At 26.4% G+C, this 72,089-nt stretch overlaps 1 protein-coding gene and 2 long non-coding RNA genes across 4 annotated transcripts in view; 2 read left to right on the forward strand and 1 right to left on the reverse strand.

The window, feature by feature from the left end:
• LOC126906620 (homeobox protein prospero-like) overlaps positions 1 to 1,841 on the reverse strand; it is a 33,178-nt gene extending 31,337 nt beyond the window's left edge. Inside the window, exon 1 of the mRNA XM_050687298.1 lies at positions 1,679 to 1,841. The gene's annotated coding sequence lies outside the window, so the exon portion shown is untranslated. The remainder of the gene's footprint in view (positions 1 to 1,678) is intronic.
• A 19,319-nt stretch (positions 1,842 to 21,160) lies between these two features.
• LOC126906648 (uncharacterized) lies at positions 21,161 to 50,585 on the forward strand. Of its 2 annotated transcripts, none has more exons than XR_007704299.1 (3): positions 21,161 to 21,251; positions 49,237 to 49,514; positions 50,246 to 50,585. It is a non-coding gene; the product is annotated as an uncharacterized LOC126906648 (long non-coding RNA). The 2 variants fall into 2 exon arrangements; XR_007704298.1 differs by lacking the exon at positions 21,161 to 21,251 and adding an exon at positions 41,922 to 42,119 and having other exon boundaries at positions 50,246 to 50,584.
• Positions 32,957 to 35,997, forward strand: LOC126906650 (uncharacterized). The gene is made up of 3 exons (XR_007704303.1): positions 32,957 to 33,139; positions 34,231 to 34,638; positions 35,568 to 35,997. It is a non-coding gene; the product is annotated as an uncharacterized LOC126906650 (long non-coding RNA).
• Positions 50,586 to 72,089: the final 21,504 nt, after the last annotated feature.

The raw sequence follows: 72,089 nt of genomic DNA on the forward strand, positions 1-72,089 counted from the left end.
AATAATTTCTACTTAATCGCAAAAAGTTTTTTCCTAAAATTATCATAAAAAAAATACCTGTGATAATTAAAACTACTGAAGTATTATCGAAACACTGATTAACTTTGTGTCCCGACATCTACTGGAGAAAAGGACAAAAACTCCTAGTTATATTAAAATGACTACATAATTGGCAATTGAATAACTTTGTTAACCAAAACTTTAGAAATCAAATAGTATTTTATTTAAATGTGGTTTAAAACTTTACAGCTATTATTTGTGTTTTTTTTTTCAAATAATTTTAATTTCCTCACTTTAAAACTTATCGATACCACCCCAGAGAGCGCTATGAGTATTTAAATAATATTGGCCGGACCGGTGAAATTATCCTTAGGGAAACATTCGTCTCATTAAGTGGTCATTGGACTATTTTGAAAATTTAATTAAAAACCAAGATTAATTGTAAGCTTTTAAAAGTTATTTTAATCAAACAAATGTTCAAGTAACTTATAAATAATTTAAAAAAATATCATGTAATGAAAAGCGATTGCATTTAGATATGAAGATTATATTAAAAAAGTATTAAAAGTTAAATATCAATGAACACGGAGTTGAATAGTAAGTAAGCGTAAGAGGTAAAAAAGATTCTAAATATTAATGTTAAAAATTATATTATCCAATGTACTTTTTTTATGCAACCATTAGAAAATAAATAATTATCTACTCGTGTTATTTATTAAATGATAAAATATATACGAATAATTTCTTATTTAACTAAATTTCAAGATACTACATTAGAGAAATGTAAGAGTTTATATTTAACACTACATAAAAAAAAAAAAAAAAGATGAGAAAGTAGATTTATTTATATTTTCCAACTTTTGTAGAAATAGAATTTATTAATTTATGAAGGGTGGAAAAATAAAATTAAAAATACTGTATTGAAAATGTACGTGAATTAAAAGGACATAAGTTATAAATCCAAAATAATATATTAGATGGAAGTAATTGAAATTTAGCAGTAAAATTTTTTTTAATTAAATCTGAGTATTATAAAATAATTTTATTGTTTGATATTATTCAAAAGTGATATGTAAATACGCAAATTCAAAGAAAACTAAATAAAATTATATACATGATATTTAAAAACACATTGAACGTTTTTATAAAAGTTAAAATATATTGTGATTATAAAAAATGTTTAAAAACTCGAAATTTGTTCAATGTTTATCTTAATCATTTTACCTAAGTTTAAAAACAAATAAAATAAAAATTAATTTTTTTTTAAACAATTATTGAAAAGTTATCTAGATAGGACATTATTATTTATGATGATAGTATAAAAAAAATAACCGGTTTTTACCCTCTTCTATTGTTATTTTATTTTTATAAAAGAAGACGTAAGTTATTTTAGCGCGTGTCACAGGGACAATTTTATGTATAAAAAAATATTCTAAAAATTATATCGCTAGTATTTTGTTTAATCATTTAGTCGATTGATATTAATATAAAACTTGGTTTTCCACAAAAATTAAACTAAAAAAAAAAAAACTTTTTCAATTTTGTTTACCACTATAAAATGAAAAAAAGAAGACACCTAAACGTCTGAATAAAAAAAAAAAAGAAAACTTGAAAATATTCTAAAGCTATTATTTCATTGGTGGTTAAAAAAAAAAAAATGAACAGTGATCACACTTACTGTTTGTTTATGAAAAATAATCAACAACACTTAGACGACGGTGATGGTGAACGCAACGTGATGTCGACGGTGAGGAACGCGTACGTATTTTCACGTGAGTACGAGAAGACGACGATGTGCCGGCATTACGTTCGCGGACCGAGTGACTGCCGTGGCGGTACTTAAGACTTTCAGTGCGATGTCCGCGACTTGGGCGCTTGGCGACAAGACACGCGGAGGGCTTTACCCGTCACAACTTTCCGGACAGGCGCGTTGCAGAAAAAAGCCGCCCAAGAAAAAAAAAACACCGCACAAGGAACGCGCGTGTTGCTATCTGCTGGCCAGGGGTAGTTGCCATCGACGCAGAACAGTGATCACAGCCCATTTGGGGAGGATAGCGTTTCAGTTGTTGACCACGAGGAGTGCGTTGCTAAGTCTTCGACAAACAATGACGGGCTATTAAAAGAACGTCGTTTTCCGATTGCTTATTCACAGAATCTTTATTGTGAACAATTTTTATCATATTTCATTAACACAAAAAACTCATTTGGTTCTTTATATTTTTCGTTCGGGTGTGCATAAAAGCAAAGAATCTATGAAATATTCCAAGACGCTTAAAAATGTTCTTTCATGACTATGTTATATTATGGTGCTAATACAATTAACGATATACAATGACAAACGAAATAAATATTTCATATAGTGATTTCATGTAGTACACATTTGAGTTTAGTTGTTATGCTAATCATATTAATACTTGTGCAAACAATTTTCAAAAATTCAATAAAAATATAATCATTTGAATAAAACAAAATATTTTTGTGGCTCTTTTCTGATAACTAATATGTGAATTTTAGCAAGAATAAAATTTTAAATTCCAATGAAGTTTTATTTAAATAGAAATATTTGAAGAACAACAATAAATCCTTTTCCTTTAGGATATATAACAGATTTATTTTACAAAATTGTTGATAAAAAAAAAAATTGTACAAAATTGATTTAATTTGATCATTAAATTTCTCTATGTAAAATTTATAGTCAACGGTAAGTCCAAAACGCTGAATAAAAATATATAAAAACTAAGAAAAACCTTTAAAGAGAAACGAAAAAGATCCTTTAAAATAAAATAATTGACTTACTGGAATATTGCAATACGATTTTATTTATAAATTATTTTTCTTCCATGATTTATTTAATACTATTAAAATGTGTTTTGGCCAATGAATTATTTTTATAATAAAGTTGATATAGTTCAATAATTATACTAACTTTAAAAAATGAATTATATTTATAAAATTAAAACTTTTGTACAAAATGATATTGCATAACATAAATAAAAATTATTCGGTAATTAAAAATGTTGAAAATATTAAACGTAATAAAATATTTATTAAATAATAAGTTTTTTTTTAGTTGCTTTAATCGGAAGCATGTTTGTTCAATATAATGAAGTATTTTAAATAAAAATGAAAAAACCTTATAAAAATATAAATAAAAATAAAATATTTTTTATTGTAAGAAAAAATTTCCTAATCAAACGATCCAGGAATTAAAAAAATCTATAATTTCAAAAATAGGTCGAATTCTTTTCATGTTTCTAATGAAACGATTACCAAAATTTTTATTCTACAAAAATAAGCTAAAAAAATAGAATTCATATTGAACAGGCTTTACGAATCATATTCGAAAATTAAATGGCTTGGGATCTTTTAAATCTACTTGAAACATCTTATCTGCTAACAGAAAGTTAATAAAGTAATTGTACTGTTAAAATTTTAAATTGTAATATTTTTTTAAGGATACCTATTAAAAAAAAAGTGAAGGTCAATTGTCTATTGTAATTTGAATTTTTTTTTCAACATGATAGTAAATCAATTTTAAAAGAAGTCAACATTTTTATTTATTATTTTTTAAACGAGTACATAAGTGAAATGAAACAATATTGAACATCTAATATTTTCATTTTTACTATAAAGCAGTTTTTGATTATTTTAATATTATTACATTAAAGTTGACTTCAAAATATTTTTTTTATGCCAGAGTATAGATGTTATGAATTTATAACAATTTGATAAATTTTTACGATATAGTTTAAAGTTTTTTATTATTATTACTAAAAATTATAAAGTATAATTTTTTGTTTGTATAAATTTTCTCATAATATTTATATAATAGCAAGATTTTTGTACTTTAATAATAAAATTTATGTAAAATATTAAATATTTTACTATTGGAAAATTTTATTTTGTATTTAAGTTTAGGAAAATTATACAAGGTAAGCTACATAACATTTATAATTCATATTATTCTTTAAAAATATATTTGATTATTAAATTATGAAAAATAATAAGAGCATACTGATTTGCATATAGTTTTTTTACATTTTTAAATTATTTTTCTCTGCAATGTTGTCAATTAGCTATGAAAATCTTGATGGTATTATAAATAATTTTAGATGTTCTTACTTATTCAGTGAACTTACTAAAACGCAATTCACAAAAGTATAACTTCAAAATTCATTATAAAATAAACATTCAATTAGTCTGATTGAAATTATTCTCAAATATAAAATTGCCGTTTTAAATAAATTCATTAAAAATTAAAAATTTTCGTCAGTCGGGTCTTTGTGGCTATTACACTTTTTTTCAATAGTTTGAAAAATGTTGTTGAAATTAAAAAAATCATGATTATATAATATATAAGCTTTAGATATTACAAATAATAATTGTTCTCGTTATAGTTAATTTTATTTTTAAGATTCTTAACTCAAAAAAATACAATAAATCAAATGCCGAAAAGAGAATTTTATTACACCAGGAAAATATTTATAATGTTAATACTTGAATATTATTATATCAATATAATTAACAAATTAAATATATATATTTAATTTGTTTAAAAATAGTAAATTTAGTGGAGTGTTGCTATTGAATTTAAAAAAGTTTGGATTCTTATTTGATATTCAAATTTACATAAAAATAAGTTTGAACTAGGCTTGTAATCATCTAAACTTAATAGTGTTATAATCTATACTGATAAACTCAATGATCAAAATCCCTTTGCTAGTGAAACAATCAAATATGGCAGTTTAGCAAGTAATGCAAAATATTTTATTGATTACATCAAAATTGAGTTTTATAAAGTAAACTTTTGAATGATTTATAATAAATGCAAATTTGAATTAAATGCTGATTTTATTTTTTTATTTGTTTTTTGACACAATCATTGTACCGCATTTTATTTATAGAATGTAGTTTATTTTTAATATGGCATTTATGAGTATTTAATTTATCGTATTAATTTATTGCTATTGAAACGTGTCGTATTTGTTCTATTTGTTATTACAAGGGGAAAGTGTTAGGCAAATAAGTGTCTCTGATGCAATTCATGATGCCACATACAAACTTGTTCGGCGTAACATAACTGTCTGAATTTTGAAAACAACCAACTCCACATCTGAGTCTAAGTTACCCCTTCTAATCTTGTAATGTGATATCCGATACTACTTGTCGGTTTTCGTCAATGTTATTGAAATTATAACTTGCGTCGTTACCGACCGGAAGAAACTATTGTTTCTCCATTATGTCAGCGTAAATTTCAACTATTTTTCTACGGTATTCCTATTTAAAATTCTTTATAAAATGTAAGTATTTTATCTTATATCTTAATTACTGATGATTATTGACAGGATAAAATGTTTTTTGTTGCTAATTAGAATACTTAAAATATTATTGTTTAAAAATAAACTTTAACTAACGCGCAATAATTTTCAAGATAAATTTTGGATTTTATTGCGTTTATATAGATCTGTGTATTCAATAAAATTATTTGTTTATTATTAATGTAGTTTTTAATTTTACTAAGTCCTGAACAAAAATGTATTAAAACTACGAGTACGTAGCAAATCCGCATTTAGTGCGATATACTGCCAATTATATCCACGTTACTTAATATTCAATCATTAAATGAAAAAATTGTAACTGATGATGTTTTAGTGTTGAAATTGGCATTGATTTAAAATTGTCTATCACTGACTTATATACAGTTTAAGAAAAAAAACTTACCAAATGTCAAGTTATGATAAAACTTTGTTTTTAATAATGTTGGTGTTCTTTAATTATGAATATTTCACAGCTAACTTTCGAACACTCGACACAAACGAACGATACTCGCGAAACACTCACAGAAATTAAAAACGCGTGTCCGTTAAGCCTTTGCTCGAGTTATTAGTAGTGATAACGGAATGAAGACGTCGGTGTTGCGACGTTGGGACGGACGGGCTGTGTGTGACGGGTGAAGAAGACGGCGTTGAGTTGACGAACGTGTGGCCGTCCCGTTAACGGCACGCGCGCTCGTGTAGAAGTTAGTAGTCTGTCAAGAGTGGGAAGTAGTGGCGGTGTATTTTTTTAACGGTCTCCGGAAGATAAGATATCGAAGTCTAGGGTTGACGTCACGGATCGCAGCCGCTTCGTTACGGCCGTTGGTACAGAGTACGGCGGTGTACTTCTCTGATGGGCGCGAGCCTCGACTCCTTTTTCTTCTTCGCGGTCCGCTGAATCCGCGGTACACCTCCCCCGCCCCGAAGACACGCAGCACGCGCCAAAACGGCCGTTACAAGAAAGTAATCAACGACGTCCTTTTTTTAAATATTTTACGTCATTGCCGAGACAACTTTTGTATACCCACGTTTGACCGTCAGTTGCATGACAGTTTTTTAATAAGTGAAATAACATTGAATTACAAAATAACATTATATTCGGTCTTTCAAGGAGCGTGAAGAAAATATTCTCTGAGTATTTTCCCTTTGAGATTTCCACTTTGTACACCATTTAGTGTCCATATTATGTAACATTGTTATTATTGGACAACATAACAGCCAAATTTAGAGAGACATTAAAAAAACAATGTTCAAAAATAACATAGTAAACATAACTTTTTTTTTTTACAAAAAAAGTATACAGCATTAAGTTTGTCAAATCCTTGTTGCTTTAAGATTCGCTTGACTTAACGAAGATTTGTTGAATTTTGTATATGACTGTCTACGAAAAATGTTATCTTTTAGACTGCACGTTACATTTTGTTGAGACGAAAAAAATTTTTTTAACTTCCGTAGATAAAGATAGCCCTCTGAAAAAAGCGAGTATTGAAATGAAAATATTTTTTTTTCATCAAGATATCTTTCTGTATTATAGAAAAAGAAGAAATTAAACTACAATGAAAACTATGTATTTTCTTAATTCAATATTTTAAAAATGAATATTTTTAAAACAATATATATTATTATAAGGTTGAACATGTGTGGTTACTAAATCTTTATTTCGATAAAATAGACTACCATGTGGTTATCTTATCAACTAAATTCGATTTTATAAGAGGCAAAATGTACAAATAGAAACAACATTATGAAACCACGTCAAAACCTAATAAATAAATTTCCGTCTGATATTTATATCTATAATTATAGTAAATAAAGTAAAAAAGTAAAAGTAAATAAATTAAGTAAATATTTCAAATAATTCAATAATCCATGAAAGTTTTGACATATTCATATCAAGATGAATCATTTTAATAAAATTAAAAATAGTTCAAAAACCGCAGCTTTATAGGGCTTTCTTTTTTTTTTAAATAACAATTTAAAAAAAGTTTTTTTAATAATGCTTATTAAAGAAAATATGATCAAAAATGATGTATCATTGCTTATCATAATTATATTCCTTTGTACAAAAAATTGATATCCCTAAATTTATATAATAGTTTAAAATTTGATGACGCCTATTTAAGAGATTTTTCGTGACAACTGATGATATTTGAAGTACATTTGATTTGTAAATATATTTAAACGCAAGAAAAAATCTACTTCATTAAGTTGAAAACTTTATTCTAATAACTCATTTTTTGTAAATTAATAATTAGTTTCATACTTTTTATTAAAAAAATAATACTTAAAAATTTATCAGTCAACCTTTTTATATTTTGTTTTTAATTTTTTTTATGACGTGTAATAGTTATTTTTTTAGTCATTGACATAAAATTATTTGTATACTACAATAAAATATTTAAATAACAAAATCATAATATGTCTAATAATAAAAAGTAGTTAGTAAAAGCATATATCTTTTAAGTAGAGAAAATATTATTGTATAGTTATGGTCATAAAAACAACACAAACAAATTTTACTTCACTTATTTGTGAAAGTAGTAAACAGTTTTCAAAATATAAAAAATAAAAAATATTTATTATGACGTAAATAAAAAATAACTAAAATTCTAGCAAATATTTTACTTCAACTATATTCGTCAGCTAATTGGCTATGAATAATTGGATGATTGTATAAATTTTGTGATATGTTCTCAATTATTTAGAGGTCTAACTCATATACAAAATACAAAAATCTATAGAAAATTTAGCGGTTTAAATAAAATAATTAATAATTTTCAAACTGCTTTATTAGAGTAGATAACATTGTTGTGCTATATAAATAAATCCATTATTGAAACATTGTGGTTATTTAACATTTATTTAAGTGCAATATATTAGTATCCTCGCCAATTAAAACTACATCATAATAAAGAAAAATTAAAAAGTAGATAAAACATATTAACAACACTCGAACTTATAATAACTAAATCACAGTTTGATAATTTTTCAAATAAATACCCAGATGGTTTTTAGTATTTATAAAGTAAATAACAAGTTTAATGAATATATTGATTTAACGAGAAAAGGTATAAATTGCGCTAGTAAAAATATTAATGATATAAAAATTATGATAAATGGAGACAGTCAGATTAATTTCTTATTTAAGTGACTTAAATTCAGCTTATTCAGTATGACAGTTAATCAAAACTCATTAACACAATCAAGCATAAATAGTTTTTGAAAGATTTTATTGTATAAATGACCTTTTAATAATTTTGAACTTAATTTGACGTGTAAAACTATATCATATATGCTGAATGTAATTGTATTTAGGGTAACTTGAAGACATTTTATGTATATAGAACACCAATACATAGAAAATGTTGGTGAATTAATAAATAATTGGTTAAATTTTTTGAACAATCATGGTAATTAATTATGTATTAAAAATATGTCAGTTATGGAATCAAACATAGGAAGCATTAAAGAAACTGTTGAACAGTTCTCGGAAGTAACAAAGAAATCTAAAAAAAATATCTTAATAACATAAACAGTGTACATGTTATTTTTGGTATTTCTTAGTATTCTTTGAACACTAAGAGGTACCAACCGGTTGATCACTCTAAGTGCTTGTGTAATTTTTGGCAACGATGAATATCAGTAGCGTATTTAATAATTTTGTAGGGGAGTCTTGTTGGCTTTTAGGGTAGTGGGAAGATTTACCTCTCCACTTGCTCCGCTACTATGGTTTTATGTCCACGGGAGTCCGGACCTCATTTACCTCCACCAATACGCCACTGATGAATATATTCACAAAGTCGTGTAATAATAATTTCTAAAACAATCTACGTTAAAACCTTTAATTATTTTGGAAATTTTGTAATAGATCAAAGTAAATGAAATGCTATTAAAGTTAATCAATTGGCTATTGAATAAAGAGGAAAAACCCCGTAGTAATTAATGTATATGACTTTTAAATATTTTTACTAAATTTATGTTTTGTAGATTTGTAATTACATTTTTGAAAAATTATAGTCTTGGGAAAACTAATTTAGTTAATATGCTTAATCGCAATGAAGTAAGTTTGCATTCTTAATTATAAATGTATATTTTTTAATTCACTTTGATCGTTTTTATTAATGATTAAAAAAATAAACGATTCTCTTGAAAAAAAAATCGTTTACTCTATTTTGTTGTCTTGATACCGTTATCGTAGCTAGTAGAAAAATACAAAAAAATGTACACACATAATATTTATGTCAAGTTGACATTGATGCGCAAATTATCGCCAGATTTTTTTGTTATGTACAAACATATTTTGTTATCACCGAGAAAGGATTCGGGCGCTTGGATATGGCTTACTAAATCGTCCGAATTTAAATACCACACACTTGTTGAAACGAAGATAAAGTACATTATCTTGAGAGCCATCCGGTTGTTGATTTTGGACAAAGAACATGTGTGACTGGTCTTTTCCGCGATAATACAGCGAAATATTGCATGTATAGTGTACATTTGTGTCCTGTGTGAGTAATTCTCATCTCCGTGGGAGGCCCATACACTGGCCGGCTTATCACGTACAGTCTTTCCTCTCTGCACACTGACACGCTCACGCGCGATAGTCCGTAGATCGATACTTTATTATAGCCTAGTGGTTTTGTTTTTTATGTCGTCACCCACGAAAAATGTTGGCAACTTACTAAAGTTTCGTTTTATTTTTATTAAATGTAAACTTCAATGTAACGATTCCGATACACTGTGTACTGCACTCGGATGCGAGTGAGGTAACGGGAATGTCAACTTTATTATTCCGAGAGTTGAGACTTATTGAAAAATGTTATATCATTTACTAAAATTTCACATTTTACACAACAGGACTAAGGGATTTTATTAACACTTGGAATAGTATTTTAGCAAACATTTAATATCTGTTTATTTCCATCAAATTGAAGTTTGACAAAAATTAAAAAGTAGTTTATTAAGTTATAAGTGTACATTTTCATTTAATAAAAATATATTAAATAAAACTTTAGACCTTGACATATTTAAATTTCGTAGTAAATTTTGGAGGATTGCTTGATGTGTTTTTAATAATCTACGAAAAATAGAAACGTCACCGATAAGTTTTAGATATTTTTCTTATAGATTGTTTAAAAGAGATGCTCCTACCAAATAAAAAATAATAATGAAATGACGCCCCTACTTTTGAAACGGGAAAATTTAAACTTAATTGAATCTTTTGAAGTATTGCGTGAAACATAATTATATGCCATTAATATCAATTAAGTACAAATTTCTATGCGCAACAGTTATGACACCTAATTTATTTGTCAAAGCATTTTTCGATGTAAATTTTTAACTCGTGGCTATATTTATTAAAGTGGTTTTACTTAAATAATCAGATTAAGTAATATTTAGTATAATGCTATTAGCAAAAAATAATAATTATCATTGTCAAATCATGCATCATGAGAATATGTCATTTTTATGGGCGTTGTCTTTTCTTCATAAAAAAGTAACTAATTTGTGAGAGAAATTTACATAAGGTACCAAAAAGAACGCGTTTATTATTCAGTTGTTTGTCTTGTTACAAAGTTTTATCATTTATAGAGACCACACCCGAACATACTATAATCTAATTAGCCTAAACGCCACACCCATTCTCAAGGGAGGCAGACTCGTCTTATCTTAATATTAAATATACGATATAATTAATACGCATGTGTGATAATATACTGTCCAATGAAAGTAATAAACGCAAAACATTTTCATGCTGAAGTTGTAATCTTTTGAAATTATTCTATTGCAAAATTGAACGTTAAGTCCTTTAAATCATTATACTTGACAATCAAAAGTTTAATGTTGCTCAATTCTTAACTATTGTTAATACTTTTTTAGTATATTTTATAGTATGACTTCGACATATTATACTCAACACACACATTGTTTTCAGGTTCGACTCGATATAGGCTAGTAGTTCTTGTATCATTTAAAAAAATCGATTTTTCGTTTGTTTATGATACTTGTTTTCTTAGTTTTTATTCTTTACACTAAGTGACTTCGGAGCTGTTTTAGAAGTCGTTTACAAGACGTCCAATGGCGTTTACAAGATTTGGCCATTTCAAAATTGAGTTCTTTGGTCCATACACCCTGTCGTGCAAACGAAAGGCAAACCGTATTATGGACCACTTGATCGTAACGGCCAACTAACACCTTAACCACATTTGCGAGTAGTTTAAATGAAAATCAATAGCAACAAAGTATAATAATAAGTAAAATAAAGTATAATCATCCAACTATAAATATGTCTATATTAATACATATTTGTATAGTTACCAGTAAATATAATTCTATTCTATTGTTTTGAAGTTGTTAAATATAATTTAACTTGATATTATTTAGTTATTTACTGTTTTGAGATACAAAATTCATTTGTTTTTTTTTTCATTTTGTATTTTTATGTGTCTCAAGATTTTAATTTGTAGAGTATATTTTTAGGAAACAAACTCTTTCCTGTCCATTGTCTAAAGGTCATCTGTGATTTCTAATATTAACCCTTAAACAGTCACGTGGGGGTCTAGCACACCCCCACATAAATAAAAACGGATGTATTATATTGCATAAAAGGTGTACATAGATATAAATTTAGAAGATGGTTTTTATAGTAATATTGAATCGATTTTCATAAATAAATACCTTCAAAAAATAAATGTATGACTTAAAATATCCATTAAAATTGAAATAGGTCATATTGATCACCACGCGACTTGTAACGTTATAATTTTTTTTTGGACTTTTATTTTTTTCAAAATATTGTTTTATCGTAAATGCAATGTTATAACCGATATAATATTGTAGAATTGGAATTATGTGAATCTGCCACCGACTGTGCAATTAAGTTTAAAAAATAATCTATTGAGAATTTCCACTACTCGATGATACAGAACAAAACATGTAATAAATACATCGCGTATATTAAACAGTATGCAAAGATTATTGGGAGAAAAATCAATGTTCAACAGATTCAGAATAATTGTATATACTCGTAGCATAATAATTAAATGTATTGTAATATTAATAATAAAAAAATTCAATTCAGAAAAATTATTATATAAATGTAAATACACATAAAACTAATAAATATAAGCCGTGTTTGAGCTCAAAGATATACAAGAAAAATTAATTAAAATACATTTTGTAATAGTAAAAGCTTTTGTTTACCGTCTTAAAAATAAGATTTTGCAGTTAAAATAATTTTTTTACAAACCAAAAGATTTTTTTTTTTTTCGTAATATAATTTTTAGAAATGTACATAATTTTATAATTTATTTATTTTTTAATTTTTATTTTTGAATTTTCATCCATATTTATATATCATAGGGTAACAAATAATGTCTTTGAATTAAAAAAATGAACTTTTTTATACATATTTTATACTTTTTTAGAAATGGGGACCCCCACGCGACTATGGACGTTAAAAATAGGCACGCGCCAGCTAAAGGGTTAATTAATAATTAATTATATAAATTTTATGTATTATAAATATAATCGAGAGTAATAATATTTAATATCAACATTTTACTGCTGAAATTATGGCACTGCACATTCAATTGAAAGTTAACTCCTCGCGATCAAATAATCTAACGTCGTATATAAATGTCAACTTAATCATTTGTACATTGTATGCATGTACACTACATTACCTTTTAGCAAAGGAGAATTACTCTTCATATTTGCTGACACCCCCCAACCTTTTGAAACCTAGTTACGTTTATCCTCGTAGAATTAAGGTAATTTGTTTACGGCGACGGCGGTAGAAACGACTATCACATTGGGCGATCGCAATACAACATGTCAGGCGATGATTAATAATTCAATAAAACCGTAATAACAACTCATTCTTTTAAGTCCATTAAAAATGTTAAATATGTTATATTATTTTTGAACTTTGGGTTGATGTATTGTTATTGAAAGTTATTAGTCCATTATATGTTAGTATAATGGACTAATAATTATATTAATCAATGTTAATAATTTACAATATTTACTTTGATTTGACTCATTCTAAGCATTACTAATTTTCAATAAATTGTCAATAGAATCTCATTATCATTTCATAATTACACGGATATATTTAGAAATTAATATTCTAATCATAATTTTCCATGTAAATTCGTAATACTCATTTAATACGAGTTTATGTGATTTTAAAGTTGTTCAGGTGTTATAAGGAAACTCAATCATTTGAAAATTTCGATTAAAAAAAATTTAGGTGTTATCTATTACAATTTTTCCAATAAATCAAATACCTTCTCAGCTTCGCATCGAAGCTAAAATACCAATCGATTTTAATCGATTGTGTCGATGAAATGTGAATCGATTATTTTGATTAATCTAATAAATGATTTTTTCGATCCTATCGGTTATTGATGTACTGTTTAACCATAGTTAAGTTTATTTGTTTAAGAGGAACAAAAAAATCGAGTTACTAAATTGATTTATAACTTACTATTGTTTAGTTAGAAGTATAATAATTCTATTTATGAAATAGAATTTAATTCACGAATTAGTTACTATAGTTAGTAATTTTAGTAATATGTTATTACTAAAGTTATTGTTAATATGTTATTTATATTACATAACTATTAATTATATTACATTATGAATAAAATCGAATAATCGAAATAATCGATAGTCTAATTCAAACGATCAAGAAAACCCTATTTCGAAGAACCAAAAATAATGTATTAATTATAAATGATCAGGCCTAGTTATCTAATTAATATTATCATTATAAATCCAAGGGGTGTTTTTTTTTACTTAATATTTATGTATATTAAATCTTAATCTTATAACTGTATATATTTTTTTAAGGTTACAGATAATAAGAATTATGGTTTTTGGCTTTATGCATTTTTAGTTTTTACTTATGATAATTATTTATTCCTAATAGTTTAATTCGAGTAATTAAAACCATAATGACATCCCCAAATTTTATTATGGCATTTAATATTGGAACAAAAACAATAAAAATGAGTTATGAACAAGTCACGTGTAATAATCTACTTACACTAATTAATGTGCGATACAGCATGAATTTTTATTATTCCCATCACATTGTACTTATTAGTCTTTTCACTCCATTTTTAAAGTAGCAATGTAATGTATTTTTTTAAGTGTGTGATATCAAACGTTTAACATCCCTTTGAGGTTTAATGGGCGACTAGTTTATTTATTATATGAAAAGTTGTAATGTCTATTTATTATCTACCTGTGTTCATAACAAAGTACCTTTTGCAATTTATATCATTGAATGACATCAAGATAAATATGTTTTTATTTTATGCCATTACTAACCTAACATGAACTTTGATGAAAAATTATATGTTAAACAAACTGTTTAAATTATAATGTCGAAACCATTTATTTGACTTTATATTATTTTTTTATACTTCATCGAATCGACATTACATTTAAAATATACTTTTTAATTTAAAGTTTTGAAAATTGTATGAACAAATATTGTTGAATTTATCGAGGATGGGTAATTAGCCGACCTCAAGTTGTTGGGATAAAGGCGAGGAAAAGAAGGAAGAAGTCGGTGATAGGTAAATCTTATAATATAAAATATTTACAAAATCTAAAATGAATAGTTATTTGATAAGTTATTTTTATGCTTTTATTTTAGACTTTAAATAAACAAAAATTATAATATTCACAAGGAAAAATATACTGATACTAAAACATCATGTATACAAATTTTCGTTTAGAAAAATATATAAGATAAAAGTCAAATAGTTTTTCAATTATAAATCTTGCATCCTTGCTCATTAATATAAATTATATTTTAAAAATTAAGTTAATAATTAATAGGTTAAATGAATAATTTCGCTAAATTTTTTCCTTAAGAAATATGTTTTATTATATAAATTAACATATATATATATATATATATATAAATATATGTTAAAAAAATATCAGAACTATTGCGCTGGTTATTTATACGAATTCCAAAATGTATAAAACTTATTTATTTTAATGTGAGCGTTAGAGAATTTATTTGAATAGAGTATCTCTTTAAATATATTTTAAAACGTCAGTTAATACCTTTGCCCACTCAACCTTTCAAAGTTTTTTTAAGAATTTATCTAATTACAAATTATAAATGTTTTATGTATGAAAATCATTTTTGAAGTGACAGTTTGAAAAAATAAAACAATTCTACTGTCAAGAACCCTTTTACGGTTGATCAAACGACGGACCATGACAGTAACGACGACCGCTAACTGTTCCTAACCAAATCTACGGTGCAACGATTTCGTATTGTCTGTCGGAGGATATCCTGAATCCGTATCGCAGGAAACGGCAAAAACCACAAGTTCCTCTTTTTAGATTCATTTCCACGTTGTATGCCGGGACTGAATCCGGAACAAGAAATTTGTAAACCGACCAAGTATTGCCATAAATACTTGCACAACACGAATGTTAATGTCTAATGGAATTGTTACCTGTTATTACACCGTCTACCCTTTGGTCGTGTGACCATTGCCGCACGAACCGCATCGGGTTCAATTTCGGTTCTTATTGTGTACATTCTGTAGTATGTCTGAGTAAAAAGAGCCGAAAAAACCATCAGCGTTTAGGTGTTATGGTCACGACAGAACGAGTTTCCTTTTAATATAATTGGATTTGTAGTCGACGACGGTCAAAACGACACATGTAGTCCTTATCATTGTCGCGTGTTTTTAGATAGTTCAAATTAACAGTAGTGACCAGGACGATCGTCATACGACGTTGTTACAAAAAAAAGTTTAAATGCGATTTAAAACAAACATATATGTCATTTAGATTAGTTTTGAATTTTTTTTTTCATTTTTTGGTTAATATATTTAAAAATATTTCCATAAAAACTAGGCGAATATTACTATATTTTTAGAATCCAAGAAGACCATCTTGCTTCAATCGTCAACTTGTCATGTTTCCCTTATATTTAAATAATAATTATTTTCAAATAACATTTAGTAGTAACTGTCATTGTTCTCGAAATACGCGTACACGATTTTTTAGTACTTTTGTGGCCTTTTGAATTTAATAATTTTAATTTTAAATAATTAGCCACAAGTCATTTTTATTTTGAAAAGTTTTGCAAATGTTTATTTTGATATTAATAACATTATTCGTAAATATTAGAATTTAAATATAAAATATTATAATAAAGTAGCTATTTTCAATTGAAATTCTAGATCTGCTCATGTGGTTATATCGTTTTATTAACAGGTATTAAAGTGTGTTAAAATGCAGAGTCGTGTTGATGATATGAGCAGTGCTATTTTATAAAAATAATTTTTTCGTATCACGTCCAAGTTTAACTATTGTAATGTTGAACTGTTTTTAATTATGGCCTCGGATCAAACTGAAATTGTCGAATGTTTAATAACGACGATATTTTGCAGTTTTACAGTGTGTACTCGATTGATTTTCCAAGTAATATTCTAGGAATGGTTTTGTTATTGAAAAAAATAAAATAAATACACGTCGTTTACGTTTCGCGTATGGCAGTGAGTTTATGTACTGGAAGGGATTGAAAATGTTGGGGAAGAGACTACAAAACCAGACGGTAAAAAAACATAATATAAAATGCCTCCCGGGATATTCGATCCGACGAATATCCATAGCAACCAGCTCATTTTTTAACCACTCCTTCTGACCTCTTGCACATCAAGCATACGCGCACACGGGGTGGGAATACTTAAACATAAAAGCGTAAAAAAGAAGAACTGTAAACTGAAGGCATTTTTAATGAAATAAAAAAAAGTGAAATTATACACATTTATTATACACTCGTGCGTTCGATATGATACGAAATTATATAAATTTTGTCATTTCATACGTTTAAAAAACATTTATCGACAAGTGTCGTAGTTGCCTTTATTAATGGCAGCTGTCCGTTTTATTTGTACGTCTATTGAGAAACGCTTTAATATTACGACGAAAGAAACAGTAGGAGAATTATTTTGTCTTGCCATCACATTCTTGTGTTTACCCCAAGAAACATCTCGTCATCGTTGGCTAATTAAACTTGGCCGCACGCGTCTTGCCGGATCTAAGGTTTGCTAGAGATGCACATAAGATCCCTTTCTTGTTCTTGGCCTTGGTCATCCACCTGGCTCGTGTCTGTTGCAACCGTTCCTTTTCACGGTCCGCATGGTCTAATGTACGTTAAACTAAAGGATAACACTCATTATACTTTCATCTCAATTTGCTCTAATAAAAATACTAAATAGAATAGAGCCTTCAGACGTTGAATACTTTCGGAAAATGCTTCTTTCTACTTGTTTATAATATCAGGAAATTGAATGCGCTGGCATCATTGTGAAGACATAAAACTATCTTTTAAGATATTTTAATATGTAGAAACAATTTAATGGAATATTTTAAGTGATTATTGTGTCATTATAAAGTTAAACGTTGTGTATTATGACGATAAAACTACGATTATTCCTGCAATGCAAAGAACAATGCACTTAGAGTATAGTTTAGCTGATTATTTCAAACTGAAGCGTCTAGATTGTTGCAATTAAATAGATAAACATAATAGTTTACTGCAATATAATTGTGAAGAATTACCTATGAAAAAGTGAATTTCTTACTACTACTCTAATAAAAATTATCGATAAAAATATTTTTTATAACACTGTTAAAAGATTTTATCATACAAAGACTTCAAATTCCTTATTAAAATATATATATATATTTATCATAAGCCGAATAGTATAAAAATTAATTTCAAATATTGTAATAATTTACTTTTTATTTTAACTTTTAAATAATAAAACATATTTTAATGGCCATTAAAGTGACTACCTTTAATTGTTTATAAGCCATAAGATGAAATAATGTATAAATAAGGATTTTAATGTTCGAAACGGTATTTTAATTGTTTTTTCATAAGTTATTAATAGATTTAAGCTTTTTATGATTTTCTTTTACACTCAATATGAAAACGTCACGAAAAATACTATTTTCATTATTTAATTTTAAATATATTTATTTATAAAAAAATTATTAACAATTTTCACCATTTTCCTTTGTTACAATTGATGTTTGTAAGAATACATACATATAAACATACTTGTGTTATTTAATAATAATGTAATTTGTATTATTGTAGTTAACCAGACAACCGATCATCGAAATTTTACTGCGATTGCGACTGAGGGAAACACGGTACCATGTCCGAATAGTAATATAAGAAATGATTCTAAAAAAATAATTTATTAAAATTACTCGTAGTTTACTTAGCCGACTAAAATAATTGTAAAAGAAAAAAAAAAGTAAGTCATTTATTGTGAAATATGACAACGTAAATTAAATAAGAATACGTTAATAACTTACGAAAAAAAAAAAATAGCAATACTAAAAGTTTGTGTAAGGCAATTTTCGGTTCTAAATGATTAAAAATAGAAGGCTTACGACTTTAGTTATGTTATTAGATAATTTTATTTTTTTCGTAAAACAGTACAGAAAAAATATTTCCTTAGTAAAAATTTTATTAAAATAAATACATAATTAATTTGCCTGGTTTGCATGCTCTATCGAATTTTGATTACATTTAATGTTCAATTTTTAATCAGCAACTGTTTTTTTTATTCAATTGACCTTAGTGGAATATTGTTCGAAAAACTTTATGGCGTATGAATTCTGGTTAATTTAGACACAACAGTCACACGTGGGTACAAAATGGACTGCACAAATTCGATAGAGAATATAAAATATTTAATCATTAAGGAATATAGCATGCTTATCATATGATCGCCACAACGTACACTAGGACACCTGTGACCTTATTATTAGGTTTTGTTTTTAGGTTTTGCACGCGGACATCGGAAGTTAACATGTTATGTGTATGTAATGTGTGTCTCATAGGAGGAACCGACACGCAATATCTAACAGGAAAGGACATTAAGGTTTCCACATACACGGAGATCATTATCGCGACTTCAGCTCGACTAGTAATAATAATAATAAATCATATAATGGACATTATGATATGATTACAATGCCGAATGTGTTTTTGTGTGTTGATGTTAGTGACGTGCAGACGAAATATCGAAATGCTATCACGAGTGAAATTACACGAATCGGGTGACTTATGTTTTGCGTGTGTGGTGATGAAACTAATGGATAACACAAAATACATAAAACAGTACGGAAATTGAACTTAAACTTTGAAGTTACATAGCATTTATCGGCAGATCTGACGTTGACGATAAGCTAAATTACGAAAAAACAGAAACCCAATATTTTAGTTTGTTTAGGGATGTTTACAGCCCGCCGTCTGAACCTGGTCGTTATTAAGTGTATAGTTGTCCAAGCAATTGTATTTAAATTTGTTTTAAGTCTTCTTCTTATCCGGACTTCTTGTGTTCGGCCGAGATTTAAAAAAAAATAAGTAACCACATAAATCAAAACGGTCAAACCAAGTGAAATGAATTGTATAAGGTTTTAGTTTGGTAGTACATTGAAGTATTTTTGTTTAATCGATAGATATGAAATTGAAAGTGTACTATATTAATTAGACCAAATTGTAAATTATGTAAATAAATAAACAATCATGATCGAAATGTTATAACTTTGAATTGGCTTTAGACCAGTGACAGTAAAACGATTTTGCAATGAGAGGGGATGGATAATTTTTATGATAAAACATTTCGTTGGCATAACCGAATAACGCCCACGAAATCATATCTCATATATCGGAGCTTTTTTATTTATATTAAATATATTAGGATGCTATTGTTATAGATATGCATAAATGGCTTTCTCCTAATTAAGTAGCCAAAATATAAGATATGAATATCATACAAATATGTTAAATAAGAAAAATCAATAGGAGAGATACTATTCCCTTATCATTTCTAAGCTGACTGTCACTATACTGTGAATATAAATATAATTAATTAATTTTTTATTTATTGTATTTTAAAATAATTTAACTTTATTAAAAATCTGTTTAACAATTGTATGTAAGGTTTAAGTATAATAATAACTAAACATACTTTGCGGTTTGTTTGATAAATCCATTTGAGGCTTATTATTTCAAATATTTTAAAGAACTGTAAAATGATTATAAGTAGAAGAAATTTTTTTTTATTACTTTAATTTTATATATACTAAAAGTTATATTTAAGTGTGACTTACTTGATGACACTGAGATAAATAACTTCGAAATACATGTTGTTTGTGTAGCGACGTTAGTTAAAATGAATAGCTGAAAAGGTTATGCAGCTAACTGTGAGAAAATAAAATTTTAAAATAATATATCTATTGCATTGATAATTGTGCAAAGCGTTTAAATGAGGTACCTGCTGCAGAAGAGACATGGGAATTTTCTGCAGGTCGGCCACGAGATCCTTTCTCGGGAGGGTGTGCTGCAAAAGCGGCAGCTACTGTCTCATTCTATCTTTTGCAACTTCCGACCGTTGGGGTACCGGAAACTGGTTTTCAGCACTTGTTCTCTTACAACGTGTCCAATGCCGTCCATCTCTCTGTTTTCTTATGCATAAAATTTCATTTTAGCTCAACATGATTTTCCCACACGCGAATAGACTCAGCTTGGCAGGATCGGTAATCAGTACGAATCGGCTCTCATAGCTCCGACCATTTCCGCCTTCGTACTTCTATAAATTAATTTAGAGTTGAGTTATGTCTCAAAATTGTGTTATAAACAACTAAAGATGTATAAATGTTTTTCGCCGACATTAATTTTTCATATTCTAACAATATTTTTTTTAATTTTATTAAAACTTTAGCATTTTTTTATATTAAATTCTTATATATTTTAATTTAAGTAGAAATATATTATTTTTAATGATTTTTCGTTTTAACTGGAATTTTAGAGAGAATACTGTCTTAGATGTTTCCAATCGTTATGGAATATTGAACAATTTTTAAGTAAGTTAATGACTACAATTTTCTTAAAAATAGTTATAAAGTTTTAGTTAGAAAACTATAAATCAAATAGAAATTATAATTTGTGGAGATTATTTTGTTCTACCTTATGTTATGGAAAATTATTATAATCTGTATTTATTACGATAAAACTCTCTTTCGAGATCAAAATATTACATTTTGAAATTTGCAATACTTAACATTTTAATTACCAAAAGGTACAAAACATTTAATTTAGCAAATTCAGCTTTTTAATGAAATAACGTATAATTTTATTGATTGACGCGTTAAAATTATGTTAATAACAGCGTTTAATATCGGCATTAAACAATTTACTAAAAAGGGTATTGTTTTAACAATAAATAGCAATGTGTTAATATTTTGAAGCTGTTTATACCATAAAACATTATTCGATTTTCATGTCATCTCGAAGTCTTATTTGGCTTGTTATTTATGATGAATTTTTAAAATAATTAATACGGAAAATATATTCTTATTTACTTTACAAATATTCTTTTACTATTTAATAATTATTTTTATTAAAAATTTAATTGTTTCTTTTAGTATATATTGATTTTTTCTTTTATGGATACGTAAATACAGAAAAAAATGCGTCTTATAAAATATTCAATCAATGTGTAATTACATTATCATACATTGTAATTATTATTTATAGAATAGAAATATTTTCAAAAAAATTGATTTTCTATGAATTAAAGCGTATTGATTTATGAACGTTATACTTATATTTTAACGAGATATTATAACAAATTTATTAACTATTTACCGTCTTTGCGAATAAGAATAAGTATAATTTTTTTTAAAATAAATATATTGTCTGTTATGCAACTATTTTATTTTATTTTATGTTAATATAATTAAGTATCTTTCATCAATGACATTTATTTATTTATGTTATTGTCTATTATCTGCTAATAGCGAAAAATGTGAAGATCATTTTTAACTAAATAATTTATAAATAAATACATTTTTGACGTTATACGCGCGTTTAACATTTTTATAATAATAACATTGTTTCCAAAATACATATCCGTGATTTTTTTAGAAATTTTTGTGAATATTGAGTTTTGTATTAAATTAATATTTTAAATATATTCTTAATTTTAAATAATATTAGCCGCAAATAATCAATTCTTATTATATTTCTATTTCTTACTATTAAATAAATTTCAGAGTCTATTAGTACCTGCTTTAAAATACTTGCTTAATTTTTTATAGCCAAGCTGGTCGACATTTGCTCATAGTTTTTAAGAGTATTAACATATTATTATATATTTATTTTATACATTATGTATAAAGAGTATTAAGAAAATTTTGGGTAATCACTAATGCACTATAGGTAATGAAATATATCACTCTCATAACTGATTTAAAATTATGTGTTCGATATTAGAGATATAATGTTACTTCTATTGATTTATCTTCTCAAAGCGTTGTAGTTAAAAATATTATAATTGTATAGTTAATTTCATTGGCGCGGCCAATAAAATAATTGGAAAAACATTTCTGTTTTTCTATGGTGGTGAATATAAACAGAATACTTTAAACAACTCCCCTTGTCTCTTTTTCTCTGTGTTATTTTAAATAAATTATATTTTCCGTTTTAAATGAAAAACGCATACACCATCCGGAGTAAAACAAAAGGACATTAAGATAATGGAAAAGGGGTGGTTCACGGTCCGAGGTATATAATATAAACGCCAGCAATGTTTTTTCTGCCGCAGATCCCTACACACAAGTTCCCCGTCCTTCTTCCTCCGCTGGCTGTGGTCCAGAAAATGGTCAAACAATGACTAATGGCAAAAGCCGTAAATATAATAAATCTAGGTTTTGGCTCGGGAACGGTAATCCCCCGGGCACACACATATATATATGTATTATATATCCAGAGTTCTCGGTTTTAGGGTTTTAGTAAATTTCTACCCGCGTATATCCTCGTTATAAAATCCCATTTCTGTCACTAAAACAAGATAGGAAAAGGACAGACGGGGAATTGCAGAATACACAACCCACCCACTTCAATTTTAGTCGCATTCCTCTACACCGCCCTTCCACTTATTATCCTACGATCCCTTTAAAACATATAGCCCGTTTTCCGTTTTCGCGATGGAACAGGAAATAGACGTGCTCATACAAAGGACCTCCCACCCCTTAATCGGCTCTCCCACTACACTAAAAAAACCTCTCGACCGCCGTCCCTTGCACCGTTACTGTGTACAGAATTCCAATGAAATACTACCCCTCTATCCTACCGCCGACACATCCCTTCCGACATTCCATCGTAGTCGCAGGATTTTATCGATGCGTTTCTCCACACACACAACCGTATATATCTATACGTCTACATGAAAAAGTAGATCTACGCACGTTTGTGTATAAATTCCAGTATGTAAACTTTATCCCTTCCCCTTGTCGTACTGGACGTTTCATCCACTCCACTGTTAAAATAAAATGGCTCTCTTTGACATAAGGGGATCCCTTAACGATCCACCCCTGTGAAAAACTTTTCCAGCTACCTCATTGGTCCGTTCTAAACGGGCGGTCCCTTTGTCCTTATTCAACCCCAAAGGGAGATAAAAAAACGTATCGTTAATATAACACAATAAAAAAAACAGATACTGCGATTTAATTTAAAAAATAGTAGGGAAAATATGAAAACCTCGATTTATCTTATTGGCGTTTTGTATTTTACTGAAGCTATTAATAATTATGATGGACGTGAACCGGTAAAAAAGGCTTTTTAAAATCTATATTCAATATTAAATACACTATTGTATTATATTGCACACTAACTTGAATTCTATTTAAAGTCAGCATATTTTCACTAATTAGTTAGCGCAGAGTAAACGAGAGTTTTTTTTCAGAAGAGATTAATAACATTTAGAACACACATCAAATCTGATGGGTGGTTTGTTTTTTTATAATAAAAAATATATATAAATAATAAAATACTCGTGTGCTGAAAATACGCCTCAATTGTTCCATAAAAATTATACAATAGGAGTTTTTTTTTTGTTTGTATAAATTATGACTATATATATTTTCACTTTTCATTTTTTAATTGAATAATAGTATAATTGAGAATGATTTTGATTGAATACTAACGAAAAATAACATTTTTTGTAATAGAAGTCGAATATAAAGTATCACCTACTGCTTTATTAATATTATTTTAATTAATTATTGTTTATTTTACTGTTTTGGTATAATTAAAGACAAGGTGTTATATTAGTGTTAATTAATAAAATATTTAAGATTAAAATACACAGTCAACATATAAATCCTATTATTACCAATGGGTAGGTTTCTCAATAAAACTGAGAAAACTGTATTTTTTTAATTTTAAAATTAATTGATATAAATAAAATTTTGCTCGTAATATTTTCCTGGGAGTTATTTTGAAAAATATTTGTTTCTATTGAATTACACAAGTAAATAAAATAATAATAGAGACGTATGGTCAAATTAATAAAATTGAATATTGTATCTATGACGTTTTGTGGATCATAAAATCATAAAATGAAGCCAACTAATATTGTAAAATGTGTGAAATTACCTTTTAATTTGAACGAATTATATAATGTTATAAAATGATACGCTCTGATTTGTATCAAAATACTTAACAAATGGGTCATAGTTGAGAGTGAGTTAATATAAATTTCGATGTATATCATGTTACGGGATTACTATATACTTAGACGTTGGTTTGATATGTTCACGTTTTAAATTTAATAAGTTATTACGATATTGTTAAATATTTTTTATGTTTATTAATATAATTTGAATTTTTATTTGCTTGGTAAAGTATATTAATATTGGATTAGTTGATCAATTTAACGAAATCATGCAAAATTACTACGATAGAAAGGAGAAAAATTAAGAAATTTTTATTACCTAATACAGGTTTACGGTAATTTTTTATGTTTTCCGTTTTTCATAATTATTAAGGACTTAAATTATATAAAATTTTAATTATTAAAATTATTTACTGTGTCTTCACTTTTAAAAAATAGGCTTAAGCGTTCCTCTTTATGAAATTATGATTTTTTTTTCGTTAAATATGAGCTAACTGCGGTAAATAAAAATTATAATAGTCTGATGATTCTGGCGATAATAAATGAATTTTTAATTCTGAGTAGAAAATTTTAGGGTTAAATTTGTTTTATTGGAAAAAAGTACTGTTAGAGAAATTTTTTTAAAATAAATTTAATAAAGTCTTCTACTTAAAACTACAGATTTTTTATCAAATATAATATTTGTATTGCCTAAAAACAAAATGTGATATGTTCACAATTTGGTTTTAACAAGTATCTAAGGGATCTCAATTTACACATTCATAGTGTAGTGCTAAGAGGGGGGGACAATAGGGGCCAATTCCTCAGGGCACCAAACATTTAAGGGATGCCATAAAATATGTGAATACATTATTTTTTGCATAAGACATATTTTGTTTAAAAGTATATTTATATCAGGCGATGTTATTCCTTTTGTATATACAAGATATTTTATACATACACCAGTGGTATTACACCACAGATAAGATAAGTTGTATTTTATGCGTGCATCAATCTAAAGAGATTTCAACGTCAATGTAATTGTTATTGCTTTTAGACGATAATCGATAAGATATTACTTATAACTATTGTTTTGTATTGCACACTAACTAGAATTTTTATTTAATGTCAGCATATTTCAATAATTAACTAACGCAAAGTAAACGAGAGTTTTTTTCCAGAAGAGAAATGTAATATTTAGAACTTCCATATAATCTCATGGGCGGTATGTTTTTTATAATAAAAAAATAATATAAATAATAAAATATTATTGTGCTTAAAATAAGCCTCAATTATTTCATAAAATAGAATTTTTTATTTAATACAATATCTATTTAAATAATTTGTTTTTCATCTTTTGAGGGATAAAAAATCTATACTTTAGCATTTTAATGGAAACTACTATTTTTAATTTGTTGATTCGATAAGAAAATTTCAAAAAATTTTGTTTTTATAATTTTTTTTATTCGATAACCGTTTACGTCTTAAGATTGTTAGAAGATTTGAATTTAAAATACTAATTTATCATTAATTTGGTTTTAATTAATTCAGAGGTAACAATAATCTATTTCAATGGGTTATTAACTATTTTTATGGTAGTGTGAAGACAATTTTTCCACACTGATCATTTAAAAATGAACAATAGTAAACTTGCATTGAATATAATGGTGTACGTTTATTAATAGACGTATACATTTTTTTATTTAATAATATTTTTTTTTATGCAAATGTGTAGATTAAAATTTAATCTATTTATATTAACCATCGTAAATATTAAGTTTAAAATAATTAAATATATTTTTTAAGAGTATTAGGGTAACTTTAATAATTTAAATGGGTAACTATTATTATTCTTTTACTATTAAATAGAGAAATGGAGTAAGTTAAGTGTTGATTGTATGATAACTAGCATTGTGTTATTATTTTTTGAGGTTTTGTAATGTTTAGTTATAGGCGATCAGGGTGCGTAACGTAAAAGAATTCTTATCTGTGCATTATGGTAAAAATAAAGAATCGATAACACTACACCGTTCCTAATATTTTTTAAATCTTCATGTACTAATATCTCCGCTTATATAAAAAAAATTAATTTTAATTTATTCATTTATATGGAAAAATCATTATTTAACGAAAATATGGAGAGTAGTATATTACTAGCCCACATTAATTTTTATAAATAATAGCAGAGACAATGGCGTGATCAATTAATAATAAATTTCACTGTATATTATTATCATTCATTATATTCATAATCTAACATAGATAAATATTTATTAGTAATTATTAATTTAGATATTTTATGATAGAACCCTATGGTTTTGTAGGACACTCGTCAGAATTTTTGTGATTCTTAGACTTATGCCCTCGTTTTTTACTAGTATATCCATTGTTTTATCCATATGTGTTGAACAAAACATTAATTATTTTTGCTTGAAGTGCTTGAGGATATATCCATGTTTGCAGTTGAGTTCTGACATTTCGGACTCATTGCAGAGTCCTTCTTCAGAATGATGGTTGCTAGTCGGTGGCTGCAACTATACTGGCGGCTTATCTTGATAACAGTCTGCTTTTATAAAATTGATAACATCTGGTTTTTGACTAACGTTGTTTATTCTTGACATTTCGGTCTTCCTTTCTTATACCGACAATTATTTGTTATGTTGATTGTAGCCTCTTCGTATATTGAATTATTTTTGGTTGTAAATGTGGTAAATCTTACATTGGACAAACAGGAAGAGATATTGCGACAAGAATAAAAGAACATGAAAAAGACGTGGAGTACTAAAGAACAGAAAAATTTGCAGTAGCTGAACATGCCAAAAACAGAGGACATGACATACAATTCGATAAAGTAAAAATACTAAATAAAGAAACTCATTTTGGCAAACGGATGTACAAGGAAGCAATAGGAATCGAAAAATGTCTGGAAAATTTGATAGAGAAGATGGATGGAAAATCAGCAAAACTTAGTTACCTATCATACACCAGACAAAAAGGAAATCAACCAACAACCCCGAAAATAATTCAATATACGAAAAGGCTACAATCAACATACAAATAATTGTCGGTGTAGGAAAGGAAGACCGAAATGTCAAGAATGCCGTAAACAACGTTAATCAAAAAATCGAAATGTTGTCAACAACATTAGTCAAAAACCCGAAACGGTCAGCAACATTAGTTAAAAACCCTGATACGGTAAACAACATTAGTCAAAAACCAGATGTGGTCAATAACGTTAGTCAAAAACCCATATACGGTAAACAACGTTAGTCAAAAACCAGATGTTATCAATTTTATAAAAGCAGACTGTTATCAAGATAAGCCGCCAGTATAGTTGCAGCCACCGACTAGCAACCATCATTCTGAAGAAGGACTCTGCAATGAGTCCGAAATGTCAGAACTCAACTGCAAACATGGATATATCCTCAAGCAAAAATAATTAATGTTTAATGTAGCGATTTATATTTATTTATTTTTTTGAATGAATATAATAAAAAACTCTTCAACTCTATAAATCATATTGCTGGATAGTTAGCTAGCGTTTTATCCAATGATGTCTTTAAAACTTGACATCAGAGGCAACTTATACTCGGTGCTTCTCCTCGATGCAGCCCTGAATAAATATAAAAAAAAAATTAGAATATTGCATTTTAATGGAATAAGATAAATTTCAGCTACGATGCTGTTTCCTCATATAAATTACATTTGTCTATTTATGTAACTTTTATAAAAAATATACTTGTCTAATTTTATAATTTTTCAGGAAAATAAAAAATAATTTTAATTCAATGTGATTCTTTGTAGATAGTCATTTTGAAGTAAAAATATAATATCTTACCAATAAAATTGACATACCGTTTTCTTGTTAGATAAAATTAATACAATATTTTTTATATATATCAATAGTTCAGAAAATTAAATTTTGTAAATTATCATTGGGTCGCAGAATAACCTTTTTACAAAAGTTACTAATTATGATTTATTAAAATTTTGAATAATATTATATTCAGTATATTTTAAGCTTAAAGTAATATTTTAAACTTTGGGATCGAAGAATTCACTATTTACATTTAAATGCTGAGGGTGTCTAAATGTTTTGATCAGTTCTAGTGTTAAGTTTTGCAGATTGGAACGAATTCAAATCGTTGAAAATGTTAAAGAAAATAAAAATAAATAATTTTATAACCAAGTACCACCTAGTATAGCTTCTAAACATTTTGAATATTGTAGCATTACTCTTTTGATATATAGAATTTTCAACTGTGCTCGATTTATTGTTATCAACAGTGGTCAAAATTTTATATATTTAAATTCATATAGGTGATCATAACCTTCTTGTTATTATCAACCGTGATCAAGATTACTGGCTTCTCCTAATATTTCTTTAAATCTTTTGGAACGGTGCTTGTAACAACGCGTTACCAACCGTGATGCTAAGGGTTATAATTATCTCTTTACCTAAATTAATTTGTTCATAAAGTAAGACTGATATGATAGATAGTTGTTTAGTATAGATATATTTGTTTTTTTTTAAATAAAACAAAAATTAGTTGATTATTTGAACAAATTTGTGTTGTGATTGCGTATTATTGACAAAGTTAAGTTAAAAAATATAAACTCAAAAGAGTACAAACGTAAAAACGTTTTAATATTTTAAGATATTATTCTTGAATTAATGCCTGAATTTTAATATTGTTAGATATATCAATATAATAATAATATTTTTAAAACGTTATTATAGCATATTATATTATACTAATGTTATAAAAATATCTTGGTTTTATTATTTTTTTAAATACGTGAAATATTTAATACAACACTAATAACAATACCACCTACTTGAAAATTCATAAAAAATGAGAGTTTTATTCCAAAGTATTCATCATATCCTTCAGTATATTTAATTATACTATCCATCAAATAGAATTTATTTTCTCTTCTAATTGATTTAAGTGAAATTAACTAAACTATAGTTGGCACCAAAAATAAAAACAACATATAGTCAGCCTAAATTTTATAAAATCTACGTTTTTCGATTTAAAATGGTTAATACGTTCATATACCATTACCCAATTCTAAATTCAATAATTACATCCAGACAATAGTTTTTAAAGGAAATTTTCTTTTTATTGCTTTCTTGAAAGTTGGGAAAATATAAATACAAAATATTGTCATTAGAGTATCAATATTATAGTTAATAGGAGATAGAATATTATAGTTAATAGAAATGGCCCTAGATGACTCTCCAACTACGCCACATAGCAAAGTATTTATGTATTATATTTGTTCTTTATACATTTTTTTATAAAAAAAATAATTAAAACTTTAAATAAATAAAACAGACTAGAAAACTATATTGTCAATTTATTTATATAATAGTTATTTTCTATCATTTAAATTTTTTTATTACTGCTTACAAATATTAATTTCTTATCAAAAAATGATTTTTTTTATGAAACTATTAAAGGAGCTTTTATTACCTTATTTAACTTTTAATATATATATAAATTTGAACTTATTTTACACCAAAAGGTAGATGATATTATAATACAGTTTCAGTGACATTATTTATGTGTATATAATGAAGCTGTAGTGTCATTGGGTATGTAGGCTGATTGATTTATTGTTGACCACTATATATATTCTAAAATAATAATAATCAAGAGAATTATATTTTTAATTATTTAAGTAATATTTATTATTCTATTTTCGAGTGTTAAAATATTTATTAGGTCTATTCTTCATAAGGTTACCAATTTTTTTTAAATAGCGACATACATATTTAACTATTTCATATAATATATAATGATTCTGTCCGTAACAATTCAATAAAGAAAATTACTGGATAGGTGTTTTATGAATATTTTTATATTTGCTCAAAAGGAGTAGCACGGTTGAGTGTTGCTTCAAAATAAAAATAACATACCTTGCACCTCGCCACCAGTCAACATTTAAAAATGTTAATAACTCCTAAACTACTGGCTTAAAAGTTATTAAGAACCACTTTCTTAGTTGCGTCATTTTATATTATATAAACTAGTTAAATTTTATTTTGCCGTAAAAAAAAATTAAGTTAATACCCTTATATGGGATTAGGGATAAACCCAAAAGATAGAAGTTTCAAATTGTATACGATAAACAAAATAATTATTATTTTAGGAGCAATTAAGTGTTTATCAGTAAATTAATCACTCCGTATATTAATAAAAACATATGCCCCTGGATATTTTATTGAAGCAACATATTATACACAACTGATTTATAAGCGGTATGAGTTATGTAAAACAAATAATTTGTTTTAATATCATATTAGTACTTTATATGAATTTAAAAAAAATATGTTGAATAATAATTGATGATTGAAATAAAACTGAGCATAATTTCATTGAAAAGTATAAAATTTAAATGCCCATAAATTCATGATTGTCTCTAACTACTGTACTGTATTTATTTGACTAATTAGGTAATGAACATTACAATAAGGTACATGTATTTATAAATTTTACTTATAATTTATTACATAAATAACAACTTTGGAAATTGAAAATTTTATGTTTATATTAAACAAATGAATACAATTTACAGAAAAATTCAAATTCCAAAAATTATTTAAAAATTTAATCTTTAGCCAATTATAAATAACTGTTTATATTATTCGAAAATAATGTTGATCTTTAGAAATGTGTGAAGGATAGACTTAAATATTTTATATTCTACTTCATTTATTGTATAATATATACTAGTTTAATTTATATCTCTAATAAAATTAATATATATTTATATTCATGTTACATAATGTGTAAAACGTAATTTAAAACTTTAGAGCACTCTAGTAGCACAATACGTAAACTCAATACAAATTTGAACTTGTGTTGCTTAATAGAAATACTAGATAGCACTGCTATAGCAATGGTTTTGTATTCATTCAGAAATAGTTACCCTTTATTTTTGTTGCGTTCATTTTTATTCATTATAACATAATATCATGTGGAAATCATAGGTTTTCATAAAATTCTCGTGGATTAAGTACTATAATAAAAAAAAACTTAAAAGTTAAAGCTATACGAGTTAATGAATGGTATTATTTCATTAACTAAATTATATCGTTTAGCTTGTAAAATAATATATTAAAAGTTGACAAATATTTGACTAGTTCAATTTGGAAATATTTTATAGATAAAATTAAGCAATTGAATTAAGCAGGGGACATTTTGGAAACAATTTTAATAAAGTAAAGTAAATTTTTAAAAATGTCAAGTGGTATCATTAGAGACTTCCATTTTTTATTATTTTACAGCGTGTAACTACCTAAAATGTACTAAAAGTTAAATCGATCTTCAGATAATTTATATAAAAATTATTAAAGTCGACTATGGTTGTAAAATTTAATTGAGAAAATTACTCTATAGTATACTTTTAAAACTATATTGGTCCAATTTTCTTGTTAAAGATATTATTTGAGTTTTAAATGAAAAAGTTTAGTTCAATACACCGTATCTGTTTAATAATTTTCAATCAATCTTATTGTTATTAATTTTATAATAATCAATTACATTTGGAATTATAATAACATATAGTATTAAATATTCGGAGAATACGTGTGTGTTACTATTTAGTTTTAAATATTTTTTAGGTAGTTACTAAAAATGTGACTTTTCAAGCATGCATAATATGTTAAAGGACATTTCTGCTGTTCTATTTGTGGTCAGTCAGAGCGTAAATGCGAAAAGCAGCGTGTCCGTGTCTCTTGATTCGTAATGCCATTATTATAATGATATGAAGGTTCTTGGGTCGGGTGCAGTCAACTGTTAGTATAAAGCCATGCTTATTACTAATGGAAATGAGAATTCAACAACTTTTGTTTTTACCTTGTTTGCGTTAAAGAATAAGTTCACGTAAATAAAAGCGAACGACGCACAATGTTTGAGTAGTGTGTTTTACACACCGAACCCGTTGATTTGCATTCAGCTTCGTTTCCATTTGTGCCGTCATAGTATATCCATAAATTAACGTTTGCCGCCTACTAAAATAGTATCACGGGAAAATGGTATGGTAACGGTAGTTTAGCGAAGGAGTAATTCTGCTGTACACAGTAAAGATCTGACATCAATAGTAATAGTTTATCCAATCCTCTCTTTGCTGTGAAATACTATTATTCAACCCATATTGTACTATGTAACGCAACAGCAATAGCTTCGCCGTGTAAACAATGTCTGTACTCGAATATGCATTCATTATAAAACACTATTGTTAAAGCTGAAAATTTGTCGGATTCGCCAATTATTATATAGAATTAAATCTATAAAGTAATAACAGGTATAATATAACCAACTGTATTTTGTTAAACTTGTTTAATACTCGCACACGCATCACATTTGTAGACATGATTTTAAACGGAGCCAAATATTTTCTTCGTGTCTAATAACATTTATTATTCTTTTAAATTATAATTTTTTTTTTTTTGTATAATTTTACTCTAATTAATTGGTACATTCTAGATAAGACTAGAAGTTGTTTTTTATTTAAAAAACTATATTATATGCATAATTTTAATTTTGTTATCATTATTATAATATAATCCACCAAAATGGTTTTCTACATTTTTATTATTACGTGACAATATATGTGGTACCGTGTTGAAAATTGGCACTTAAAACTAGTTATTTTTCACAAATAAAAGTAAAACATCTGAATTTTAATATTAATTTTAAAAATTAAGTAGTTATTTCAGTGGCGTAGCTAGAGAGGCTAAGGATTAAATAAAATTCAAACGACAATTATTTAATAAAAATTGTAATTTTAAATAAATTTCTATGAAAAAAAAGTCATGAATAATAATTATTATTATAAATAATAAGTACATTTTTTTTAGCAACTCTTCTACAGAAATAAATTAAAGGCTACGTTACTGATTTCACTATTAGAGTCTCCAAGTAATATTTTATTAGTTTTACATTAAAATTCAACTAGAAAAAAATATTTTTTCTCAGATTTTTCTGAAATATAACTTTAGAGTAAAATTTTGTTCCTATTAAAATTCAAGGAAATTAAAATTAATAAATACATATATTATTTCTGTATAATAGAATTTACTATGAATTGTCAACTATGAATAATAAGTCATTATAATTTTGTTTTAATTTGGCATTTCAAAAAAGGTCAGTTATGAAAAGGTTTTCTAAAATCGGAAAAATGATTTATGTAACAATTTAAATACCATAAGGTAATAAGTTAGAAAATTCAAATATTTGATTGTCAAAATTCGTACTAGGTATTATAGATATTCTAAAAATTAAAAAAATAAATCCATAATTGGACTTTTATTTTACATTTTTTTTAATTACTTACATTTTAATATAAGAAAAATATTATTCTTTGTCTAAAATATTTTTGTGAAAACATTTTAGACATTATACTTTTCTAACGAGCTATTTTCAATGAATAAACTATAGAGATTATCACCATTCGGACTACTGAACAACTGATGTTACAAGTCGTTGGCGTGAGAAAAGGTAGGGGAATAATGTCGTTTAATCGTTTCGCATACTTACTGCAGATACAAGTGTGGAATAATTGAATAATATTAAGAATATTATGTAACCCATCGTATTAAACAGCGAGGATTGTGTGGGAACAGTCTGCAGCCCCCAAAAAACCGGTTGACCGTTAACGTAGAAAAACAGAGAGGGCACCGACGTAATTCACCCTCAGCTCATATGAGTGTTGAGGAATCCTTTAATAATATTGTGACCGTGGGCGAACGAGGATTCAAAAATTAATTCTTACTATATTTGTTAGTAGTTTGTTTTACAGTGGTAAGTAAAAAAAAAAAAATTGTTGCTTAAATTTAAAAATACATTTTGTAAAAATAAAAGAAAACTGCTCAATTACAGTTATTTTTTTATGTATTCGGTAACGCCCACGCCAGGGGTGCGGTAAAAACTCGAGGAAAATATTATTATATATTTTTTTTCCTGAATATAAATGTATTTTTTTACTTGGCCCGTACACTTTCTGACCAATGTGCTTTGAAAAAAAATTACCTCGGCTGCCGTCGTCGGAACGGTTCGTCGCCCGGTGTAGTGGGTAAACAGCGGTCGGCGAGGGCGAAGAAATCAAAAATGGCCGTCCAGAATGTGCGCACGCGCTAAAAACTGTACGTTTACTGGGACGACCAGCCCCTTAACGCGTGTGCCACTCTGGCGGCCTTTTTCATACTTGTTCTCCGCCGCACTGTCCTTTTCGTGTGTAACTTCTATTTTGCATTACACAAGCTGCGCCTAGACCGTTACCGTTGCGTTTTAACGGCTTCGAGGAACGACGGTGGCGGAGGTATGCCCTCCACACCCACGCCGTTCTCTCTGTCATTTCGTTGCTGTTTTGAACTGTTTTGTTTCCACACCGCTGCCACTCTGTACATCAATTGTATTCTACCTATCCGAACAAGTTGATCCCGACTTGTCATAGCTTTGGGCTAATATATGTATTTTATTTAAAGCTATTGATTCAAAAGCGTCACTCGGCAACTTTACGTTTGTTCGTCGATTTTGTCTCCAATAATAACAATTCACAATGTCTTTCCAACACATATCGAAATAATGCTATCTAAGTGTAACAAGTTTAAAACTGTGGCACTGCCGTTAACAATATTTTATTATAGCACAATATTTTGGTTTATTTATTTTTTTTTGTAAAAATATATATTTTTGATTGCTTAAATTAAAATAATAAAATTGTTTTTTAGCTTCGATGCGAGGCCGAAAAGGTATTTCACTAGTATTTATTATGATGTATATTTTTCGTGTTCATAAAAATATTCAGATATTACTGGTCGATTTTGCCAATAAAAACACGACAAGAAACCAAACTCGATAACAGCTGGGAAAATCTATTTCAAAAATTGAAGAAATCTCAATTAGTTTAGGCTATTTGAAAAATATCTCAATTTGCCAAAAATGGCAAATTCAATATTTTTTTCTGCATATTAAAATCAATTAGATCTTTACGAAATTTTAATCGAATATACTACAGACAAAAGACCTTTCTTTTGATATGCTATTTGTGATAATACAATAGAAAACTTCAACACAGAAAGTATTTGAACAAAATCACCTGCACATAACCAAATATTTGTTTTCATTTAAGCTTTTCGAAACGTTTGCATTCTTTAAACTTATAGCAAGTTAAAGCTTTATAAATGTACTTTCAGATTAAAAAATTATAAAGTTTCGATGATTGTTCTGCTAGAAGTAATTTTTCTTTTAATTGAACATTTATTTTTGTAAAAAATGTTTAATTTTTTTTAAGTCTTATAAAAAATCGTATCAAAGCGTTTTATGATTGTTATATTATCAACCGTCAGATATCAATCTATACTGAAGTCAACTATACCGGATCCCCAATATGCTGTGCACTGACTGTATTGGTTTTTTTACTTTATGCATTAATTAATACTTTTAGTAGTCTTCCAAATTAAAAATTATTCATCCAAAAAATACAATTATTTTTTGATCAAGAGGTACCAGAAACTTATTGGCCTTTTACTAAAATATTGATGCTGAATAACATTTTTAAGTTTTTAAATATACTAAATGCCTTTGTATTTCTCTATGTTTAAACTTCCCAGCACGTACGCAGAGAGAAATGCTAATATATTATTTAACATAGTTTCTTCTTTAGTCTAATTATACTACGTTATACAAGGTATCATATAATTGCTTGGTGGTGCTTAATGTTATAATAAGACATTGGATACAATTAATTTAAAAAAGTCAATTTTCAATATAAATTATTTATACAGAAGTTCTAGATGATCTTTAAGGAAAAAATATTGTTTATTACAATTTTAAGGTCATTAACCAGTTAATGTTGTAATTTACTTAAAATATATCGTTTAGTTTTTATTAAAACCGTTATTTGTATTGTATGAAAGGTAGATGGCCAGTAGGGGGCGTTGTGCAAATAAAAATTAAAATATTACTACACGCGTTACATACTGTAATAGTTATAATATTTTGGTTAAATCAAGGAAAACAATTTTTGGAATAAATATATGTAACAAATTTGTATTGGTAAAAATAATAATTAATGTACTCATAATTTAGAAATTGTAGTGTTTAATAATAAGTATTCTACGCATAAAATAAATTTCAATGAAATTTTTATTGTTACAATATTTGATATTAAAATGTTTTATTTTTGAAACCCCATTGAGCTTGTATAAATTTATTCAGGTTTTAAATCTAATCGTATAAAATTGTACATTATTTAAAACTATATTTGAATGTTATTTTAGAACTAGATGTGCCACTAAACGGCGTAAATAACTGGAAAAAAAAAAACACAGAACATGTGTTTGTAGAACAACGGTTTTTGAGAAATGGATAGTTGTAGAGAGAAAATCAATACGTCCAATTAAATGTGACAACATTACTTGTAAGATTATACAAACGATTTTCATTAAACAAATTTTAAACAAAGTTATAATAGTTAAAAAAACGTAAAATTGGACGGGCTATAATTTTTGTTCAACAAGTTTTCATTATAAATCGCCCATATAAATATGTAAATAATGTTATTACGTTTTATTTGATGTATTGATCATCTCTCTACAACCACCCGCGCCTCCAAAATCGTTGCTTTCGCGATACATGTTTTTATGTACCAAAAAAAGTATCTGTTCGCCCTTTTAAGCAGTAGTCTGACACTTATTATCATAAAAAGTAATTAAGTACATTAGAAATTCTAGACTTTTTTTGTAGAATTATATAAATATCTATGCTTTCAACAATAAGTCTTTGGAATATTTGATCATCAAAAATAAAAAAAAGATTTTAATGTTTTAAAAATGCTAAAAATGCACATTCATATTTAGATTACGAATTAATAAAAATGACACACAAAATTTTGCCTATAGTGATTAGGCCCCTAAAGGTATTGATTCCTACTGACGAAAGTTTTTCAAACATCGTGACTGTTTAGAAATTATAATAAAGAGTAATTTTTTTTTAACAACCCCCTAAAATAAAATTCTGACTACATGTATATGTGTACAGGGACGTTTATAAATTTAATCATAAAGTATAATCTATGAGTGTATATATATATACTTAATAATAGCGTATGATTAAGAACATTACCCTCAATATTTTTGTTAAATTTTATATTTCCATGGATTTATAAAATTTTATTTAATTTTATGATTTTTACTCCTACTTAATCTTAAACCCTTTTCTTCAAGAGCTGATCTCCACACCTCTAGTTGTTGATTAATTTCCTTCCTATTTTCTCCTATTAACACCATATCGTCAGTCAACAATATGCACCACGGCACCTCTCCTTGCATTTCTCTAGTAATTTCATCCATTACTATAGAAAATAAGTAAAGGCTTAAAGCAGAATTTTGGTGTACTCCTACTCTTATCCTAAAACCTTCTGTTATTCCTCCTACGCTTTTTACCCTGGTACCATTATACATATGATGGCATATCATACATATTATTTTCGAATGTAATCCCTAAAAACTAGAAATAATTTTTTCTCGCGATTAATTTTATATTTACTGTGGCTTATAAAAATAAATCAAAGTTTAATCTGTACATTTTTAACGAAAAAATTTAGGGTAGTGTTCTTAATAATCATACTGTTTATATGATTATGATATCAAATTAACAAAATGAGCATCTTGTATGAAATATTAAATTAATTTTACCAATCTAACCAAGAAGTTTAATAAATTCGATATTTTTTTTAAGTTTATTATTTTTTGATAGTAAGGTTTATACATTTAGTGATAATTTATGCTGATTGATAAATGTAATTTAGTAATATAACACTTTACCCAAACAATATTGATAAATTATAGTAATTTAGAATTATATAAAACGTAGTTTTATAGATAAAAAAATTTATTAAGCAAACTTTTTAGTTCCTTATATTGAGTTATTTCATATATACATTAGTGGCTTTAGCGACGACTTGTGTCTGCAGTATTTGTATTGATCGAATCTTGTGCGACGGCGGTAGTAAAAGGTGGCGGATAGAATGAAAGGCAAAGGAAAAGGACGATACGAGAAATGGAGAACGATGTATACGTATGTAGAACGTAGATGTGGAGGGAGGGCGGAGAGGAGAAAGCAAAAGCCTTAGCAAATGGGCAAAATTACTTCGGACTGGGAGACCACCGCAGCCGTTTCGTTGGTAAACACTTTGCATAAAACACGTCGACGGCGTATTCTGGGGAAATTAGAAGGAGAAAGTGGTGGGTAGAAGTTTAAAAGAGGGGAATTGGTTGATGGAAAAAGAGGTGGACGTAGATGTTCTCAACGTAGAGTATCGGTGGAGGAGGTAAGAGTAGGGTGGTTTTAATGTGTTCGAGACGGACGAGGGTTGACGGCTGTAAAGAGGGGGTGGGGGTAAGGAAAAGAAAGGGGTCAAACCAAAAGGGTGGCGTAGGAATTTATAGGGATGACCGGCGGGATTTTAACAATGCGCTTACGGCATTTATACATAAGAGAAGCCCTGACTCAAGTCTGATCTAATAAAATATTTAATAGTTACTAGTATATGTCTGTAACATTACATAATTTATACCATTCATTACCAGTTCCAGTTTTAATTTCACTAAAATTAAGTATTCTGAGGCATAAAAAACATTAATTGTCGAATTTTATCTTAAAATTACAAACTTAACAAAAGTATTAAAAAGTTATAAGATCTTTTTAAAAAAAAATTTTTTATTTTTTTAAATTTGAAAGGGACGATTTTAATTGATACTTTTATTATTTGAAATATCTAATAAATAAAAAATAAGTAGTTCTGCTTGTTATAGTTATTGTGAAAATTAGATAATAAATAAGAATCTGAAATATTTAATCATATAAACTTTAGCAAAACATAAATCAACGGAAATTCTATTATTAAAATTTTTAGTGAAGTTTTAAGATATTTTTCGATCGATCCAAATCTGACTAAATGCATTGTATCACATTCAACTTTATAGATAAATTAGTAAATATTTTGTAAACTAATGTATTTTGGTTATGTTGAATATAATTAAGTTATTATAAGTTCATCATTAGAATCATAATTTAGGATGTAGAACTTTTTCAATACACCGTTATAACTACAATGTACATAATGTGATTGTTCAAAAGAAATGCGTTTTCAAAATAAAATTGTTTTGAATTTAAATACTGTTTTTATACACTTTTAATAGATAAAAATAGCTAAAATTCGTATAGTCTTTCTGTTTTTATTGTAAGAAGTATATGCTAAATAATTTTTTAGTATAAATAAAATAGTCTCGCGGAAGATAAATATTGTACCCGTATTCAATATTTATCGTAATTAAAAAATTTGAAATTTGTTTGAAAAAGTGTTTTTGATATAAAATTAAACAAATCTTGTTAGTTGAAAAATAATTTTTTACGAATTATTATTCAAGATTCTTTCATATAATTGATACTAAATAAAAATGATTGCTTTTGAACATTATTTAGTAGATTTAGAAAAAGTGTAAATTTTTAATTTTCTTTTTAGAAGAAATTTTATGAGTCCGTTAAGTGTTCAATACATTAAGTGGTAGGTACACGAACGGTGTAAATTAAAGGACTCAAAGTGTTGAAAATCAACATACATTTATTGTTAATTAACTACATGGTGTTACTTTGGTTTTTCAAAACTTTTTATGTCGACCTTTTTTTTTAACCCTATAGCCAAACACATACCCGTCATCCACCCTTGGTAGTTCAACACATCTCTTTTCATTCTGAATATGAGTAGGGTTTTTTACGTGAGGATCTCGGTGAAGTCGTCGGTTTAATAGAGTAAACTTTTATGACTCCCTTTCGGTTGATAGTAAAACGTAATTATCAAAGGGTACGTTTTAAACTTTCTTTGAAAATTAAAAATTACTTGCTCATTAAAAAAACAGTATCCAATAGAATGTTTAAAAAAAGTAATCTATTTTCCTAAGAGTAATTAAAGACATTTATGACATATTATTTTATGTTACACATCAATCTAAAAGCAAGTGACCCAAAATTTCATGTTTACAAAATTAAAAACATGTCTAAACGTTTAATAAATACACTGTGATATTTATTAGCAACAGTTCATTGATTTCCGACAAATGATTTAAAATTAATACATTTTTATTCGAGTAAAAAAGTTGATACAATTTTCAAAAATTACATCAGAGATTGCGACATACAAAGAAACAATATAAATTTATCGGTCAAATATATATATATTAGCAAAAAAACCAATTAAAAATATTATTGGATATTTATTATGATCTGTTATCAGTGGTGGACTGCAGTATATTCTACGCTAGAAATTAATTATCAGAACAATTAAGAATTTTTTTTTCTCGTCAAATCAAACATTTTAAAATTAAGCGTTTATTGAAAAACATTGCACCAAAAAGTATATTTCAGTTGCCAAATAATTAATTATTATTTTTTTTTTAGAACCAATAAAATGTTTCTAAACAAAAAATTGATAATTATTAGACAAAATCTTAATATAAAAATTATAAAGTGATACACATTTGGGGGTCGTAGTAACTTTCTCAATATTCGAATTGCCGTTGTTACTGTTAGGCCAACCTGCTCATTGTGCACTAACAGCGACGAATGGCTACTGTGTAACACCACATAAAGACAGTTTCGGTTAGTATAAATATAAAGTAATCACATGATTAAATGATGAGGTATTTGACAAATTAATACTTACAAGTCAAAAACTTAATTAAGATTTAGACCCTCCCAAAAAATATAATTTTAACTATGTCTATGAACCCAACCAAACAATTGAAAATGATTTTTATAGAACACATTCTGATCAATATTCAAATCTCTCTAATGAGTGGTCAATTTTTATTTAATTGCGAACAAAAACATTATTAAATATGAACGAATTTCTGGGTACTATGTCATCTAGGAATGTACAACATCAATATGTACCATTATTAGAAATGCAACCACGTTAGTGTATCTCGTCTTGGAGTTACAAGGGGTAAACTGTTGTAACCGGTTTTTTAAAATGTGTGTACAGGTATCGTAGTGCTCTTGTTAAACATCTTTCAGTACTCCAACTGCTACAGGTTTATGCGGATCACATTTCACCATACAACGTTCAGAGTAGACATGAAGTACTGTAAATGAAAAGTTTCAATTAAACAATGTTCTTATATAATAATAAGTTAAATACATTAAATCGTTATATTTATTTCAAATGCAGCGTTTGAGTCGACAAATTAATACAACAAATCTCGACTGTTTGTAAATGTAATGTAAGTTATGACAATAAATTAAGTGATTTTTAATTAATTTACCTTATGAGTTATTTATTTTAACGAAATATTCTTCAATACGAGTTGTTAAATCATGTGAAAATTGGGTATTTGTTCAACGAAATCATACGAGTACTCCTTACTGGAACTACGGCAAGTTGGTATGTTCAGTTAGACGTTTTCTACCGAAAAAAATGAATCGCAGTGCCATCGAAAAGCCGAGGCATTTTAATTAAACGGCGTTCAACCGTTGCAATGTCCGTACATCGTATCCCGATTAATCGTAGCGCAAAAGATTTGGACTATCCCGGGAAGGACGTTGATGGCTGCGAAGGGCCTCTAGGCTTTTTCCGAAGGTTCATGAATTTAAAGGCTTTGTTAAAAACAAGGGAACAAGTGATGGATGACCGTATTTAAGGGCTGGCATCGGTGCGCGCGCGAGTGTACATATATTGTACGAGCTCTGAGCCTTTTTCGGTTCGGTAATGAAATTCTCTTGGGGAACTTGGCAACGGCGTCGGGTAACCGGCGGCTAGGGGAGCGGTTAAACTCTTAAATTGCTTTCCTTTCATTTTCCCGCCCCTGAAACGGCTACTCGAGCACGCGGGCGTCAACAAAATGAGAGAACTCGTCAACTTAACTACACGCCCTTCCGCCACGTCGACCTTTCTCGCGAACGGCCGACATCAGATTAATGAGGTTTTCCCCACTGCACACAACACCCCCTCTGACCGTACTTTCTTCGACTTTCTGCAGGTTTCGTCCGTTTTACCCTCGTCGTCCTTTCCACATACTTACGCAAATGTCTAAAACTGTACGCTGTTAAAATCGTTGTTAAAATAAACAGCCCTCGCACAGCTCATGCCGTTCGTCAATAGGCTGAACTTTATACGTGTCAGTAGCGACACGAACGCAAAAATAAGAATTTCGTGGGCGCACTTTAATTATCGAACGGTACGCACAAAGTATTTTTTTTAAGTTTATTAAACAACTTTAAGTATAACATCGTGAAGAAAATTTATGTATACGTTTTAAACAGTTATTCAACTTGCTTAATGTTTAAATAAACTTATTTTCGTCAAATATATAAAATGTATTAATATCGATAATAATTACTACTTAAAACGGTCATTGATATTACTAATGAATACTAAAATATTATATTTATAACTTATTTTACGCGTTAATTTGCCAATTTCCGTCAGAAATGTTGTTTTTATTATTACTCCATAATTAATCAAACTATTATTTTTATTTTAATTTAATGTAGACAGAAAGTCAGTAATTTGTTTAAAACTTTTGATGTTATGTGAATTAAAAAAATAATTAAGTTGGGTTATAATTTATAAGTTGTTGATTTTTAATGGAAACTCGATTATGTTTTTATTTACTTCGAATAGTAATAATATTTTTTTAATCTAAGTTTAATAAACTAATAGAAAATTTTACTGTCCATACAAAAGGTACTATTCTTCGAAAGGAAGAATTAATTCTAACTATTTATCATAAAAAGTTTTTATTAAAAACCATAGAGAATTAAATTTTATAATATCATTATAAGTTTTAAATACCATAAAGTTCTATTATTGGTATTCAAGATGTAAACTGTCTGATACCTTCACACGAGTTATAATTCATATAATTCTTTTTATTATTTTTAAGTTTTCGGAAAAATTTTATTTTACTTTTGCACTATATTAAATAGTCTTTTAACCATAATTACTGAAAATTAACTTAAAATATCAAAAAATAAAACTAAAATTACTTATTAAGTTATCTGTTAAGTTAAAATATTAATCTTCAAAGTTTTTAATCTGTTGGTGCATTTGAAAAAATTAAAACAAAACCTTTTAAAATATAATGATTAATTGTGAAAAAAGCTATATTATATAATAATATTTATAAATTCAAGTACAGACTTTTCATTTTGACCAAATTATGACCGGCTAACATCTCTTTGATCAATTGATATTGTGCTAACTTTAATTTTTATTACTAACAATAAATATAAAATATAATATAATTAAATGATTTGTTTTTAAGCTTATCTAAAATATTTTAAAAATCGAAATTTTTAAATAGTAAATGTCTAATAAAATGATTATTATTATTTACAATTGAAATGTTTATTTTGGAGACATCTAAACAAACAGTAAAAAATATTGAATTTAATATATGTACGCGCTGTGTGTATATGCTCATTTTTATAGTGCCCTCGGAGTTTAAGGTTAATGGGTTAGAATTAATTTAATTAATTTTACATAAAATAACGTTAAAACAACGTCATTCAAAGTAAAATAATAATTATAAAAATATTGCATTTAATTTTTTTTTTTTGATTTTAATTTTCTTTATTATGTGAAATATTTTTATTGTAGATAGGTAACCAATAGAATTTATGAAAATTGCTCATTTAACTTAGTTGACTATGTTGACCATGTATAAATATATATCAAAAAAATATGAAAAAAAAAGAACACAAAATATAATTTTAAAATTATTGTAACTTATTTTAATAGTTTATCTACCAAATATAATTTTGCGGCTTTTTTTAAAAAGCTGATATGTCGGAAAATATTTAGTTATTGAGGTTTTTATTATTAGTGCAACAAAGAATATTTTCTGTCATTTACCAAAAGATTATGATTCAATAATAAAAAGAAATTTAATTATTTGCAATTTAAAAATAACAAGTTGTATAAGACATTTATACAATTTTTAGTTTATTCTTTCTCTTTTGAAAAATTCGATTTGATAATCAAATTTAAATAAGTTTATTTTTTAAAGAAAAAGGATTATTTTCTAGTTATTAAAGTTATAGGTTCAGTTGTATTCTTATAGATGTTGATCTACTAGGAATTGCATTTGATTTTGAAAACTTTTATTTAGGTTCAGTTAAGTTCGTCATTCGTATTGCATTTGGTTCTTTGTATTAATCTTTGCTAAGTTAATATCTATAAGTATATTCTAACTTATATTTTAAATTAATCAAATTGCATAAATTATGATTTTGATTTTTATCGTGTAAATGATTTATTACTAAGTTGCTACATTTTTTTCGCGGTGGGTATCTTTAATTTTTTTATTGTAAAACGTTAATATGTTTAATTTACTTCAATGACGAACGTTTATCTTATTTGAAGCGCTGATATGTTAAAATACGATAACATTTTATCGACCATCCTGTTTAGCCTTTAGGGGTAGTCATGAGATATATGGATTTTAATTATAATTTTGAGCTTATTGTACAACACGCATTAGTCATTACACAAAGTGAATAGAACCGTTACGTTGGCAATAATCTTAAGAATTTATCTTGGGTCTAATGTGTTGTGCGCGTGGGGAACCGATCGATATCCTGTGCACAAAAGGACCCTCGGGTTTTATCGCGAGTCTAAGGGGACGGCAGCGGCGTATGATGGCGAAGTTGGTCGTGTCCGAAAAAGGAACAACAAAATCCTTTGGTCCCTCCGCCATCCTTTTGTGTATACACAACGTATGCAGACACCAAGAGGGAAGCCATTTTCCTAATCCGTTTTCGCTTCACTCTCAGGTCCTTTGCATCTAAACTATATTTATACGTAGAAACGTCGGATGAAAGAGCAACCCTCGCGCCATCATTACAAAAACATACATACACTGCACATATGTAGATAGGTATATTTACTTTCAGAAACAGAGTTTACGGTGTAGAAAATTATACGGACAGAACAATACAAGCTTTTAGCTAATTTTCTCTGACCCGGTTTCACATGTACAATCCCAATTGAAAGTTAGACTTCAAAAACGGCCGCAAGTGTCGAAAATAACATTAACCACAAGTCACCGTATAAACGAATCATAGTGTACTTTTACACCACATGAGTACGGTCGCCGAGTTAAAACGGATAAAATAAAATAAGTATATTATTATTCTTCATATTTTACAATGCAATTGCGTTAAAAACTGAACTTCACCATTGATATCTATACCTACAAAGTGTGTTTTATTTTTATAATTTTTCAAATCGGTAAAAATCATCATTGTTGAATCACATGTTACAAAAATTATCACAAAAAAAATAGTTAATTTTTTTTATCAATAACTGGCATTGAAAATAGCTTTTCAGTTCATACAACTATTGATAGTTCTCTATCGAGATTTAATTTAAAGATAAAAAAAGTACAGCTATTGTATAAAATGAGTATCGGAACTGGTTATAAATGTAATCATAATAAATTTTACTTTATTAAAAAAATATAAATTTTTAACTTTTTCATAGTCTTAAGTCTATTGTATTTTTATTTGTATACTAAAATAATACTACATAATATATGTTTTTACTAGTTTTTTATAATTTTATTATTTTATATTGTATAGTTTTCTATTGTATTATAATATGAAATGTTTTTATATTTTTATAGAATATAAATGTGCTTTAACGTTTAATTTCATTGGTTTTTTTTACAAAATAAAGATGACTTTCCAAAATTCGGACTGAATATTGTAGTAGTTATACATAAATGTTTCTCTATAAATACTATAGTACTTCATAAGTGTTAACAAACGTATTTAGATAAAAAATTACACATAAAAAATTAGTTGGCGACTTTTTTGCGTATAAAACCGACAAGTTTTCATTAATCCTTCTGTTAGCTTGACTCTGTAAATGACCACCTCGGGTGACCTGTAGACATTACCTTTGTGTATAAATTTAAATACTTTAGTTTCAATTTAATAAATTAGGATCACATATTTTAGTTTTTATAAGCATATTCAATTTATTTTTAAAATTTTCTTGATGTTTTGGAAACAAAAAAGTATTTTCAAGGTCTTAAATTTCTTTTTTTGGACATAACGAAAGTTCAAAGAAACTTTTTTTAATGTCAATGCTAACTTTTGTTTATATTTTACTTTGAAACGCTGAACTCAAAATTAATTTAATGTAAAGTTTTTTTTTAATTGAATTATTTAAATGTACGGGATTTATTGCCATAGTATAATACAGTTGCATAATTAATTATAATAATTAATAGAATAAATATTTCAAAATATCTGTTACAATAATTATTATAATAGATATTTTGAAATTTTTATTTGACATTTTACATATATATTAATATTTGCCTTAGTATAATATTAAGAAAAATAACTCATCGAATAAAACAATTATAAATAAAAATTAATAATACTGTTGTATAAAATAAAGCGTAAATAAAAAATCCATTAATTTTCCAAGGCACTATTGTACTTCAATATTTATATTATTAACTTTTATGTTGAAAATATTTTTAAAAATATTTAAACTTCACTGCCTAATAATTTGTTGCTATTTATTTACAATAGGTTTATGATAAGTGTTGAAATGTATTAGGAATCGTTTAAAAAAAATTATTTGTCTAATACATACAAAAACATTAATCACGAGATAAATTTCATGTTCTATTATACATAAATATTTTGAATTATTTTAGTAGTTATTTTTAATGGCATAAGGTAAAATCTAATGCGTTAATGTCGAAAACGGAAGTTATTTACATAAAATACGATATAACCTGTGGTTTTGTTAGTAACTTGTTTCCCTTTAAATTTCTCTGGCAAGTCATTTCCACGAATACAAAGATAAATAATTAACAATGCTTTTTCAAGCTGAAAAACAAGGGATTTCACTTAATCCTGGCAAAAAGCTGGCTCGAGCCACAAAAAGGGTTCGGCAAAAAGACGGTAAATTTTCTTGCAGGCTGATGTACGAGGATTTGCAAGGCAGGGTGGTTAAGCGAGCACAAGATTAAACCCAGGTCTAACAAGCTGGGAGGGATGTTTTTTGTTGAATAATATTCGCTAATTTGGGTCCGAAGAAAAAGGGTAAACTTTAATGAGATCTCCGCGGGACCTTGTGCATGTTTTTTATATCTTTTATACTCGCAAACTGGACCGTGCATGCGGTGGCGGTGTGTTAACGTGCGTGAGTTAGCTGGGTGGAGAAAACGCAGAAGGTGACGCTAAGCGGAGAGGAATATCTAATTTCCTTCTCTTTGTTTTTCACGTAGACCGTTGGTGGACTGCTAAGGGTGAACAGTGGCAAAAGGGGAATAGGAAGACCGAAGGGACATTGTCCTAACAATTTATTCGAGTCGGCCGCATACAAACACGCAAGTGTCTGTGTACATTTATATGCACGTATATCTATATGCAAATGTTGCTCGTTATTTTCTTGGGTTGACGCGATTACGGCCGGGAAATACGTCGGGGACGAACGGCTATTGGACGTAAGGAGGAGGGGGACAAAAGGGATTTTGGCGGAAGGGTTCTTTTGCTTTAGCGCTCATGCACCGCAACCCTTTGCTCGGTTCCTTTACAGGACAGGAAACGAATAGGCATCCCGGAAGACACGCGCTACGCAAACGGGGTCTATCCTCCGCGTATAAATTCCAGTGAGTATATCTTTGAGGTGTTAAAGACGATGCTGTCCTAATGACAACAGAGAGCCTGAATAGTCTGAATTTCTCTCACCAAATTTCTCAAGTGGTTCAGTAAAAAATATCTATCATAATTGATTTATCAATCCAGTATTAATTGCCACACTATAATAATATCTACTGAATTGAATTTGTATTATTTGTTCCATTTAAAATGAAATAGTAACTTGAAATCATCGATTATTTAAAATAAAAGAAATCGCGGTCTTTTAATTTTAACAAGTATCTCTCAACGAACAACAATTAAGATATAAAAAATGTAGCAATCGTAAATCGCTTACGATTATTTCACAAACGTTTCATCAGTTAAGAAATCCGTTACTTAATTTAAATAATATTTATTTTTTATTTTGTGTTAAATAAAAAACAAACTATTTGACTGCAGTTTCGGAATGTGGTACACCAGTATCATTGTATTATTTATAAACGTACGAGGTCAAAACCTCCCTTATCGAAAATAATATTATCATTACAATAATAAGAAATCGAAATCTGCGGCGGCAAACACCCCGTGAATATAAATTCTAACCGGTTTTCTTGGGAATCGTTGCAGAATCCTTACAAAAACCGGTTAGCATTTGTGGCCTTTAAGATTTTTCACACGGTACACTAGTCATATACTATCATACATTTTCACACGAATATGTTTTCCTTTCAGAAAGTCTTATTGTTCTTACAGAATCTTTCGATTATTCTTTGATGTGCTCTGTATAAGAGACACCGACCGCCCAAAAATTTGTTTGAGCTTTTAAATTTACATCCGATCAATCGTATGATAATATGAGCAAATATCAGACAATGGCGTTTACAGGTGGCACGTGCCGGTACGGGGTAAAAAAAAGGGTCCCAGAGGAGAATGTCGAAAAGGGACGTTTCCATCCACCGTCCGGTTTTTTACAACTCAGCCACTGCTATCACCACCATTTACAACTACAGGTACTTAACTTTTTATTATAGTTAATACAATGCATTGTGGTCGTTGAATATTTTTGTCGTCTAACCGGTTATTGGTTTGTGTCACGGGACAATATTCCAATTTGGGACGACTATTGTTACACTTGTATTTGAAAACCTTTGACCTGCTTATAGAAACAAACTGCTGGTGTAAAAAATCACCCTATTTAAGATAACGTAACATAAACATATTTATTCTGAATAAATATCAGGTGAAATGAACAGGTTGACTGTTTTGTTATTAATTCAAAAGTTTGATTAAATAATCGATTTATTTGTATTTTATAACAATTAATAATTATTTATCTTAGCAAAGAAGACTTTTAAAAGTTTTTTTTATTTCAAATGTATAAACAATAAGTTACTTATGATGTAATGAAATGAAAATAATGATAATTTAACTTAGTAATAGTAATGAATATTCAGAAAATTTAAGATTTAAATTTAAAATTTAAGGCTAAAATACAATATTTTTTGAAAATAAATTGAAAATGTGTAAAAAATGTTGTGTTTATTTCTACTAATTTAAACATTTCTTCATTATAAAGAAAAAATTGTCAAGTTTGTCGTTAAAAATAATAATAATTACAGTCATTTTAGCACATGTGCTCTATTTTTAATCATATTATAACACATACATAAAATAAAGGTTAATTAAGATTATTTATTCTAAAATGAATATGCTGAAATATATATGCAATTGTTTATTTTAGAGAAATCACACAAGAGATTAAACGTCTACTCATGTAATTTGATTCTAAACGAACAAGGGCAACTTTCAGACAAAAAATATGTTAAGACACTCAAATGATTAAGACCAATAATTAGTGAAAAATCGTTTTGTTAACACCGTATTTATATTAGTTATTTATCATATTATTCGTAAATATAGTTATATTTATGTTAAGTTAAACTTTTTTTTAGTCGTTCTAAAAGTCTTATAGCCACTGTAAATTAATATACTACGACGTTATATACAAATTGATATTATCAAGTATATTTCATATAAAATATTTAATATAATAAGTTAATTTAATTAATTTATAAATATAAAATAACCAAGCACTTGATTGTCTTTCAATTTTGCAGTATATTATGTTATACAGTCATTTTTATATACAGAATGTTCAGTAAGTAAGGAAACGGATTTTTATTGTTCTCATTTAATTGTTTATAACAATTGACCTGTTTCATAACACTCTGTATATATATGTCTCATACAATATTTTTTGCAAGTGAACTCATTCATTTTTTTTATTAAAGTTTTTTTTTAACTAAATTTTTAACTTAAAAATCTAAGAAAATTTGTACTTAATTTTTAGTGTTTTAAAATTTTAATAGTTGCAGAGGATTGCATAGATGATTTTTGAATTGAATAATTTTTTTGACATTTTGTTCATAATTTTCATATAATTTGTTTTGTTTTATACTTGAGTGTTCATATTTGTTAAATAAAGATCTAGTTTAAATTTTGAAAATTAACATAACCCTATAAAATTATTTCAATACCCAACTATAGACTCATTTACATGTGTGTTTGTAGATAAATAAATATAAATATATGTTTATGTACGTTCGTATATCTTTACCCCCAAAAAATATTACTATTTATTAATAACTAATAATATTATATTAAAGACTCCCATCTTTTTTGTATATTCAATTCATATTTATTATTAACATTATAATTTTTGTAAATTTCAAACCTAATACAATACAAAATATACAAACCTGTTAAAACTTGCAAATAAAAATTTGATTTAACTATTATAGACAATTTATAATCTTAAATTATGAAATTATAATACAAAAATATTTATTTATAATAACATCAGTGCTTTTACTGTTAAGGTTATAAACAATGTATGAAATTGCAATTTGAGGAGAAAACAATATTTCTTAATAAAAACTAAAAAGTTAACTTAGTTAACAAACTAAGAAATCGATGATAATATCTCTGAACAAAACAAAGGAAACTGAGGATATGCTGTGTGTGTATTGATCTATACTATATTTTGCGACATTTTTGAGTTAAAAATTACTCAAGCAGATAACATTTTTTTAAATGTTACATTAATACAATGAACACATAATACACATTATAGCGAATATATAATTATACTTTTACTAGAAAATCTTTATTTTTTGATAAGCTGTATTTTTTTACATTTTCTTGCATATAATGGATAACTAGAGGCTATAAATGCTGTACTTCGAATGGATATAATAATCGTACATTTTTGGACTTTGGAATTTTCAAAACTTAAAATATTTACGCCTTGATATTTGTATATTGAAATTTTGTATGGGATATTTTTGCTTATGACTTAGGTATTTTGAGGAATACTCTTATCTATATATACTTACACACATGAAAAAAGCTAAATCTAATGAGCTTATAAAAGTTGTCTTTTACTTTAATTTTCTGAATGACCTATTCGTTGAGATTTGAAGTCTAAAGATAAAAAAATAATCACATTATACTAAAAAGGATGACACATAAACATTTTAAAATAGAATTTAAATCTTAGAACTAATATTAAAATTTGGAAAACATCACTGTCCTCTTTTAATGATAATACCGAAAATATTTAATGTTTGTTATAAGCAAACTATGAATCAATTTTGATTTAATAAATAAATAAATTAATTAATTGATAGAATTTAGACTTGAAATTTTAGTTTTTTGTTGATTTTAATATTTTTACAAAAGTTGAATAAATAAATGAATGAAAGTTAAAAAATATTTATATACATACAAAACAGTAGTAAATATAAATTGTATTACTAAGTGTAATACTGCGTTCTCTGACGGTAATTAAATGAACTAATTTTTATTCGATCAAAGGGTCTTAAACATGTACGTAGCTACGAAACGCATCGCTAGTGGTTTAAGAATAATAAACTAGAATCGCTAGTTGTACTAATATTACTCCATTAAAAAGTTAAATTAACACCTATCTTCAGAGTAAATGATTAAAGTCATTTTAATATTCAAATAAATATTTGATGATATATAGGTTTTATGATTTATTAATTAAAGATATTTTAAAACATTAAAATATAGTTGTAGCTAATAGAAAATAGAAGCCCAGTCTGTATTCTTTAATAAAAACAAACTATACAGTTGTATAGTTTATAAAAATTGCAAAAGTGCTCTATAGAATATTTATATATTATGATTGATAACAATTTGTTATTCTTTATTTTACATTTATAATGTATGGTTATTTATAGTAAGAATTAATCACTTGTCGCTAATATTATTTAAAATATTAAATTAAAACTAAAAAATATTTTTTATTTTAAATATGATTATATAATGTAAAACACATACTTACATAAAATAAAAATTGTATTGCAGTAATTAAAAAAATGTGCTCTTTTTTCATTGTTTATTTAAATTTTGTTGATAAATCTGTTTGATATAGTTTAAAATATGACAATCTTATGGTTGGAAAAATTAGTGAGAGAATTTCACTAGTATATTAGTAGAATTAGAATTAAGAATTGCAGACGAGATAACTAAATATATAATGTTTTATCTTAAATATAATAAAGAAAGTAGTTGTAGTATAAATTGGTACAAAATATAAAAAAATTGATTTAGTGGTTACTATATCAAGAACAAATATGAAATTATAAAGGGATTTTTATCCTATTTCGGCACTGCTTATAAGTGGTACAAAAATGAATTCAAAGTAATGAAAACGTTAATAATTGTATAAACATTTTGTGTGATGACAAATGATTTTATTACGGCGTTACGGATAGGCATTCAAATAGCATTGATGTACTGCAAAATACGCAAAACATGTATTTTATTTCAATTAAAAATATGTGGAAAGTTTTACCCGATTTTCATTAGCCATAATTAACCGTTAGCGTTTCCAATATTGTCACCCTTTATGGAATTTCAGAAGTGACGGGAAAATATTTCATGCGTTTAATCGAGTATAAAAATGAAATTATTATAAAAAAAAATATTGTTCAAATAAACATTAATGACATAATTCGTGATCATATTTATACTACTGTGTATTATGACAATCATAAATATTATAAAATCTTTGTTTAAGAAAAATATCTAAAATTCTCAAGTGATTAAATTATTGATAAAAATTTGAATAAGTTTATATGTTGGATAATTTTTATGAATATTTAAATTATTACCAAACAATTTCTTATATATAATATAATCTTAATTATATATATTTTATTAATTAATACATTTTTTCTGTAATTTTATTTTAACACATTTTAAGACAAAAATCCATTTGTAATATTTATTGAGTTAAAGAAAGTATAAAGTAATCTATAACACAGTATTTTTCTTAAGTTATGAATCCAGAAAAATAATTATTATAATAAATAGAAAATCAATTCATCTGTTACATAAGAATAGAACAAATAATTTTCTACTTAAAATTATAAAAAAAATGTTTTTTAAAATCAAAAATTATTTTAAGGAAGTACTTTAAATAATTTTTAAATTATATTTATTAACAATTTTTCTTATTTTACAATTATGTGACTTTTTTCTAAAAGCTGATATTCATTTTAATAATTTTTGATTTAAGTGAAATTTAAATGGAGTTTTACGTAAATCGATATATTTGATGAGTAAAAAGCAAACTTTGTAAATATTTTTTAATTGTTATTTCTAAGAATACGACAGGAGAGTTATTTCAATGCAACACTAAGGAACTATTCAGTAAAGCCAAGAACAAATACCTTATAGATATTATGATTTCCAACCTTCGATAGAAGAGGAACATTAAGAAGAAGAAGAATACGACAGAAATATTATTTTTTATTAAAATAAAAAAAAATATATTAACCGATTTGTATGAACTTTTGGACAAATTATTTTATTCGTTACTATTTTCATGTATGAAGTATTTAATAGTTTTTTATAATAGTTTTAAACTCCCTTTTTTATAGGAGGGTTTAAAAATTGAAACATAAGCATAAAAGTAGTACTTCTTCAACTTCACTTTTGAAAATATGTTTAATTGTAAAATATGTTAAATTAAAGCTTAAGTTACGTACAATAAAATCAAATATGAAATAGAAGTTAATGTTGCTTTTGGAATAATTCAAAAATTAAAAACTATCTACAGATTTATTCTAAAACGTTTTTTTGTGATAGTAATTTTAATCACTGTCATTTATACTTGTTCCCACTGTGCTTGATTTTTTTTTCATTTAGTTATATATTTACTCACTATTAACCATGTAATATTTTAATGTTCATCGCTTATTTCTTATAAGTGTGTTAAATTATTTTTTCAAATTAAAACATACATATTTAACTAATTTATTTATTAAATTATGAATTTTTAAGAAAAACTTTTGATAATAACTTGTGGAACAATATTTCAGAGGTAATCAATATTTTTATTTCTAGATAGAAGGAGTAAGATTGACTAGTATCTATAATAATAGCAACACCCATACCTCAACTAGTCATGACTTTACATTTTTCAAAACTTTTGAAATACTGTTTTAAAAGTGGTTATCGGTTAACCATTATCTTAATATATCATTAACTACTAAATATGCTAGTTAATTATACATATTTCTAATTGAAAAATTAAGGTCGATAACATTATGAGGTATAGGGGATAAACATAAGAAATTAATAAATTAAAAAATAAATTGAAATTTTCGGATAATTTATTTTATTATAAAAATATTGATGCTATAATATTTAAGTTACAAATTTTGATTAATTTATTCCTCAAGCGTTTCTAAAAAAAAAAAAAAAACATAAATGAGTCACATGAGAATATTTTTGAGAAATGCTATATTTTTTTTGTGATTGGTAAAGAAAATCGATTATAAATAGCATTTTATCTAAAAAAATTTACTGTCATCTTTAGTTCACTCAAATTTGTGGATATTTGGCTTTATAGTTTTGTATTTATATACTTTCTTACTTTATTTAAATTTATATTGATAGAAGTAATGATTCATTACCATTTAGTTATATGTAGTCTCTAAAAATACAGTTTAAGTCTTTATTAGGTAATAGTTATGTTTTTTTATTTCTTGGGCTATTTTCGTCGCGTATGAATCTTGAAGTTCTAACAATTGAACATTTTTATCTGACATACAGATAGATTTAATATTAGAAAGTTTTGATATTCCCTATGATTTTTGAGAGTATACTATAAACTGTCTTAATATCTCAAGGAATTGGATTTATTGCTGATGAATTTTTAATGTTAACAAAATTTGCAAAATCATTCTTCGAAAGTAACAATTTGTATGTGTATTTGTAATATTACTTGTAATATTTTTTGTTGATTGAGGTATAACAAATGATTCTATGTTAGTTTTAACATGATTATGCTCAAAAAATCAAAAATACCTTTAAAGTATATTTTCATTCAACTGAGTTTATCATTGAGTCATGTTTCAAGTCTTTGAATATTATTAAGGAAACTTACATTTTGCATCGTTCAATGATATTTCTATGTTTTAATAATACATCAATATGCCAGAAAGATTTTGATTCATCTCGAATAATAATTCGATTAATATTGTTTTTGTTTGATTTAAAATAATTTTTACAATTTGTAATATTCATATTAATCTTATTAATCTTATTGTTTAATTTATTTCTATTTTATACTTAATGAGCTTCTATTTGGTGGATCATTTTTAATGTAATTGTTGAAATTAGAAACAGCATGAACAAGTTACTGCTACTGAATAGATAACAATATTTTAGATGACTGTAACTATTTTAAAAATTTCATAACCAGTTTTTTCGATAATATGCATTGAAAAGAAACACATTTATATAAAAATAAGCAGAAGCAATCATATGATTTTTAAATGTTTGAATTTCAAATCTTATAATTTTTTTTTTATTTATATGTGTATAATAAAAAATTAAAAAAAAACAAGTATAAATAACTATGAATTATTTTTTTGAGTAATTTGAGTATTTTATACTCATTATTTCATAACTCAATATTTGCTTATAATTTTATTAATCACGAATAGTTACATTATGAATGAAAATATGTGCATCATATTTATTAATTCATTTTTATATAGAATACCATTACTTTTAAAGATAGTTTTTATCTAAAAACATATAAATCATTAATAATAATAATTATTATTATTTTATTAAAATATAATAAAGAAAAATATCCATTGAATAAATTTTTATAATATTATCTTGTATATAATTTTTAACAATATATAAGATCAAAAATTGTTCTGCTTAATATTATATACATATATATTATGTGTTTTTTTAATAAAATTTGGTTGAAATATCTTAGGTAAGACGAAAACCTATATGAAAATTAATGCAAACAACTTATCACGAAAATAATTTATTCTAAATAAAATAATCAATATTTTGAAATTAATACATTATGAAATTTGAATGAATAAATACTCATTTAAATTAAAAACATTTTTGTAGTATTTTAGTATTGTAGGTTGAACTTTCCAAATTAACTAATCCATTTCATTAATTGTTTTCAAAACTAATTTGGCCTTATTCATACTTTTTAGTTTTGCTTTTAAACTTCAAATGTTTAATAATACATTTTTAATACATTTTATTTACCCTTTTGGATTTATATAAAACTACTAAGAGATATAATAATACATTTGAAATCCAATTTAGAGTTTTACTTTTATAAAACGAATATTCAATATGAGTGGTCTTAAAGTATTAGATAAATGAAATGGGTTTTAAAAAATATTACTTTGATAAATCCTGAGTAATTCAAGAGAGTATTTTCCATACATTTTTTAATAATAAATGGTATTGTATTACATATTTTTGACCTCAACAAAAAAAAAGTCATAGTTTATAACTCTTAGGATTATCATAATGTAATGTATTTTAAACAGTTAAAGTAATTGAAAAATTATTGACAAAAATTATCAATTAGACTACACCATAAAAAACTTATATATAACTCATGTAAAAATTAATTTTATTGTAATAAAGCATTGATTGAAACCAACGTAGTAACTATGGAATTTAAGCAAATTTTTTCATTAGTGATAAATAATATCCATTCATAATGATTTTTTTCACTTGATTTTGGTCGAATTTTATTATTGAAGTATATTTATTTATTAGAAACAAATTTGTAAAATAAATTAATGATTTATATATAATACAATCATAATATTGTTTTGTTAAATAATTAGCTTTTACTTAACGATTTATTTAATTAACTTTGATTTATTTCTATGAATCATCAAAAATATCAAATTCACTGTGAAAATACTTTTCCCGTGGGTAAATCTTAGGTTAATTTTTGAAAATTAAATGAGAACCTATATTTATTTGTATTCTATTAAATGAAAAATAAATTGAACTTCTTATAAGAAATAACTGATATAAAATACTTCATGTTTTATAAATTGCAATAATCGTGTAACTAAAAGAAACCAATAAACAAATTATTAATACTATTGAAAATTGATATCTAAATTGTAACCTAAATTTATTTTTGATGTAATAAATGGAAAATTAATTAAATAAAATTGTAACTGATCGAAAACTAGTTTTGTAACACTAATTTTTAATATATTACACTTTTTAAATAACGCGAAAAGGGTTCACAAAATAGAAAAATCCTTTCGCATTATGATTAAATAAATACTATTCCGATCTTCATCTTTCTGAATATTAAAATGTTAATATTTTATAAAGTTATATTATAAAACAGGCCATCGATCAGTCAAAATTTCAATTAAATCTATCTTTATTAAATAATAAAAAAAAAAAATTATATGTTCCTTTCATTAGTGGAACTGCTGCAATCTTGTCTCCACTAGGTTATGGCTCAAAATAACTTAATATTTAATACAGTCCATTAAAATAAGTCAAGTTGTATTCAGTACATTTCTATAAAAAAAATAATTTTATAAAAATATTGGGCTATATATTTTTAATAATGCCCTCACATTATTAAAAATCGCATTGTATATTAAATATAGTTCAGATTAATATTATTATTATTATTTAATATTTTAAATCATAAATCTTATATTATTGTGTAATTGGTTTTGATAAAAATTATATATTATAAAAATTGGAAAATAGTCGTGCAGATATCAGTAAAATCTTAGATACTTAAAAAAATATTACATATATATTTGCCTTTGTATCAATAATACATTTATCACACAGATAGTGTGATAAAATTTTATAGATAAATTCAAAAACGCATAGAATTTCATTTGAAAACTAAATTTTGCCTTAATTATTTATCTTATTTCACAGATGAAACTGTAAACTAAGTATTTTATGTGAACTTATCCCGTAAACCGGAAAGTTTATTTTTGAGTAAAATTGTTTTTAAATAATTATTTAATAATTATAATTATTCATTATTTCGATAATTAAAGGAAATGTATCAATCATATAAAAATTGAATTTAACAATTGATCATATAAAGTATAATATTGATGAATTTAGACTTTAAACAACATTATTTAAGTTAACCCTAATTATTATTAGGTTTTACGATTAGGCATAGGTCTTCAGACTTAACTAAGCTAAATATTAAGATATTAAGTCTTAACGTTGTCTTAATCTATATTTTAAGAGGCCAATTAACGTGTGTCAATTTGTTCCATTTATTTTGGATTTTTTTTATTCATTGCTTTATAATAGTCTGTTTTGAATTTTTTTTTTTTTTTTATGAAGTATTTTCAAAGTAATAAAAATATATATCTTAAGCTATATTTTTAGATATTACAATTTAAATTAGAAGTTTAATTTCATATACGTGTACGTTTACTAATAAAACTCTTGAAATTTACTTTTTAACCTTCAAATTACATTTTTATAATGAAGAACTGATATTTTATCTTAAAATATGTAAAGGATTGCCTTAATACGTAATAAATAAAATTATATCATCAGATTTTGTCCAACTTAAACCGCAGGATAAATAAATGATTTGTGGTACCTAATTCGGTCTTTCTCGAGACAAAAAAAAAAAAAAATGTAAAGGATATTGCTTAATGAAATTTACATGATACTATTAACACAGTAATAGTTGTATGCTTCGTTATAATATTATTATGTAATATCTAATAGCACTAAATCTAATGCGGTTATATTTATGTACGCGTAATATTATTAAATAATGTTAACGGTTCACTAAATGGTGTTTAAGCATGGGATAGAGGGTACAAATTTTTTTTTAGGGATTCCAAATTGAATATCCGGATAAGGCCGTATTTAATCTATCATTTATGCGACACCGAGCGGCATACGTTTAAGTGTCGATATGTCCCCATCATCGAGTTTTGTTTTTTCCGCATTCGTTTTTTTTACCCCTCTCTCCACTTAACTGCATATGTTTCCCCGTCTTCTGCTATTCTGGATGCAATGGCTGCTGTTGCTGTTACTTTAATACGTCATAGTCGGTGGCAAAGTAGGGTATGCATTAGCCTTTCGTTGCGCAAAATGGCCGACACCGCTGCTACCCAACACTAATCAAAATCAGACTTTATTTTTTTACCCTTCTTTTTGCCTCTTTCTCTCCGTTTTCATTCATTGACGCCTTTCTCGCTTGCGCTCTATAAAACAATTGTTTCTCTACGCACCACAATCGCAGTACATACTCATATCGCCTACACATGAAAGTGTATACAATAATAATAAAAGTGCCATAAGGTAACAGCATACTTTCCAATTGTTCGTACCAATGGCGACATAAGTCTTTCTAGCAAGTTTGCTAAAAAATAATGTCGTTTAATTTATTCTATGGAGCGATTAATTTTTTATTTTGTAATACTCTTTTATGGTTAACCAACAACTTTTTCTGTAAACAGAGAAAAAGAACGTATAGCAAACCTTGTAACAACAACGGTGGCAATATTTCTGTGGATTGTAGAGTAAATTAATAAAAAAAAAAATAATAATAATAAAATACTCGTGTATGTTCGATAATTGTCTACAAAAACTTTCCGGGTCTCCATCGAGTGCGGAAATATTACTCCACAGTTTTAATTACTACTACGTCATCAATACACGGTAGAAAATAAATAAATCACCAGTGGTAAACCGGCAGCCACTCCAAGGGGCAATCGGAAACGAACGTTTTACTCTGTGTATTTATCATGAAATAAAAAAATACCGAATTCGAGCTATAATAAATAATTTTTTTTTGACAAATATTGAGTCAACGGATGTATTTATGTGAAACTAAATTTTTTTTCTCTAGGTTAGCTACGTTTTCATTACTACTTATTATAGGATTTATCAACGAAATATTTTCAATATTTAATAACCATCCATAATCTTTCATCACACTCATCCAATATTTTATATAGTCGACGATTTTTTTTACGTTTTGATGTTCGATGTATAGTAATTTTTTCCAAATCAGCTTTAACGACGTTAAAAAAATTAAATACCGTTTTGTAAAACAATTTTAAGATCAAAGTCTATCTAAGAATCACGTTTTTACATCCTCAATCATAATACTAAGATACCACCAATAGTGTATTCATCGTCATTATTCCATTTTACTTGATTATTGTATTTAGTTTTTAAGTTCTTAACGTGTTTTATTCCAAACGATCTCAATGTTATGTAGTAAAATTCAACATTTTTCATGTCTTGTGGAGATTTTTCTTTGATATTATTTATAATTTAATAAAACACATTACATTATCGTTTTTTTATAGCTAAATAAAAATTTATCTTCTGCGTATAGTTGAATGTAATCATAATGCTTTGAGTACCTGAAGTTCTCCTGAGGACTATCTTCAAGACAACTGATACTGGAAATATCTGATTTCAATTTGTTTATAATATATTATGAGCTTCTAACATTTTTTGTGGATTACTTTAGTAACTTAAATTGTTTAAAGACATAGCCTTCAAATAAAAAAGTAATAACCGTAAAGCTCCAATTGAGGAGATCATTTTGTAATACAGATGTGCATTGTGTAACATAACCGTTGAGTACGAAAAAAATTATTTTAGCTAATATTAAATTTATAATATTACTTTTTAGGAATAAGTCAGACGATGTAAGGTGAAATTCCATAGAATAGAATTTTAAATCTTGTTTAGACTTTTTTAGTTAGAAATAAATAAATAATATTTAAATGTTACAATCGAATTTAAGAGAAAAATTAAACATTGAATTTTTTCAATTGATAAATATAAATTATGTTTATCATGTCATAATTTTTTAGATGAGAAGAGTAAAACAAATATCATTTTCGATAAATACCATCCCAAGACATAGATCTATGACGATAAAGTAACTATTTCTCTGATAAAGATTAAAATAAATATTAATTTCTTATTATGTAAATGCACAACCATAAGTCCTATTTCGAGTAGACTCGTAAAAATAAAATAATAAATAGAGTAGCTAATAAACTATTTATAAATTCTATAGTACTTCAGTTTTTAAGTCAAGAAAAGTATCTATATTGATAGTATATATTGCTTAATTCTAGATTTATAATATATTATTTGTATGATAATAAATATATTTGAAATTAAAAATCTTAAAAGTAGAGAAGAGGTACAGAATTTGAAAATTAGAATCTGCAGATTCTTATTATCTGACATTTAAAAAAAAATTGAATAAAAAAAAATGAAGTAAAAACTAAGTTTATTTGAAATCAATATGAATTTATTAATGAGTTAGATTCTTAATTGTGTTTTGCCGTTATCATAATTGTTTCCTAAATTCCAATAGAGTCGATTAAGTATTTTTTGACTTTCAAAAAAATTAGAAATTAAAGTTTATAACAAGAAAAATTGCGAGTTGCTTGTTAGACTTAGTAGTAAACTCATTATTTTTACAAAAATTACTTTGCACTTTTGAAAATATCGATTTTAATGCTACTCTTCGAGTCATAAAATTCTATTATTGTGGTTGTATTTTTATTAATTCATTTAGTTCAGTAACAATAAATATTTTTATTTTAACTGACAAAATTATTATGTAAATGTAATTTACAAATGTATGTAATTATAATATTATTTATCTATAAATAGTTGCAAAAATCAAAAGTCGTTAGACAATTAAATATTTTTAATTATGTATGTACAAATATATAATTAAGTACCTTATTATCAATGACGTCATTATAAAAATAATCCTTTTGGACATGTGTTGAAATTTATAAAAATAAACTGAATTGAATCAAACAAGTAACTGAAGTTTTATTTATCGTACATACTATGTACAATAATTGACTACATTAATATACATTTATTTTGTCAAATGGTTTACTTGGTATTTTAGTTAAGACATTCCGTGTAAGAGTTACCCGATCAAATAAAATGCGGTTACCGTTAACTTAAAAACTGAACGAGGAAGCGCAAATTTGTGAATAGAAATGTAGTGTGGGAAGACAGCACCCTTATTTTACCTGTATAACATGTTTACTCCTACGCCTTACAGTTTGGTGCGTACTATTTCATATGATAACAAAAACGGGTTGCCAAACGCACACTTAGCAATAACGTTTGTGTGTCAGCTCCCACTTACACAAAAGGTGTTTCTATTACTGCAGCCGTCTCCGCTCTATTCCCATAGATTCCTGCACCTTGACCACCCCCGATACTTACTCGCCCGAATTACACACCTACACGGTCTAACTATGCTCATCTAAATATGTAACGTTATGTGTGGTGGTCATCGTGGGAACTAGGAACTTGTCTCCTTTACGTACCCTTAATAATATCCTTTGTGTTTTCCGCATACATTAAAACGCCTACGTAGAACTATGTGAACCGAATGTCAGAAGTTCACGTCAGTTTGTTTTCTATCGCCATCGTTACATGAAGTCTTACATCGATCAGTTTGGACCAAATTGAAGTATGTATTAAAATTTTATTAGTCAATAAATTGAAAAACCTGGATCAATTTGAACTATAAAAATTAACGCAATACTACATTGTCTTGTTTTTATGCTGAATAATAATATTATTTGATGGTTTCTGTTATTGTTCTTCAATTCATTTGTTATGATTTTGCATTTCGGTTGAGCGTTCAAAACCAGTTGTCTTCAGATAGGCACGCGATCGTTCTCTGGCTCGTGACCAGCGCGGACCGTATTGTTTGCGGGCCGTGCGTTTTCAGCGACCCCTTTCGTAACGGCCTGTGTCCGGTTCTTCGACAATGGACTGTACCCCCAACTATAACCCGTGACCCGACATACTTGTGCCGGCTCATTTTTTATACAAATAAATAAAACACCTCTTTGTCATACTTACGACAAACCTATTAATCTATTAACATTTCATAACTCTGTACACGGTAAATTCATTCATCAGATTTGTGTGTAGGTTTATAAGAAATAATTATGGTGCTAACATTGTACAAGCTCTGTCCCAAGTGTATATTTTTTATCGAAAATTATTATTTTTCGTACGTTGAAAAGTAAAAAAAAAAAAATAATAATAAATGGCAAACAAACAGCAAAATTTTTTCTGTGTGAACATTTAAAGGAAAACAGTATAAGCTTATGAGATTTTTATAGTAATATAATACTTTAAAAATTCTGTTATTTTTAACTGAAACTATTTATGATTGAAATATATATTAAAAAAAATAGTTAACTAATATGCTTTAGAAATATTTTTTTTTAAGCGGTATCGTATAAATTTTACTAGCTTATAAAATAAAAAATGATTTAATTAAGAAAATAATTGATTGATCATAACTTTCGACACATTAAATCGGAATTTATTATAATTTTAGAATATTGAGTAGTGGTAAAGTGTGAGTTGCGTTGTTTTTATTACTTCGCATTACATTGCCAAGCTCATCCTCTACTCTATATTTAAAAATGTTAAAAATTTCCGAATAACTAATTCAAAAGTTGTTATCGAACAATCATTTCCTTAATTAAATTACTTTTTATTTAGAAAATTAGTTAAATATGTATGATGTTAAAAAATTAATTTGACACCGTTATAATATATAAGGGAAGAATTTAAAAAATACTTAATACTTAAAAAACCAAGAAATATATGAAATTAAAAAAATATTATCAACAATTTTGTTAATTTAATTAGTATTTTAAGTAAAATAGAGTAGTTAATATAAAAAAAGTACGCTGTATTAACGAATATTAGCTATTCATACAATTATAACTTATACCATGTAATAGCTCTTTTAATAAGTTCATTAAATTTATTTCTACTAGATGAATATATTGATACTTATTTTAAATAATATTAGTATAACATTAATAATATTAATAAACGACAGTTTTGATGATAGGTAATTTTTTGCTTCAATCATGTCTATAAAAATATGTTTTTGAGTAATGATTTATGAATTATCCAATAGTTATGAAAGGTTTAAGTGAGATCATGAATTCAAAAGTAACAAGATTACTTCTGTTATAATAAATTTTCAGCAAAAAACAGTATTTGGAACTCTTTAATAAAAAATTTCGATTCGTTGATTGTAAATTTAGGACAGTTTAAAGACTTCTAAGATATAAAAACGGTATTGATTTTTTAAAGAAAATTATTTTTAGGTATAAAATAATATTATTTTGAAGTTTATGAAAAATAAAATTACTGTTCAAAACTTTCATTCTCTTATATAGTTACAAAAAAATAATTTTTATATCTATTAATTTTTCAGTCAACATATCCTAGATTATTATTTTTGTCGTTTAAATACAATATACAATATTGGTTTCATCATTTCATATTTTTAATTTTATATAATTGAATTTTCATTAAAATTTTACATCTTAAATTGTATTTATAATAATCATAAAAAGTGATCAATACTTTTTGTAAAACATAGAAGAATATTCCGGAAACTTAATGATATTTATGTAGTAAAAACTAGTAGATATGTTTACTTTATTTAATTAAACAAAATGTTTAAATCTTATGATTTCATTTGATTGTTTAAATATTAAAATACATAATATTATAAAAGGTTAAGAAAAGTAAAATTATGTACACTCTCAGATTTTTTATGTATTTATTTTAATTATTATGATTCTTAACTCAGTTGTAACTAAATCTACTTGATAACAAGTAGAATATGAGTATTCTTAATCTACAACGTTAGGAGAATATAATTTGTATTTTTTTTTTATATATATAATAGTTGATTTTACAACAAATAAACATTTACGTTGACAATAATCAATCACTATTGAACAAATTTTAAATATGACTTTAACCATATAATTGAAATAGCTTGATTATCACATTAGGTACAGAGGACGAGAGAAATTACAGTACAGAAAGTTAATTCTCGACTATTGCTTATCACAAAAACAAGAAGGGTGGAAAATTTAATTATTTATTTAATGTTAGTTTTTGGCATGTTTTGTGCATTCGTTTTGGCGGATTTCTGAGAGGAATAAATAACACAGTCGTCAGAGTGAAGGTTTTTCCGGTTGAATAATGTGTCTCGCTTAGTTTGTTGCCGAGTTGAATTAGAGATACATAAAGAAACAACGTTGGACGTTTTTCCCGGACAATATATCTATCGTATGTCCGACGAGTTTTCCCGGGTTTCTCGTAATAAATTAAACGGAAGTGAGCAGAAACTAAAAAAAATAGTGGAAGGGTTATAAACAAAAAAAAAAGTCTCATATTAAAAAATCCTGCTTACTGTAGCGTTACGTTAATGACTGCTGGGTTGAAATTCTTGCGCACAAGTGGTGAGGGAGAAGTGGACCCTCTTTTTTCTGCTGGCAGGCAGAGTTGACCGTGCAAACATTACGGCGTTATCTTCTGGTCCGGGCAAAAATAAATCGTTTCGGACCTAAAAAAAAAAGGGTAAAACCCTTAGTTTTGCGATCCTTTAGAGGGACCTGAACATTGCCGACGGTGGCGGTGGTAGGACAGCGGGCTATTCGGAAACAGGAAGAGAGGAAGTATAATACTACGCCCCCATCCCTTAACATTAGGGTAGTTTATAGGGTAAAGCCGCCTCGGTGACCGCCGCCATCTTTTAGTCGATAAAGCGGCGGTAGCAGTGGGTCAGAGACATAACGCGCAAGTCCGTTGTAAGCTTTTTAAAAAGTATTCGTGAAAATAAAGAAGCGTACTTTTATTAAACTCTTACCTTTATTGGCATGCTACTCAATATCTGTGCTGATTTCGAAATCAATAATTATCTTTATAACACTTATGTAATATTGATAGTAATTATAATAAAATCACAATTTTTTTAATTTCTAATAACTAAAGTTTCTTGTAAACGATAAAATAACGAATGAAATAGTTTCATTCGTCAATTTCAATTTTCTCTAAGAAAATTTTTGTTTTGCAGTTGGCATAAAAAAAGTAAAACTCAAACTCTTGTGGTAGTATTCCTTGCTATTATTTTCTCTTTTAATTATCAAAAACAATCATTGAATAGCGAGGTTTTTTTTTCAAAAATAGTTAAATTAGGGTAAATTAACAGTATAAACAATAGTTTTATAAGATTCTGACCTAATTGCATTCCTTACGAATATTAGTATTAAAATTTGTAATGAGATTAAGAATATGATTGAAAATACAAACTCTGTAAGATTTTTATACATTTTTGTTACCTACCAGTTTCTTTCGAATAACTGTTTTAGTTTATTGGTTTCAATATATTTTATTATTTTGTTTAACTATTTATTAAAGTAATCAATGATGTGAAATTTAATCATTAATTTATACCTACACATTGTTAAACAAACTTATACGCATAATATATGAAAACTTCGATTATGTTGAAAATATTTTTTAATTTTTATTGTTGATAAATCTTTTAAAATAATATGGACTGTTTAAAATTTTTGAGTTAGTTACTTAAACTAAGTTAATTTTCACTTTACTTAGGAAAATAGTAAGAAACATAATTTGAAATATACATATATTATTGTTTTATTTATGTAAAGATTTATAGGGTATTTAGTAAGTAAGGAAATGTGTTTGTATTGTTCACATAGTTTGTAACAATTGACCCATTTCTTTGCTTAATGAACACTCAGTATAACACACTTAAGATTATAATATAAGATTACAAATAATTGAACAAAAAAACATATCATAGTATAACTAATATTTTCTCAGCTTCGTAACGAAACTAAAAAAAAAGTAAAATATGTTTTTATAATAAAATAAGAAGATGATTTAATTCAACTTATTATATTATATATTAATTTTAAAACTATAGAAAGTAGTGTAATTAAAGGATGATTACTCATAATTGGTTAGGTTTGGGACATTTTATTTTCGATCACTAACACAACATTATTGAAATTCCCCAAAGAGATGATTTTCATATGAAACCAAATATCACCTAACAGCATTAATGATATCTTTTTCATTTAATCTTAATTAGATGGTTGAAAATTTAAAAAAAACTTTATCTTTTGGTGTATAAATAATGTCACACAAACATATAATTAATTAAAATAGTTTTAAAATAAAAATAAAAACATAAGCTAGCAAACATTCATTTGTTAAATGTCAAAATACTTAGATAAGAATTTGATAATACTGAAATATATAACTTTGAATTCTTCTTTCAAATGATCTACAAACTTTTTATATTTATCAAACAATAATACTTTATTGTTTCTGATGAAATGGGATTATGATGATTAGGATTTGCTACATATAAGACTTTTCCAACGGTTTTTGATGGCTACAAGCCGTTTAGATCAAAGTTTAGATTAAATCTAAATTTTTACAAAGTAATTCCAAAGGTGGTATTATCATATATACGGTGTGTTTAGTAAGTAAGGAAACGAGTTTCTAATGTTCTCATTGTGTATAACAATTTACCTATTTCCTTACTTAGAAAATATATTGTATATTAATTTCTAGGGTAATAATATTGATATTCATTTAATTCACTTTATTAGCAAGTATATTATTATTCTTTATTGATTTGTTTTTTTTGAAAAGATTTTGATGCCTTTTATAATGCTATCAATGGGCAAGGTTGATGGCTAATATATTTTCTATATATAATAAAATCTTTCAAAATTTTCTACTATTACTCTGTATATATAACAATATTTTTTTTTTGTAGTTGTTACAAGTATAAAAAATGTTTCCAAATAAGCTATGTTTCAATTACATTTAACATATTAAAAATATTTTAACAATAATTTATTTTAAATTATCGGATTTTCAGTGTTTAAACATTTATTTGTAGTTACGAAATATGATTTTCTTTAGTATTTTCTTTAATTTGTATATTAAAGTGTATATTGTTATTTTTTTTTTTTCATTAGCGCAAGATTTTTAACAAACCATTTTAATAGTTTCATATAAGACGACAGGTCTAAAATTACATAATTATTTTCATAGTAAAAGTAACTATTTGGTTCAGTAATACTATTTTGTATTCAATAATTATTTGTAACATTAGTTTAACCCTTTATTTTCTATAAAGTTTTATAATTTCATTTTTATACTTTCCGTATTTATTAAACTACTGAATAGTTAAAAAAATACGTATGTTATCGTCATAGCTACATATAATGTATTATACTCTGTTATATTATTAAAGTGATTCATAAATAAATTTCTTAGATTTAATCAAAATTTCTATAAATTTTACTGTTAAATTAATGTTTTAAACATTTTTTAATCCCTACGATAAAATATTATTGCCATGTAGTTGATTTATTATTTAGTTTTTTGATTAACTTAAAGACACAATAAAATTTAAAGTTTTTAAAAATATGTTTGATTCATATTTTTAGATATACATTTAGATAAACTGTTTACGCCTTATAAATTTCAAGTATTTTATACAAATCAATCATTGTCTTATTAGAAGAAATCTTCGGTATTGACAAATAAATGTTCGTTTGTTTCTAATGCATTCCTATATTATTTATCTAATGATTAGATTAATAATCACATTATTGTGATGGAACTTTGATTAGGTGTAATACTAATCTAGCGAAAGGTTCTGAATTTTAAATTTTTCATATTAATTCAAATTATAAAAAGATGAATGAGCTGTATAAATGTAACGAAAATATGCTTAAAAATTGTACGAGTGAATAAGCATAATATAGAGATTAAAAAAATATTATTTGAAATTATAAGAAATAAAGATAGATAAACAATAAAGCTTATCAATATTTTTTATAAATATAGCCATTATTCAAATTTTAATTAATATGTTGACAAAGTCAAGTGTTTTTATTATTTAACAAAATATATATTACTACTACCAGAAATCTAAATTATTCATTAAAAAGAAAAACTTTATGAGTAAACATCAACTTGTAGTATACCATAAAAAATGTATTGGGGTTAGAAATGAATAATATTAACTATTTATCATACTACTAGCTATAAAAAATATTACCAATAACAAAAAGTTATTTTTCATCTTTTATAATAAAAACTCCTTTTTTTGCCCGAAGCTGTGTTTTTAAAATTCCAAGCACCCCTAAGTTTTGCTTAAGCATATTAGTGTGCGTATAATATTTGCCTCGTTTTGCAACCCGAGTAATTAGTATTTCGTGACCAGCGTCCGGGGGCTTTGTAATTAGACCCTCACAAGAGGGATACGTCTCTCTCAGAATCCCCGAGAGAGGGAAATATGGCAACTCGTTTTTCAACCTTTTCCCGACACTTTTCCCGGGCACTTTTTTTCTACCCCAGAACGACCACGCCCAAGCTTCTACCGGCCGCTAACCAATCCCTTTTTTCCTACCTCCTGTCCGTTGCTGGTCCAAGGATTTTTGTCTGTAATTTTTTTATATTTACCCACCTTCCTCAGCTTCGTTAGAGAAACGCCTGTGGTAGTAGTAGGAGTAGAAGTGTACGTATGTGCTTATGTGCATATGTGTGTTTGTGTATGTGTATAATATGCATACCTTCTCTGCTTTGAGTTTTTTAATAGGGGAAAACTTTCTGTTGGATTAGTGACGTTGCTAGTATTCGACCCGTCTGCAAAAAAATAACAAAAAAAAAATGTATAAAGGGAAAATGCTTCTCTCAACTTTTTACCCTCTGCCTTCGGGTCATACATACATATGCATACGTGCGTTTGTGAGTGTATTTATGTATATATGGTGGAAATAACAGCTAACAGTAGCAGTTCTACTCACGTTGCGATTCTGTAGGATTTAACGATATTATAAATCTTTGTGTTGCAGCTTCGCTCAGCATAACGCAATGGAAATAAAATAAAAAGGGACCGCAATAAAAAAAAAAAAACTATAGATGTTGAGTTTACTGAACGTTTCTGGATAGCTGAATTGTTTGTACGATGATAAAACTACTTTTTTTTTTTAATGAGTGTCTATGCACGTAAAAAAGAATAATAAAATAACGCGCACTGCTAACCGAAGTTTTTCCCGTTGTATTTACTGGAATTAAAATATTTTACTTAAAAACGGTTGGTTGAATTCTTTTGTCATTCAAAATATATATGAGATTTATACAACTCAACTCGTCGAGGTTTATGGTTTTTGCACTCTCTTTTGTTTCTTGTTTGTCGGTCATACAAACTATAGTATTTAATTTACTCAAGTATATTTTCAACTCGGTTTTAAAAAACGACCATCATCTACACACATAGAATTTAGTATTGTCGTTTTCAAGTTATATTAAAATACATAAGTATCTAGTTGACCTTTCAAGTTCACTTACTAAATGCTAAATATTTAAATATCCTTCATTAAAGTACAAAAAAATATTTTTTTCAATCTAGCTTTCAATCGATTTGAATAATTTTAATACTAACCTGGATAATATTAAACAAATACTTAAACCGCGGTATTGGTATACTTAAATATGTATATGATATGATATATTGTACTTGGCTCTATTAATATTGGTGTAGAACTGTGATTTACTTTTACTCGTATTATGTCGGCGACAAACAAAATTAAGCCTATTGTTTTAAAAAACCCTATTAGTAAAGTAGTTTTTAAAATATTGGCAAATGTAATAATTGTGCGAATAAACCAAATATGGGTAACATTTGCGAATTTAGTATTACGTCATATATATGTATAAATAGATTGCACAATAAAAATATTTACGATAAAGTATTGGTATAAAAATTAATTAGATTTAATTCAGTTATCATTCCGAAAATTCGTCTAAAAAATAAGTCTATTATAATAAGTATTATAAAAATTAATAAGATTTTTGATATGAAATGTTATCATTATTTTAATAAACATCGTTAATTGTTTACTAATTGTTCGTAATTCCAACTAATTTAATAAATAATGATATATTAAAAGTGAAGAATCTTTGTTCAAAACAATTTTATTTGTATTTCCGTTTTAGGAATTGTTAATTTTTGGGAATTCATGAATCACGTTGAATCAGTGAATTTTTTATACTGTGACATTATTATTAATGTCAATGGTAGTATCAACAGTATATTTTGATGGGTCGATTATAAATTTAAGATAAATACTTATTTAGATCTCAATAAACACTCCATCAGTGCTACATACTCACTCTATGTATTAAAATGCTTGTAACTCAATAAGTACTTATCCTAAAATTATTATCGACCCATCAATTTGTTTTTTTTGTGAAAAAGTCTAAAAAATGGCTATTTAATATAA

This window comes from Daktulosphaira vitifoliae, unplaced genomic scaffold (assembly GCF_025091365.1).
Source record: "Daktulosphaira vitifoliae isolate Bord-2020 unplaced genomic scaffold, ASM2509136v1 Scaffold_5, whole genome shotgun sequence".
NCBI classification, from domain to species: Eukaryota; Metazoa; Arthropoda; class Insecta; order Hemiptera; family Phylloxeridae; genus Daktulosphaira; species Daktulosphaira vitifoliae.